Here is a 72,089-nt window from a genome sequence, read left to right on the forward strand (position 1 = left end):
CAGGCATGTTTACTGGGGTCAAAATTAGCTCGGTGTATAGCATGAATCCATTTAGCTCGCTTCTCCTTATCGTTAGGAAACGCAAATGTTGAGATAGCCACCTCCTTATTTGAATGTTAATTGGATGTACATCCAGATACAGTAAACGTTCGTCCCATTTTGAAAAATAGGAGCATACAGTACACTAACACATTATATTAATCATAATTATATAATAAACTTTACAGTACCTACATTAGACAATTCATAATGGCTCAGTGAGTTCACCTCACATATCACATAACCTAGCAATACTTCATAACACCAGACTGCCGAATATTGCTGAAAATATACCTTTTACTGATGTGTTTTCATACAGTTATCACTTGGAAACACAAAGGAACCCCTCTAATAATGTTGAAATAACAACAACGTGCTACCAAACCACCACGAAAACAAGGCTCGTACCTCCATACTAATGCACTAAACGGCTGACGTCATCACTATGGAACTGTCATGTGTAGCAGGCCGGAACTTCGAGTTGGCCGTGACAGAGGTAAACCGAGATAGCTGTTGCAGGCGACATGTAGACTTAAACAATGAACAGGACATTGCCACTTCTAAGTTTTTTTTTTTTTTTTTTTCTAGTTGCTTTACGTCGCACCGACACAGATAGGTCTTACGGCGACGATGGGACGGGAAAGGGCTAGGAGTGGGAAGGAAGCGGCCGTAGCCTTAATTAAGGTACAACCCCAGCATTTGCCTGGTGTGAAAATGGGAAACCACGGAAAACCATTTTCAGGGCTGCCGACAGTGGGGTTCGAACCTACTATCTCCCGAATACTGGATACTGGCCGCACTTAAGCGACTGCAGCTATCGAGCTCGGTGACAGGAAACGATTAGAACGTTGAGACATGTGAGTAGTCAAGGACAGTTGGCAATAGTTTGAGGTTGCCAGGATGTGGTGTTGGTGGTCATGGTATTAGTTTCTTTAAAAGGAAGATACCAGGAAGCTGTGAGTCTCGAACTCTGACACAAGATCGCGTTCTGAGAGGAGATGAAAGTTGACGGCCGCTCTATTCCATTCTGCGGTTGGGATTTTCCTTTGGGGCACGGGCGCAAGTTTTCACACAGAATATGTACCGTGTAATTTCTTAATTCTAAACATACACTGACTGACAGAGCAAATGCAACACCAAGAAGGAGTGGTTCGAAAGGGATGAAAGTTGGGGAAAAAACAGAGACGGCACGGACGAATAATTGATGTTTATTTCAAACCGATATGCAGGTTACACAATGTGCACGGCATCGACTCAGTAGGATGTAGGACGACCGCGAGCGGCGATGCACGCAGAAACACGTCGAGGTACAGAGTCAATAAGAGTGTGGATGGTGTCCTGAGGGATGGTTCTCCATTCTCTGTCAACCATTTGCCACAGTTGGTCGTCCGTACGAGGCTGGGGCAGAGTTTGCAAACGGCGTCCAATGAGATCCCACACGTGTTCGATTGGTGAGAGATCCGGAGAGTACGCTGGCCACGGAAGCATCTGTACACCTCGTAGAGCCTGTTGGGAGATGCGAGCAGTGTGTGGGCGGGCATTATCCTGCTGAAACAGAGCATTTGGCAGCCCCTGAATGTACGCGAGTGCCACCGGCCGCAGCACATGCTGCACGTAGCGGTGGGCATTTAACGTGCCTTGAATACGCACTAGAGGTGACGTGGAATCATACGCAATAGCGCCCCAAACCATGATGCCGCGTTGTCTAGCGGTAGGGCGCTCCACAGTTACTGCCGGATTTGACCTTTCTCCACGCCGACGCCACACTCGTCTGCGGTGACTATCACTGACAGAACAGAAGCGCGTGACTCATCGGAGAACACGACGTTCCGCCATTCCCTCATCCAAGTCGCTCTAGCCCGGCACAATGCCAGGCGTGCACGTCTATGCTGTGGAGTCAATGGTAGTCTTCTGAGCGGACGCCGGGAGTGCAGGCCTCCTTCAACCAATCGACGGGAAATTGTTCTGGTCGATATTGGAACAGCCAGGGTGTCTTGCACATGCTGAAGAATGGCGGTTGACGCGGCGTGCGGGGCAGCCAGCGCTTGGCGGCGGATGCGCCGATCCTCGCGTGCTGACGTCACTCGGGCTGCGCCTGGACCCCTCGCACGTGTCACATGTCCCTGCGCCAACCATCTTCGCCACAGGCGCTGCACCGTGGACACATCCCTATGGGTATCGGCTGCGATTTGCCGAAGCGACCAATCTGCCCTTCTCAGCCCGATCACCATACCCCTCGTAAAGTCGTCTGTCTGCTGGAAATGCCTCCGTTGACGGCGGCCTGGCATTCTTAGCTATACACGTGTCCTGTGGCACACGACAACACGTTCTACAATGACTGTCGGCTGAGAAATCACGGTACGAAGTGGGCCATTCGCCAACGCCGTGTCCCATTTATCGTTCGCTACGTGCGCAGCACAGCGGCGCATTTCACATCATGAGCATACCTCAGTGACGTCAGTCTCCCCTGCAATTGGCATAAAGTTCTGACCACTCCTTCTTGGTGTTGCATTTGCTCTGTCAGTCAGTGTATTTACATATCGTCAAGACTATCACCACTGGAGCGGTAGATGCGCTCGACTGGCGCTTCAGCAGGGCCAAAGTCGCCTCACAACGCTCGGTGCCGTAACTTAGAGATGCACCTGGTCATGAGTGATTTTAGACGTTTTGAAACTCTCTCTAGTCACTCTGCCCTCTCAAGTTCATTTTCGAACATTTTGAAGCCATTCATTGTTCATATGTTGCATCATTTTACGAAATAAAGAGATTGCACACGTCTTCGCAACACATTTGTCCACTATTTGAGTTTCTTTGCAGAATATTTGTAGAAGTCACGGAGACGAATCAAGCGACATCTCAATCAATCAATCAATCAATCAATCAATCAATCAATCAATCAATCAATCAATCAATCAATCAATCAATGATCTGCAGTGAAAGCTGTCGCCAAGGTGGCAGATTCCCTATCAATAGTTTACCTAGCATTTTCTTCATTTATTTCAACGCACTTGTAAGTTTATCGAACATTTCCAGTCCCTTATCCTCGTCCTATAAATGAATATTTGCGCCAATATGATCTCTTGAATTACAACTTTATCTTCATATCATGATCTTTCCTACTTTCAAAAGCTCCACTCAAGATTATACTTCTACTAATGTCATTCCACGCCAACTCTCCACTGACAACTCGAAACATACCACATAGTCTCCTTACTCCCAAGTATTCCCAGCCTAAACTTTGCAACATTTTTGTAACACTACTTCTTTGTCGGAAACAACCCAGAACAAATTGTCCTGCTTTCATTTGATTTTTTTCCAGTTCTCGCATCAAGTAGTCCTGGTGAGGGATTCATTCGATGTGCTACTACGCTGGAGTTCACAACTACGCTAATTAGGAAGTCTCCTACATGGGCGACAGCCCTAAATGCAGATCAATGGTTACTGATAATGATGATGATGATGATGATGATGATTACTCTAAGACAAGTGATAATTCTACCCTGAAGATATTGTTTCTTAAAGGAAAATCAGGTTGCTGCTATTGAGTACTATGATAAAATTTTAAAGCAATGTTTCTGTTTGCGAATTTGATAAGTTCTGCAAATATTGAAAAAACATAGTATCATGAAATATTTCAGTTAATCTCTAACCTGAGTTTCTCCAGTTTGTTGAAACTAATTCAGGATTAACAAAATTAGAAAATACAGTAAAAGTGACTTATTTTAAAACATCATTACGACCTCATTGGATCACGTTTATTTAGGTTTCCAACCTTGTTTACATATCCTGGTCCACACGTCTTTAATTCTCTTAATAGGAGCATTTCTTCTGTTCTCCAACCAGGGAAGTCGTTTCACTGGTTTTACTTCATCTTCAGGTACCCTCCAATCCTGGATTTAAAAAAATATATCTAAGACATTTTCTTCCACTATCCCGTTCAATCTCAAATTGCCAGCCACTTCTTGGTGCCATCGTAGGTTTGCCTTGGAAATTCCAAACTTGTGTTAGGATCTGTTTCGTGAGCCTGCTATTAGACATGTAGAACACGTGACCGGAGGAATTCAGCCTCATTGTCCTGATGACGTCTGCTGCTTTGCCCACTTTGTTATGCACTTCTTTTATTTCTGAGCTTCCATGTCCCTTCCTTTTTAAAGGACTCTAAGATCTTTCTCAATAATCATTCGTTCTAGTTTCTCCAGTTCTCGTTTTAAGGTTTTATTTCTCAAGCTCAGTGTTTCTGATGCGTATAAAACTTCCGGTTCTACAACAGTCTGGTAGTGTTGGATCTTAGCTCTCCATCATACTTTTCTCTTTATGTATATCTCGAGAGTCTTCATGAACATTTATTCACAGATTATACCTGATAAAGAAATCAATTTAATTAAGAACGGGCTGGCATCTTTCGTTCTTCAAAGAACATCAAGTTCTGTCAGTTATTATTCTCCTTTTTCTTCCACTTTGGAATTCTTTGGAGCACGTGAAATAATTGATTTGGTAGTTAGTCCTTTTATATTCTTCCGGAACTTCATCATTTCGCTTTGCTTGTTCTTCCTCTGACCAGATGGTCTTGGCCTTTTTATTTTCCTTTTCCTGGAACCCCTTGAATGTATCAATCATAGCTCGAAACTTATATCAATTCCAGACCATTTTACGATTGGCGCCAACTTCCTCCATCTACTGTTTCGTTTCTTCCATCCATTTTGTAGTTGGTTTTATCTTGGAGATGTAGTTAAAATTTCCTTCGATAGTCGACTCTCGTTCATCCTCCTTTTACGTATGGTATTTGTGATCCTCTCTGACTATCTGTTTAGATTTATATTTCTCCTCTTTCTCCATTTACCGTCATTTCTTCTTTTTATCGGGTCCTAAGATCTTTCTCAAGATTATTAATTTCTTCTTTTCTAGCTCCCCCATTCTCCACTTTCTTATTCAGTATCAAACATTTTGAAATGAGGAGTGTATGCTCAAAAGATGCTATCTCCAACTTAAGAAAGTTCTGGGAAAGGCGCAAGAAACGTACAATAAATGTGACATAGAAGGTGCCCATGATCGGGTTTGGCACAAATTTTTAGGAATTACATATTCCTATGTTAGCATTGAAGCTTTTGGGCTTATGCTGTGTCAAAAAAACAAGGTGAAACTCATTGCGTTTCGCAGAGAACATTGCTCCACATCTTCAGAAGAAAATCTCGACTGTTCACAAGGAAGACTTCTACAATAATGAGGGCTTGACTTTGAGAATGCTTTAACGTTGGAGTTGTAGTGGTACGCTCATTCGTCACCAGATGGCTCGCTGTATGCTGACACAGCGCTCCAAGCGGGAGCTGAAGACGACATTCAGCTCCAAAGATGTTTTAACACACAGTGTATCCGTGAAAAGGACATCAGATTAATCAAGGATGAATATGGTACAAGAAATTAATAGAAACTACACCTTCCTGGTCTGGATTGCTCATGGCAATGGAAAATATTCAACTAATGTAATGCACGTGGATGAAATATTAATTTATTTTTTGGAATTGGAAACAGCATTTTGAACAGACACTCCTCAACTGTAGATTCCCTCTGATTAGACAACCGTGGTTTAGTGCGCAATCTTTGCCATGGAAGATATCGTTCTCTTGTTGTATGTATTCTGCACTAATCCGTAGGTTAGCTCCGTCTTTCTGGTCCTTCCTTTGTTTCTTTATCAAGCCCATTCGGCTGGGTCCATTCACCAAGATATTCAAATATAGTGTGACCCAAAAGTCCGTTAACATTTGACGAGGCAGTACTTCACGGGAAAATATTGGAGGTAGAGTGATAATAATATTGACACATATGACTGGCGTGAAATGAGATTTTATTAACACCGAAATAAAGAACACAAAATGATCAACAGATGGCGCTGGACAGCAACACGTCAGGTACAAATGGCCACACATGCTTGACATGGCGTGGAGTTTTATTGACACCAACGAGTGCACAAACAGGCCAACAGTTGGCGCTGGACAGCAACACGTCGGTGATGCCGCGTGAGACCCGTGTACGGTATAAAAAGATCTGTCATGAGAGAGGAGTCGTAGGTAGATGCAGAGTGAGTTTCGGCATATAAGTGGCCACAGGTGGTCCATGGTCCAACACCTCAGCACTCTGACTGGCCAGCCGAGAAGAGCAGGGGTGGCCACGGCCATACCCTGACTCTACGCATCTGCATTCGGGAGACGGGACAAGGCTGGACCTCACGGCTGGCCCCAACCGTCGGCTGTCCTGAGAATGGTTATTCATGGTTTTCCATTCTGCTGCACTAAAGCGAATGCCGGGACAGTTCCTAGTATAGGCCACGGCTGTCAACACCCTCACCTTCTCCGAGCATCTCCTTCACCGTAACACATTTCCCGCCCTGAGAAACGGCGTTACCGTCTCAGGGGCCCGCCTCCCCCTTCAGGGGAGGAATGAAAACATTTTAGTAGTAGTAGTAAAGAGAGAGTCAGATGCGCCTGCAATCGCGGCATGTCATGTTTGGCCTTCTCTGTCCCCCGACGTCAATCCGTGTGATTATTGGTTGTGGGGTTACCTGAAGTCGCAAGTCTACCGCGATCGACCGACCGCATTAGGGATACCAAAAGACAACATCCGACTGCAATTTCTCACCATACCTAAGAATATGCTGTACAGTGCTGTTCACAACATTGTCCCTCGACGACAGGTATTGTTGATGAATGACGGCCGATAAGTGTTATAAAGAACATCGTCTTTGCTATACACCTATTGCTATACTAATTTTTGCTTGTGTATCGTACGAAGCGCCATCTGCTGGTCATTTTGTGAACTTTATTTTGGTGTCAATAAAACCCCATGTCATGTCAGTCATATGTGTCAATATTATTATTACTCTACCTCCAATATTTTTCGTGAAGTATTTGCCTGTACATCGGCATTTTGATTTTCCCATACTTTCTTTCAATACGCTTTTCTTTATCAGATGTGTATTCATTGTACTCTGCAAAAATGCGCACCTAATCCGTGGCCATTCCTCATTTTGCATCTGTCGCTGCCCCAAGTTCTGCTTCTCTTACTACCAGTGGGGCTGCAAGCTATAAAATACGTAAAAATGTTTGACTGCCCTCGTTATTGGCAGGTTTCCTTAACTCCAGCAATTAACGATAGTGGGAAGAATTCCGTGTGGAAAGAAGAAGAAAAAGAAGTAATGTTTTATTACTACGATCTTTATTTATAAAAGGATAAGGACTTTCTTTAGATAATATTTTCAGACATATTTAATAAAAGGAAGAAGAACGGAAAAGAAAAGAAAACATATAAAAAATAAGAAAAATCTCTGTAAAGAAGAAATTATCAACTGGATTGTTAATTTCCAATACTCTTGTACACAGCGTCCAGAAGAGGTGCTTTTCCCGTCTTGCATACAGCAGAATTGTCATCGGCCTCCAAAGGCCAAATCATCACTCCACCCAAATCGTTGTCCAGGATATATTTCACCTGAAAACAGGAGATAAAACTCATTTCAGAAAATAGATCTGCTTTCTGTTCTCATGTGTATCAAGTTAAGTTTGGAGAGATTTTCAGTGTGGCAGGCTACACAGTGAATCAATAAAATCAGTTACAAAGGGTACGTTTTACTGCTCAGCTACATAAAATCTGTACATTTAATGTTTGTTGTGGGTATCCACGGAAGTTTTGTCTGCAGGGGAGGGGAATAATATTTTGATAATATTTTTTTTTTTTTTTTTTTTGCTATTTGCTTTACGTCGCACCGACACAGATAGGTCTTATGGCGACGATGGAATAGGAAACGCCTAGGAGTTGGAAGGAAGCGGCCGTGGCCTTAATTAAGGTACAGCCCCAGCATTTGCTTGGTGTGAAAATGGGAAACCACGGAAAACCATCTTCAAGGCTGCCGACAGTGGGGCTCGAACCCACTATCTCCCGATTACTGGATACTGGCCGCACTTAAGCGACTGCAGCTATCGAGCTCGGTTTGATAATAATTAAACTTAACTCTGATATATTATTAAGTGCGAGGAACCCATTATGCCATGCGCTCATACAAGAGTGTAGTTATGAGTATTAAAACTCAACATGATTCCATTTTTTTTTTTTTTTTTTTTTGCTAGGGGCTTTACGTCGCACCGACACAGATACGCGCACGGCCAACTCGCCCGGTGATTCCATATGTTAAGGAGGGGACTCTACTGAATTTTCTATCCTTTACACCTTTCTGTCTTGTAAAATATTAGGCTTATTTCGACGACATTTTGCGAGATAGTTAATAAAGTCAAAGTTAAGAAAGGATCAAAATTTGGTTTGAATTGAGGTATTAGTTTCGTAATTACGTTTCAGAAGCACCTATTATTTTGTCTTGTTTTATTCTTGGTGTTTATGCTCTGGAAGATCAAATGAATGCCTTTTAATATTATGTTAGCTATTACTTTTTTGCTAGTGGCTTTACGTCGCTCCGACACAGATAGGTCTTATGGCGACGATGGGGCAGGATAGGCCTAGGAGTTGGAAGGAAGCGGCCGTGGCCTTAAGTAAGGTACAGCCCAGCATTTTCCTGGTGTGAAAATGGGAAACCACGGAAAACCATCTTCAGGGCTGCCGACAGTGGGATTCGAACCCACTATCTCCCGGATGCAAGCTCACAGCCGCGTGCCCCTGTCCGCACGGTCAACTCGCCCGGTACTTATACTTTTAAAATATTTATGTTTATAAGTAGGTTCGCATCTTAAAAATAGTTGATTCTTCCATGTATCGACTCAATGCATTTCTGAAAGTTTTCAACCATTTTACAAATTGATACTAAAAGCTATGAACAACATACAGAGGTATGGTTTTACAAAGTTTGAAGCAATCCAGGTTAATACCGGTTTGTCTTGAGCATTTGGAAATCTAGTGGTCAGTTTTGAGAAAAGCGAAGGTGGAGTGGATGTTGCCGTGGCCCTTTAAAGAGACGCGAGCGTGTGATTTAAATGTCTCCTCTATCAGCTCATTCAGTAGGTAGTGAGTTCAAACCCAGATGTTGGCAGGACTGAAAAATGGTTTTTCGTGGTTTCCCCATTTTCATACCAGGCAAATGCTGGGGCTGTACCTCAATTAAGGCCACGGCCGCTTCCTTACCACTCCTAGCCCATTCTTGTTCCGTCGTCACCTTAAGACCTATCCGTGTCCTTGCGACGTAAAGCCAATAGTATCCATCATTTATCCAGGAGTGGAAGTTAAATGGTCAAGGTACATGTTGTGGTGTGCACAAGCAAGAGTTCAACACCATGGAAGTAGCTAAAACAAGTGGAAGTAATCGAAAGGGAGTAATAGTAAAGAACCAATACTAAATTCGCAAAGGCCACGGCCGCTTCTTTACCCCTCTTAACCCTTTCCTCTTCCGTCGTCACCTTAAGACCTATCCGTGTCGTTTCGACATAAACCCAATTTTATCTATCATCGGTCCAGAAGTGGTCAAGGTATATGTTGTGGTGTGCACAAGCAAGAGTTCAACATCATGGAAGTAGCTAAAACAAGTGAAAGGAATCGAAAGGAAGCAGCAGTAAAGAGCCATTACCAAATTTGCAATCATGATGGTGATGATGACAATGATGATGCACATAAGAAATCAGAAGAACCTCTTACCTTCTTAGCGATAACGTCCACATCATCGTAGCTTGCCCATTGGTTTCCATTGTAAGAGTACACGTCTCCTGCCTCTGTCTTCACGATGGTCCAATTCTCGTCTTCCTGCTGCATACACAGCTGTAACAAATAACATTAGTTAATCATCGATCTGCAACTTTTCTTCACTAGCATTATCAATCCGGCAGGAATTCAGCAAAGTATCCACTGAGCTACAAAATTAGTTTTATAAAGATCTCTGATAAACAGTTATTGTATACCGAGAAGGAACTGTTGTGGTCTTATCAATGTGGTGATAGAGACAGAGGAAAGAAGTAATTGCGACAAAACTTCATCAAGACAATGTCCTTCACATCTTCGGTGCAGAATAAGGTCAGGCTTGGTGCGGTAGTTCGCGGCACCACCCCGTGACTGGATACCTCCGTTAATACAAACAGGCATGGTGTCGAACTGGCGCCATATGTTAAGATTTCCCAATGATTGTAGCCAGGGATAACATTTCTAAAGGTGTGAATAGAAAGGGGTAGGTGCCTCGATGAAGCAAGGGGCAACCCTCAGATAGGCGCATAAGCTTGCGTATTACGTGCGCAGAAGTTGTGCATTTAGACCCATGCGCCAAGCACCTAGTTGTCATGCTTCTTCCTGTGCCTCTACGCATGCAACACGCAATTAAACCCGTATCCCTTGCGCCTAGTTGTCATGCATATACCTATGCCTCTACGCATGCAACACGCAATTAAACCCGTATGCCTTGCGTCTAGTTGTCATGCGTATACCTGTGCCTCTATGTAGGCCCTATGTAACACACAATTTAACCGTATGCCTTGCGCCTAGTTGTCATGCATATACCTGTGCCTCTATGTATGTAACACACAATTTAACCGTATGCCTTGCGCCTAGTTGTCATGTATATACCTGTGCCTCTACGTGTGCAACACACAATTAAACCCGTATGTCTTGCGTCTAGTTGCTATGCATCTACCTGTGCCTCTACGTATGCAACACACAATTAAACCCGTATGTCTTGCGTTTAGCTTTTATTCGTCTAACTGTGTCTCTACGTATGTAACACACAAATAAAACTCATCTTTTGCGTCTAGTTGCTATGCATCTACCTGTGCCTCTACGTATGCAACACACAATTAAACCCGTATCCCTTGCGCCTAGTTGTCATGTATATACCTGTGCCTCTACGTATGCAACACACAATTAAACCCGTATGTCTTGCGTCTAGTTGCCATGCATCTACATGCGCCTCTACGTATGCAACACACAATTAAACCCGTATGTCTTGCGTTTAGCTTTTATTCGTCTAACTGTGTCTCTACGTATGTAACACACAAATAAAACTCATGTTTTGCGTCTAGTTGCTATGCATCTACCTGTGCCTCTACGTATGCAACACACAATTAAACCCGTATCCCTTGCGCCTAGTTGTCATGTATATACCTGTGTCTCTACGTATGCAACACACAATTAAACCCGTATGTATTGCGTCTTGTTGTCATGTATATACCTGTGCCTCTACGTGTGCAACACACAATTAAACCCGTACGTCTTGCGTCTATTTGTCTTACGTCTACCTGTGCCTCTACATATGCAACACGCAAGCTCACACGTGCATCTAGCAAAATGCCTCTTCTTATTCACACCTTGGTAGAAGCACGATATGTCTGATTTGATTTGAGTAGCAGCTGTTACTATATTTATTTGAGGCAAAGGCGGAATCGAAGAAGCACGAATGTTGCCTTAATGAATATCTGTCGTGTACAAGTTTAGTGCAAGAGGTAATGACAGTAAGTGATACATTCTTTAAGACCTCCACCCATATGACTCCGAGAGACTTTGAAATTCTTTTTCGACGCATAAGCTAGAATGGCAGGCGTATGGAAGAAACTCAACGGTCTTCTGATCAAATATGCCAGTAAATCTGAAGAAAATAGTTTATGATCAGTGCATTCTACCTGTGCTGACTTATGGCTGTGAGACCTGGACATTGAACGAATTTACGAAAGGGAAACGTAGGACAGCGCAGAGAGGCATGGAAAAGTCAATACTGGGTTTTACAAGGAAAGATAAGGAGAGAGCAGATGATATCAGATCAGTCACCAAAGTTAATGACATTCTTGAGAGAATAGGCACCTTAAAAAGGCAATGGGCTGAACATGTTTCTCTACGGTAAGATGACGGATGGACGAAGCTAGTGTTAGAATGGAGTCCAAGTGATCATCAGAGGCCTAGAAGAAGACCGCCAGACAGATGGGACAAAGACATCAAGAGAATAGCTTGTGCTACTTGGCAGAGAAATGCTCAAGACCGTTACACCTGGAGAGTTCTGCTAAAGACTTACATGAGTTCACGACTTAAAGAGGCCACAAGATGTAATGATAGAATTGGCTGATGATGATGATGATGATGATGTCGGACCGACGATTGCAAAGTAAAACACGTAATAGAGGGGAGCTATACCGGTGGCCATAAGATCACAAGATTGGCTCTGACATTGCGATTTCTGGCCGGAAATATTCTATGCCAGGGCTTGTTTCTTCCTCATCTAGAAAGAAGAGATGTGACCCGTCCAGAAAGCAGGACGACTTCGGAACATAATAACCGCAGGAGCCCCTCTTCCTCTTCCACTAGTAATAATTGTGTAGATGCCGGAGGTACGATTGAATGCTGTTTATTTTGTTCAAAGCTGCGTTCATTTTTCTGTTTTTATAGTTTTTTTCAGCTGGCCATCCATAAACAAGTAAATTAATAGCAATCTTCTGTAAAAACTACGAGGACTGGGGCATAAGTATTTTCCTCACAATTGAACGGCGCTACCATACAATGATCTGAAAAACATGACACTAATAGTTCATGGACACAGCACGAGATGGTGGTGCGTTAGACAGGTACCACGCAGAGGGCGATGGGACTGCAGTAGTGAGTCAGACTCCGTGCAGAATGGACGTGACATGGCAAGTATTGGAACACCCGCCATACTCACCGGACCTGTCTCCGTGAGATTTTTGACCTCATCTTCCAAGTGCAAGAACTGATGCTTGGGAGACGGTTTGGAACACGAGACAACTTTGCCAACGCTTTGAAACATTAGATTGACGGGCTGAGTGGCTCAGACGGTTGAGGCGCTTTCCTTCTGACCCCAACTTGGCAGCCTCGCGTCGGTAGATTTACTGGCACGTAAAACTCCTGCGGGCTAAATTCCGGCATCTCAGCGTCTCCAAAAACCGTCTAAAGTAGATAGTGGGTCGTAAGAAAACAATAACATTAATGAAATATTAGATTGCAAAATGCACGCATGGTGGTGGTATCCGATGTCTCCCGCATCGTTGGCAACATGGTGTGGACAATCTAGGGAACTACCTTGAGGGTTTACCGTAAAGGTTACTGTACTCTGTGAGTAAATATTATATAACACAAGGATTTCATGGCTGACAGATCCATCGCTTTATATCCTACGCCTTGTAAACCATAATTCACACATCTCACAACACCTTACGCTCCCTAGCTACGTCCTGGCCAACGAGCCTGACGAGTACCTTCAAATACCACCAGCCTGAGCCAGGATCGAACCTGCCATCTTGGGTTCGGAAAGCCAGCGCTCTAGCCTCAGCCTGGCCTGTTTTCATGGATATAACAGATTTTGCAAGTGGGTAACTCGTTTTTTCCTCTTTAATAATAGTATAGTTACCTCGTAGTAGGTGAGATAGCCCGCCTCCTGGCTGATTGGTCCCGCTCTGCCTGGTCCTTGAGCTGGAGCTCCCTCGCCATTGTTTTCCGTAGACAGGGTAAAGGTACGAGCGTAGAAAGGAATTCCTACTACCAGCTTCTCCTTAGGGGCTCCTCGCTCCAGATATTGCTTGATGGTATCGACCTGGAAACACATCATATATGGTGAGGGTGGTATTCAGAAATAACAAACTTAACATTACGATTTTGATATACAAAGTGCAGTAGTAGACTATTTAAGACTTTAAAAGTTAGTGTTTTGAAGGAAAAGATAGATTATAGGTTAACACAAAAAAATGAATTACTCATTTTATAAATTATTTATTATGTCCGCATGGTTAAGAAATCTATCAATATTGACATGAATATGTGCTATGGCTTGGGGCCATCCGAAAATTAGTGTAACGTAACGCTACAAAATGTGATGGAAGTAACGTGTCTTAGATGTTACCGCAGGCCTTGGTCGCCAAAGATGCTGCGGCTGTGGATTGTTATAAATAGAATGTGTTGGAATAGAAAGTGTACCGTCAGCGACGTCACATTAGTCGTTACCGTAGGCCTTGGGCGCCAAAGATGCTGCGGCTGTGGATTGTTATAAATAGAATGTGTTGGAATAGAAAGTGTACCGTCAGCGGCGTCACATTAGTCATTACCGTAGGCCTTGGCCACCAAAGATGCTGCGGCTATAAGTTAAGTTAGTTTGACACAGACCTGTAATTCTCCTTGATGCAATATTGAGTTTCATTCATTGAAAGTCATATTCATGATCATTAACTCTTCGCAAAGGGAAAAGTTTCTTTTTAGCCTTGTTTATTTCGTGCAATTGGTATTATATTCGTATATTGTTAAAAATATTAACATTTATTTTGTGTATTTGGTATTATATTCGTATTACTAAGAAATACATCAATACATATTTTAGAAGGTGGGTATTATGTTGGTTTTATTAAGAAATATATCAAAACGTATTTTGGAAACTTGGTATCATCCCTAGGAGGTTCAACAGAGAGGCTCCTCGAAACCATTGATCTGATATTTTACATTTATCAGGCCTGACTATGTAATGTTTGTCAGGCTGTTTCTAATAAGAAAACACTAGCATTATTTCAACAAATTTATAGAAATTTGGAGGAATGCGACAAAAATCTGTTGAATACTTCCGCTCCTTAGACATGCATGTGACAGATTTTCTGGGAGTATAACAGTAATGAACGTGTGTGATATGCACAGAACGATTCATTGAATAGTGGTCGGCATTCTTAGCTGCCACCCTCGAGGTCTCGTGGACCTCACCCTTGGCCTTGTTCCTTACGTTGCTAGATACAACAACTCATAGTGCATTCACCCGACGTAAAAGAAAACACTTTTCCCTTTGCGAAAATCAAATGTCTCCCGGTCATGGTCATCCACCAACGGCTGCTAATTTCAGGTGGCAACCAGCCATAAGACATAGCCTGCACCGTTGCTAGGTAACGCTGTCTGACCATCCAGCCATACCTTGCATCATTACCTGCACGGTTGCTAGGTAACGCTGTCTGACCATCCAGCCGTACCTTGTATCGTTACCTGCACGGTTGCTGGGTAACGCTGTCTGACCATCCAGCCATACCTTATATCACTGCCTGCACGGTTGCTAGGTAACGCTGTCTATCCAGCCATATCTTGTATCGTTACCTGCACGGTTGCTACGTGACGCTGTCTGACTACCCTGCCATACCTTGTATCGTTACCTGCACGGTTGCTAGGTAACGCTGTCTGACCATCCAGCCATACCTTGCATCATTACGTGCACGGTTGCTAGGTAACGCTGTCTGACCATCCAGCCGTACCTTGTATCGTTACCTGCACGGTTGCTGGGTAACGCTGTCTGACCATCCAGCCATACCTTATATCACTGCCTGCACGGTTGCTAGGTAACGCTGTCTATCCAGCCATACCTTGTATCGTTACCTGCACGGTTGCTAGGTAACGCTGTCTGACCATCCAGCCATACCTTGTATCGTTACCTGCACGGTTGCTAGGTAACACTGTCTGACCATCCAGCCATACCTTGTATCGTTACCTGTACGGTTGCTAGGTAACGCTGTCTGACCATCCAGCCATACCTTGTATCGTTACCTGCACGGTTGCTAGGTAACGCTGTCTGACTACCCAGCCATACCTTGTATCGTTACCTGCACGGTTGCTAGATAACGCTGTCTGACCATCCACCCATACATGCACGGTTGCTATGGTTACACCTCCGTCACACATTTTATCGCGTCATGTTACACAAATTTTCGGAAGACCACTAGCCATAAGATATTTATGCCAACATGTAGGATATTATCCTGGTCATCCTACTTATTTTCAGCATATGAGGAATAAAAGGACGCTGTTTTTTACTTTCTTTTTGGCGAGAGGCTTGTTAAGAATCAAGTAATTCAAAGATCAGGAAGACTGGTTGTTTTGAAAGAAAATCCCATACTTACAATGGAAACTGTGTTGTTGTGAAAACTAAAGTATGAAGTGCGTTAAAATCCAGATGCAGGAACCGTCCGCTGCGTGAATGTACGGGTGAAGTGAAATGCAAGAAATTCAAAAACACATCTCTTTCAAAGCCCAAACAAAATACGTGCTACTTGCTAAAAGCATGTTTGCACGAAGCATAGAGTGAAAAGGACTGTATACGCAAGTGTAGCAGCTCTAAACACTTCAACTAGTATACCAGCGCAGTTGATGTGAAAATGTATATTTTTTTCGGAGGAATGGGGTAAAATTCAGTTATTTTTTAAAACATCAATATGTAGGCCTAATTGCATTTCGCAGTTACCAATACATGAGTGATTTTTCAAGAGCAAAACATACATTTTATTTAGTGGGTTCGACGAGCAGTTTCTTGGACCTACCTGTGACAAAATGCATTAGACTTCCTAGGGCTATATTCGTATTTTTATGAAATATCAGATCATTCGAAGATACTAAAATTGTTACTGATCGCGAGCTATGTAAAGGGTTGGTACAGACCTTCATCCAGCAGTGGACTGATAAGTGGCTGATGATGACGGTGATGATGATCACAATACTTTTTTTGAAACTATAGTATTATAATCATGTCCTTACGAAATATCACAATAGATGTGGGAAATACAAAAGAAACATACTGAATAACAAAATTGCGTCTTGAGAAAATAGGTTGTTAATATTTGTTGTACTTTCAAACTCTGTGTTAGTGTGACGACTTCTCAGTCGTATTACTTAGGTCGCTTGTACTCACCACGTCAAGTCCAGGGGCGGATTCCAGAGGAGCTGCTTGTCCGGTAGTAACGCTGGAGGACGCAGTGAGGTAGTCAAAGGTCATCACATTCATGAAGTCCACGTTGCTGCAAGAATGACGAAGATGTTTATATAAAATCGGAGCTCTTTGAGAAGGATTCGTACAGCAAATTAAACGCATGTTATTGTTACAGAAATGTCATCAATCCTTAGCAGTAACTTATTTGTACCAGTAGCGTTTTCTCAGGGTGTGCAAGTTGTGTGTCAACGCCCAAATAAAATCGAAAGGTAAATAATAAATAATTTTATTTCATTTGTTTGAATGTAATGTTACGTACGTTATAGTGTGGTTTTCTTTCGTTATCATTCATTGTTCCGCACCGTATACTGCAGTTGCTCTCAGCACCGTCCAGAACCGCCTACCAGTCTGCAGACCGCCAAGGGGTTGGGTTCTGTTTTCAACGACTGGGCAGCTTCGCTATCTGGAATCGCGCATGCACGTATACGCTCTCATCCCCCTTGTCAAGTGCTTGCTAAACCTGACCAAGGCGTTGTTTAACTTTCCAACGCTTTGTGTTGATTGTTGTTTTCGAATTCCGCGCGAGTGTATTATTGCTTACGCAGTCAAGTCTGAGGTTTAATTGCTTTAATATGGGTAGTGAAAGCATAGTAGAACAATTATTAAACACTTAGTTTTTCATCACTTTCGTAGAGAGAAAAAAGGAAACAAGTGATTGATAGTGGCCGACCATGCCCTGCCATTTTCAGAGCTGCCGGCAGTGGTTTGTTAATTTTCTGTCCTTTAGTTTTGCAATATTATATTTTTACAGTTTAAATACTATTTTATAATTGTGAAGTGAAGTTGCTTAAGTACTTATTTCACCTTTGAAAGAGAACCGTCATTTTCCGTAGACTTCCTCTACATTAATTTATTTCGTGATCTGAATGATCTGGTAAAAGAGATAGGGTGGGGGTGGAATGTGCGGACTTATATTTAATCCATTAATTTCATCTATGTCCGCCTCTGTGGTGTAGTGGTTAGCATGATTAGCTACCACTCCCAGAGGCCCGAGTTCGATTCCCGGCACTGCCACGAAATTTGAAAAGTGGTACGAGGGCTGGAAGGGGGTCCACTCAGCCTCGGGAAGTCAACTGAGCAGAGAGGGGTTTGATTCCTCCACCCTCTCTGCCATCCTAGAAGTGTTTTTCCGTGGTTTCCCACTTCTCCTCCAGGCAAGTGCTGGGATGATACTTAAGGCCACGGCCCCTGCCTTCTCTCTTCCTTTTCTACTCCTTCCAATATTCCTATCCCCCACAGGGCCTCTGTTCAGCACAGCAGGTGAGGCAGCCTGGGCGAGGCACTGGTCCTCCTGCTCAGTTGTATCCCCGACCTAAAGTCTCGCGCTCCAGGACACTGCGGTAGAGGTCGGATCCCTCGCTGAGTCCGAGGTAAAAGTCAACCCTGGAGGGTAAACGGTTTAAGAAAGAAAGAAAGAATGTTATCTATCACAACGCCTGAAATTCTGGTCCAGGAAATGCGATGAATATGTACTGTTAATATCTTCCCTCTTGGGAGGTGTGATTCGTAAGTTGGCTTAACCGCTATCTTTGCACCCTGATGACCACGGTTCAACTACGAGGTGAGGTTTTCACTTGATAAATCTCATGTTGCCAGGAAGATCAGCCACAAGCCATAGGTTTTTTAGTAGTAGTGGTGGTGATGCTGGAGGTGGTAGACGTAATTTCTCAAAATCTCAACGCTAACTACCCCAAAATATGAAATCTGGACTAGCATTTGGCTTCTAACTAGATAATGAGTATCATTCCCACCAGGTTGAACAGGCTCGTCAGTAGAGTTAGGTCAATGGGAATGTAATACAAACAGAGAGTATGCCGTGCAGCGTACGTATCATACTTACCTTGCAATTTCTGAAACATTGTATGCGGCGTTGATGATGCTCTCAGAGCCGGCCAAAGCCACCGTCAGGAGCAAGTTGTTACTCTTCATTTGGGAGTACAGTTCCTTCAAGAGAAGCACGAAGTTGGCCTGAAAGGTGGAAACACTCGTTAACTCACGGTTCATTTAAAATACACCTTCAACTGCACTATTCTTGCCGAAGGATATTTTAATTACCGTATTAACCCTTATCTAACAGACATAATTATTGATAAGAAAATTTGATGAGCTTACTGTAGGTAAATTTATATGTATTACTAGTTTTTGTACGCGTCCTTGTCCTCTAGCGGATATGAGTGCGATACCGAGTGTTGATATCAGTGGAAACGTATTAGAGAGCATGCGTTGTATAAAACGTATGAATCTCATAACAGCATTCTCTAGAATTTACTGGAGACGCTGATCTCTAAGTGGAAAAATGGCAAGAAGGCGTTCTAAATTTTAACATGGCTATGTTTTTGGGCTGGACATCTATCTGGAATTGAAAACCTTCCCGGAATGAGGATGTAACCAACAAATCGAAAGACCTGCACCTGGCGAGCCAAACTTGTCCTCGGACACTCCCGGCACTAAAAGCCATACGCCATTTCATTTCATTCTATTTCAATTTTCGTAATCTCATTTTACCTTGTATAAAGTGCCAAATCAACTGGTATAAAGCCTTCTTATGTTGTGTTGTGTTTAAAATGTTTAAGTACTGCCTGCAGACTTAAGACAACAAAAAATGTGTTTTCAATTTTGTTTTCATTATTGCCCGCATTATGAACTAAATATTGAGGACTTCTCTTGGCGAAACTTTCAACCTGGCTTTTCACCCCGGTTACGATTATACCATTGCGTTATGTCCATTCCACAACAGGTTTGAGGCTTTTTTCTTTTTCTTCTTCTTCTTGTTCTTGGAGTCGTTCACAATTCTGTAACTTATTTATTACTCTGTTATTATTATTATTATTATTATTATTGTTATTATTATTATTATTATTATTATTATTATTACTATTATTATTATTATTATTATTATTATTATTATTACCGGTACTGTTATTATTATTATTCGAAGCCCTCAATTTCCTTCCATCTTCCCCTGGAGAATCAATTGTAGTAAACCATATATTTCTTATTTTTCATGATATGCCCTAAATACTCCAGTTTGTGAGATTTTACTGTTAATAAAATCTCTTTCTTCTTTCCAGAACGGTGTCATTGCTAATGTGGGGTCTGTCCAAGAAATCCTGAGTACCCGACGACGCAACCACATTTCAAAGGCTTCCAGTTTCTCACTCGATGCTAGCGTTAAGGTTCGGAACTCAACTCCATACTAGAGTATTGGGAAGACATAACTTTTCATAGTCTTATTTTACATTGGAGTATTAAATGGTGACACCTAAATAACTTCAATATCCTCAGAAACGCGTCCCTGAACTTTCCTATTCGGCACTAAATATCTGATGACTGATCCCAATCTCGTTAAATTATGTCCCCAAGTAAGCATATTTGGAATATGACGGCCTTCATTCTTGGAAACAATGATATTTATTTGGTCATTTTTATACTGAGCGGTTGTCCATAATTCTAACTTGCCTCAACATTTCTGTTCAGTTTCTGCGGGCCCTTCAGACTATCAGCAAAACTAGTTTATCATCCACATGTCGAATATTGCTAAGGCATTATTCATTAATAATAATGCCTGTATCAAGATCCTCCATAGCTTCCAGGAAAGTTATCTCTGAATAGACACTTAATAACAGGGGAGATAGGACACACACCCCTGCCGGACTCCTCGTTATGTTAAGGAAGTTTTAAGAAAGCCTAAACCAAATTTGACAAATATACCAGGTGGCCCTCCGGCCCCGTGCTTTCTACTTATAAGTGCCCTACATGCACTAGTGATGAATGGGTTGCCTGTTCACTGGTTTGCAAAGTCATCTCCGTACAGGCCATGAAGGCCCTTGGAGGGGTGGAAGGTAAAAGCTTCCACTATTCGTAACCTGGGCACGTGATGGGGTGGAGTGGTTAGCTCTATGCCCGGCCGTCTTTGCCCCCAGGAATTAACCTGGTACTCATTTTTGGTGTAGGCTAAGTGAATGCAGGTAGTAGTGCCCCTGTCAAAATGAGTTATTAGATATCTCATTCATCACTAGTGCATGCGGGACACTTATAAGTAGAATGTACGGCGCTGACGGGCCGATTTGTGCTTCAAAGATTCAGTATGATTCGCTCCGTAACGACATGGGTCTCTAAAAAATACTTACCCTATCTTCTGGTCTGCCTTCCCGTTGTGTTGGATACTCCCAATCGAAGTCTAGACCCTGGAAACCGTACTTCTGGAGAAAGGCGACTGCGCTCTGGGCGAATCTCTTGCGACCAGCAGAAGTGGCAGCCATCTGAAAGATAAAGATGCACTTTACTGCGATGTGCGGTCTCAAGAAATATACAAACACGATAATAGTTCAAGATTTTCAGTCTGTCGAGGACAAGATACACATTTATTTAAAACATTAAGTTAGTACATTTCTGAAAAGGAAACAGTTTATTAGTAACCAGTCATAAAAATTTTCGATCGACTGGAAAACTTAAAGGTTATCGACATTGAAAACTATGGTTTTCCTCTCAACAAAACAATTCTTATGCAAGCAAGAGGACTGCGAGGTCATTACCTGCAAAAACTAATGTATAATCCACGTATCGAATATCGTTAAGGTATTCTGCATTAATAATAATGCCTGTGTCAATATCCTCCATTGCCTCTCAGAAAACACACACCCTTGCTGAACTCCTTGTTATGGCTTTCCTTTTCATGCGTTTTTTGGCCTATTCCATTCTTTTGCTAATATGTTCAATCTTCGAATGGCCGTACGTCTTCTATAGAAAAATCGCTGCCATTTGGTAGTTCACTTTAGCATCGGACTATCACATTGAAGGTTTTCGGCGACGCAAGGCTGGAGAAGTGATAGGACTGGGATGATAGCATCCATGTCATTAATTAAGGTACAGCCCCGGTATTTATTTCGGGTGAAAATGGGAAATCACGGAAAACCATCTTCAGGACTGCCGACAGTATGATTCGAACCCATCGTCTCCCGAATGCAAGCTCACTGCTACGCGACCCAAACCACACGGCCAACTCGCTCGGTTTATCAGTACCTCCACCAGTCAGGGGATTCAAACCAAGGACACTCGAGCAGAAATTTTGTGAGTAGATTATATAAATTAGACAGTTTTTAAAATCATTTAAAAAAAGACTTTGTAGTTTAGGGTCCGTTAAAATGATTGCGTAATATTGCAATCAAAACTTTTAGGGCAATAAATGCAGTTCTTAGAACAAAACAATTGTCCAGGTGGAAGACCTTGCTGAACTTATTCTTCTTCTTCTTATGATGATGATGATGATGATGATTATTATTATTATTATTATTATTATTATTATTATTATTATTATTATTATTTTAATATTCAAATTCAGCCTCTATGGAGTGAGTGTTAACAACCAATCTCATGTCCAGTGTCTAGTAGATCTTGTTCGTTTGCCGACTTTGACGACCAGCCAATATCTCTGGAACCCACCAATCAGCACTTCCTTTCGCTCTTCTGGCAAAGGCCCTCTCCGTCGTCTAGGTTCAGCCCTGAAACTATCCCAGTCATTGATGTCATCCTCCGCAATGTCTATCTCTTGCAGATCTTTTTCACACTCTCGAAACCATCTTAACTTGAATGTCTTCGGAATCACAAAATTTCTGGTTTTCTCCTCCTCCTCCTCCTCCTCCTCCTCCTTCTCCTTCTTCTTATTATTATTTTGCGGGGTTCCAAGCACACAATCCGTAAATGAGCTCAAAGGATTGTTGTCTGAGAGGTGCGAGGGATTATGTGAACGTGGTTTGTGGACTGCAAAGGGTTGTGGAAGGGATTTTGGTCAGAGCCTGTGCACGTGAATACGTATTCCTGATAAACTGTTGAAAAGTAATAAGGTATATTGTAGAAGGCCAAATGTATATCCCTGCACAATATATATAGGCAACAATATATTAAATGGTAAAGAGTTTAATATTAAATGTATATATGCCGTAGGCTACGCTTGGTACGCTGTAGGACGAGTATGCATAGTAATTTTAGCAATGGCGAGAATTAAATTTTGAAAGTAAATTAGGACTGGAGAAGTTGCGACCTCCAAGAACTAATTTAAACATTACGTAAGAACAACAATGAGTAGGCTAAACAAAAAAAAAAATGTAGTGAATATTGAATTTTCACGACCGCATTGTAATCGAAACCGACTTTCAACCTATTAGTTCGTGTTACGTACATTTAGTACGTTTTGGAGAGATGTTAAGTACAGAACAAAAATGGCCAACCAGACACCAGTGGGACCCGAACCCACAACCTCCCGATTTCACCACCACAGCTCAATTGGTAGAGCAACCGACGCGAAATCGGGAGGTTGTGGGAAAGACATGACCAGCACGGTTGCTAGGTAACATTGTCTGACCATCCATCCATACCTTACATCACTACCTGCACGGTTGCTATGGTTACACTTCCGTCACACATACTGTCGCGTAACATTACACAATATTTCGGATGACCCCAAGCCATAAGGCATATTTCTGTCAAACGTGTAAGCGCAGAGAAATGTCTCTGGCGAAATTCTGTGAAAGTGCTTAGGATTTAAGATTATGTACCCTACTCTACTTATGCACATTGTGCGGAAGTAATTTTTTTTTCCTATTGGCTTTATGTCGCATCGTCACAGGTAAGTCTTATGGCGACGATGGGACAGGAAAGGGCTAGGAATTGGAAGGAAGCGGCGTGGCATACACACTCAAAACAAAACATTTGAATGAGGAGGAAGTGGCTAAAAATTGTTACGTTGTTAGTAAACCGATGGACGCGTTTAAGTTTTGCGGGAAATTTGAACTTGTGTTAGGTGGCAGGACTGGATGGTGGCATCGAAAAATCCAGGATTTGTTCATATTTCAATTAACTTAGTCACAGGTCCGGCCCCGCGGTGTAGGGGGCAACGCGTCAGCCTGTCACCCGGCGGCCCCGGGTTCGATTCCCGGCTTGGTCAGGGTATTTTAATTGTACATGATTAATATCCCCGGCCTGAGGACTGGGTGTTTGTGTCGTCCTTAACGTTCCCTTCCTCACATTCAACACTCTACGCTTCCTTCATACCAATTACACGCAGGTTGATATCACATGTGGCAAGTAGGGGCAAAAGAACTTTATAGGTCGACGCCCCGAACAAATAGCATTTAAAAAAACTTAGTCACAGTCTTTAGGAAAAGAAAGCACCCGGTCCAGATAACATTCCGGCAGAAATGTTTGAAATACTTCGGTGACGATATGAAACGTTGCCTTTTTCAGCTGGTGTCAGTTTGCTATGCGAATGGCATAGTCCCTCCTGACTTTAGTGAAACCAGAACTGTTGCAATACTAAACAAGAGGAATGCCATGGACTGTTTAGATTATCGAACTATCACTTTCCTGTCTCATACTTCAAAAATACTGCTCAATATCATCAAGAATAGAATTAAAGGGAAGTTAGAACACTATATCGATAATGACCAGCTTGGATTTAATCAGGGAGGGGTACTAGGGAAGCAATTCTGCATTACGTTTAATTCTGGAGAGAAGTCTTGAATAGAATAGAAAAGTATACGTCACCATCATCGACTTACTATTAGAGAAAGCTTTTGAGAGAGTCGACTGGGAACATGTTTTCGTTACCATGAAAAAAGCAGGAATTGACTGGAATGATTGACGCCTCGTACTAAATTAATACAGAATGCAGAACACTGATTTAGCAATCAATGGGGCAAAGAAAAATGCCAAAATAAGAAGAGGAGTTAGGCAAGCATGTCCACTCTCTCCTTATCTCTTCAATATTTTCATCGAAGAAGCCATCTCATTCATGAAGGAGAAAATAACTGGGATCAAAATCAATGGTGATGATGTTGCCATACTAGCAGAAACATCCAAAATATGCAGAGAATGTACAATATATTAGCAGGAACTTTAGGCAAATGGAACGTCAAAATTAATACAAGTAAAACAAAAATCAAGACAATATGTACATGCAAGAAAACAACTATAACACTCTTGAAAATTGGCCCTGATAAAATTGAACAAGTGAAACAGTTTTGCTACCTAGGAACCCAGATCACTAGTGATAATCGGAGTATGTCAGAAGTCACGACAAGGATAGCAGTGGCAAAGAGAGCCTTCCAAGATAAAAATCATCTGCTGGCCAACAAACATATAGGCTAGATATTCCAACTCGGAAGGCCTTTGCAAAAACCTTTTGTATGGAGCTTGGTTCTGAATGGTTGCGAAAGCTGGACATTAGGAATGCAAAAAAAAAATAGAGCTAATTGAAAAGTGGATATGGAGGAAAATGTAGAGGATAAGTTGGACTGAAATGAAGAGCAATACCGAAGTCCTTGGAGAGATAGGAGAAGAACGGAATCTGAACTGAAATTGAAAAACGGAAAATAAAATGCATTGGTCATATTCTGCTGCATGAGGAGTTCCATTGTAACATCAATGAAGGAAGAATTGCTGGAAAAAGAGGAAGAGGACGACCCAGAGTGTCTTACTTCAAGAACCTGCTTCTGAGGATGAAGTGCAAGACCTACGCTGAGTTGAAAAGCCTGGCTCAGGATGGCTGCGGCGACAAGGCTTAGCCTTTAGAATATGATGCTGATGAAGATAGTTGTGATTTTAAAAGGTTACTTTCATTTTTTGTGTTATTTTACTGTTAATTCTTCTTTGAGTTTGAAAATGAAAATCCACAGCCTGTTTCCAGGCATTCAACCGGGTCATGAATTGAATGAATGAAGCCCCATATTGTGGCGAGGATAGGATTTTTGCCGACTGACAAAGTATGTCAATGATTAATGACTGACAGGTGAAATGAAACGATATGGGAGATGACAGGAAAAACCATAGTACCCGGAGAAAAATCTGTCCTGCCTCCGTTTTGTCCAGCTTAAATCTCACATGGAGCTGCCGTTTGAGCCACGGGGGCTCTAGAAAGGCTAGAGATGAACAGTGAAGCGTCTCCAGTCAGAGAATTCACTGATCGCCATTGAGTTTGAAGACGGTACTATAGCGCCGCATGTGAGCCTATCTTATTTTAAATGTCCTTGATTCTAATGAATTTGCATAAATCAAAAATGCTCGTAGGTGAGATAAATTGATAGCACGAGAATGATAAAACTGAGGTGATAGGTAGCTGTGACTTGTTGACATTCTTGATATTCTTCGACCGGGTTGGTCATTGATTCATGAGCTGAATAATTTTGATAAACTCTCAGGATTTATCTACGTAACCCATTTCCATAAACGGACCACTATAATATATATGTATGTAAAAATAGCATACTGACGTGCGATGTACTGACAACATAAATTACATCATTTGATACATTATGTGTTGATTCCTGCTTCCTCATCTTGGTTTGTTGTAAATAAAAGGAAGTGCGTCGACACATTCTCTGAAACACATCTGTTATTATCTCCTTGACTCATTCATCTGTCCACATGTTTCTTATAAGTGAAGATACAATATGGTCATGAATGAGCACAGGCTTCAGATAAGTCGTCTTAAACGAAGTAAGTCTAGAGTCTTCCAGATGTTGTAATCAGTGATCAGCTTAAAGAAAACGAGAGGATGTCAGAAATTTATGAAGTTTGTAAGTGTTTCGTTTGATCAAACTCTCGGAATGCCCACGTCACATCATGAATGAAAATGAAATCCTACAACCTGTTTTCCAGTCTTTGACCGGGTCAGGGATGTAATGAATGAATCATATATAGGCTAGTAGCACGATGGGGTCGCCACTCCCAAAGTGATTAATGAATGACTGATATATGCTATGAAGTGAGAATGCAGAGTGTTGCTGGAATGAAAGATGACAGGGAAAACCGGAGTACCCGGAGAAAAACCTGTCCCGCCTCCGCTTTGTTCAGCACAAACCTCACATGGAGGGACCGGGATTTGAACCACGGTATCCAGCGGTGAGAGGCCGACGCGCTGCCGTCTGAGCCATGGAGGCTCTCACATGAAATCGGTCAAATATTACTAAAATGATCTGATGAAAATACTACACACACACGCAGTTAGCAGCTATTGTAAATAATAATAATAATAATAATAATAATAATAATAATAATAATAATAATAATAATAATAATAATAATAATAATAATCAATTGAAGGTTATGCGATATTAACAGGCTCAAAAAGAAAATGTTAAACTTAGCATTCTCAATGAAAAATCACAATAATTAATTAAACGAAATCAGTGAAGACCTAAATGAAATTGGCATTCATGAAGAAACCATTCAAGATAGAATAAAATTCAGAACCTTAATTCACAAACACTAAATTTCTGTAAAGCCCACCCGACTAAGTACAGGATGGACTGAACAATGTAAAAGGGAACACAGGGAGAGGATGAAGAGATACTGGGAAGAGAAGAAGAAAAGCCAAAAAAGTGCTGATAAGTTCAAATGCGCTCTTTAGTTGGGCATAACGAATCAAGAGTAATAATAATAATAATAATAATAATAATAATAATAATAATAATAATAATAATAATAATAATAATGGTTTTACGTCCTACTAACTATTTTTACGGTTTTCGAGGAGACCGAGGTGCCAGAATTTTGTCACACAGGAGTTCTTTTACGTGCCGGTGGATGTATCGACACTAGGTTGGCGTATTTGAGCGCTTTTAAATGCCACCGGACTGAGCCAGGATCGAACCTGCCAACTTGGAATCAAAAGTCCAGCACTCGGCCCGGCACTAAACTACTCTGCTAGGAAGATCCTCGCTATAATATTACCGTCTTTCTGTGTCACCATCATGCATCAACACTGTTGAAGGATGCAATAGGTGGAAAAAGATACAAGCTGTGAAGTTGTAAGACTGCATGCAGGAGATGGTGGGTTCGAATCCCATCATCGGCATACCTGAAGGTGTTTTCCACGAATTCGTGTATATTTTCGTACCAATCAAATCCTCGAGTTGTATTTTGATTGAGGCTACTGTCAGGTCCTTCCCAGCCCTAGCCATTTCCTGCCTTATCGTTGACGAAAACGTTAAACTAAAGGAAAAAAGTAATTCAATAGATACGAATGAAGGAATAGAATACACTTCTCTCTTAATCACGGTCACCACTAACTGAGAAGAGAGTATTCATTTACTGTAATCATAACACATAGAATTATGCACTTAGTTTTTAATACATACCCCAATATCGGCAGCGCTATATATAATTTCGTATGGCTATTCCTAGCCGAGTGCAGCCCTTGTAAGACAGACCCTCCGATGAGGGTGGGCGGCATCTGCCATTTGTAGGTAACTGCGTGTTATTGTGGTAGAGGATAGTGTTATGTGTGGTGTGTGAGTTGCAGGGATGATGGGGACAGCACAAACACCCAGCCCCCGGGCCACTGGAATTAACCAATGAAGGTTAAAATCCCCGACCCGGGCGGGAATCGAACCCGGAACCCTCTGAACCGAAGGCCAGTACGCTGACCATTCAGCCAACGAGTCGGACATCGGCAGCGCTGAAGATGGTTTTCCGTGGTTTTCCTATTTTCACTCCAGGCAAAACGCTGGGGCTGTACCCTAAGGCCACGCCCACTTCATTCCCACTTCTAGCCACTTCCTATTCCATCGTCGCCATAAGACCTGTCTGTGATCGTGTGACGTACAGCATATTATTAAAAAATACTTTAACGATATTTGAGCAAAAATACATTTATTTATTTATTTATTTATTTATTTATTTATTTATTTATTTATTTATTTATTTATTTATTTATTTATTTATTTATTTATTTAAAACCTCCTTACACGTACCTTTAATAATTAGTCAAACTTAGGATTTTGACTTAGTTCCTAAAACTTGAACCGGTCTCTACTTACAAGTGGCCACGGCTGGTCCGTGGTCCGACAGCTCTGCACTCTGACTGGCCAACCGAGCAGAGGAGGGGTGGCAACGGTTCTACCGTGGCTCTAGGCCTCTGTATTCGGGAGACGGTAAAAGGCTAGACCTCAGGTATGGTCTTCACAGTCGGTTGTCCTGAGAATGGTTTTCCGTAGTTTTCCATTCTCCTGCACTAAGGCGAGTGCCGGGACAGTTCCTAGTATAGGCTATGGCCGCCAACCCCGTCACCTTCTCCGAGCATCTCCTTCACGGACACAATTCTCCCGGCCTGACAGACGGCGGTACCGTCTAAGAGGCCCGCCTTCCCCTTCATGGGAGACACGAAAACATTTTAGCAGTAGTAGTAGTTAAACCAAGTAAAAGAGTTCTAATATTTCTGTTCTCTCATCATTCTCTATATAACTTCACACGATTGTAAAGACGAGGTTTATTTTTCAATTTAACACATTTATTTCCCACCTACTGTATATATTTTTCTCTGGTTTTCCTTGTTTCTTTAGACTTTTGACACCGAGCTCGATAGCTGCAGTCGCTTAATTGCGGCCAGTATCCAGTATTCGGGAGATCGTGGGTTCGAACCCCACTGTCGGCAGCCTTGAAGATGATTTTCCGTGGTTTCCCATTTTCACACCAGGCAAATGCTGGGGCTGTACCTCAATTAAGGCCACGGTCGCTTCCTTCCCACTCCTAGCCCTTCCCTGTCCCATCGTCGCCATAAGACCTATCTGTGTCGGTGCGACGTAAAGCAAATAACAAAAAAAAATAGACTTTTGATAGGTGTGTAACTTGCATATCTTTATTACATAAAATGCATTATAGTCTTAAAGCTTTATTGTTTTAAAGTCCATCTACCACCATATTGTCCCCTCATTTTCCTTTAAATTAATATCTTGATCACCGGGCCGAGTGGCTCAGACTCTGGCCTTTTGACCCCCAACTTGGCAGGTTCGATCCTGGCTCAGTCCGGTGGTATTTGAAGGTGCTCCAATACATAAGCCTCATGACGGTAGATTTATTGGCACGTAAAAGAACTCCTGCGGGACACAATTTCGGTACCTCGGCGTATTCTTATTATCATATTTGTTCATTCTTTACAGAATTCTGCTACTACTACTACTACTACTACTACTACTACTACTACTACTACTACTAATAATAATAATAATAATAATAATAATAATAATAATAATAATAACTATAATAAAAAATAATAATCGTATGGCCTCAGCTACCGTGTGCAGACATTTTCTTTTGATGCCATCTGGCTGTTTGCTCGTCAATATCGACGCTCTGTTTTACTCTACGCCTACTAGAGGCCACTGTAAACCGAATCTCTCTTCGACATCTATGGCTGAGTTTTTAATTAATTTTGTCGGGTGAACACCAAGTGTGTCACCAGAGATCTCTTACATGCAGACATCGTACGACATGGAGTGTCAAATGGACTTTTTTTCCGCCCTTCAAAAATCCGAAAAAGAATTCTCTTATTGTTAAATTCTGCCTTTATTGTTTGCTTTCATGCATGTTTTTCCCAGTAGCGCCCCAGATTGCTCACCCCCATCCACAGAGTAGCCCTCATTTTGATGTAGCGGGGCTGAGTGGCTCAGACGTATGAGGCGCTGGACTTCTGACTCCAACTTGGCAGGTACGATCGTGGCTCAGTCCAGTGGTATTTGAAGGTGATCAAATTTGCCAGCTTGTGTCGGTCGATGCACTGCCACGTGAGAGAACTCCTGTGGGGCTAAATCCGGCACTTCAGCGTCTCCGAAACCGTAAAAGTAGTTAGAGGGACGTGTAAAGCTAATAACATTATCAATCATCATTTTGATGTTTCCATTCAATAGATAAATTGAACTTGAGGTCTTTCACTTGATTAGAATGTGATGTGTGAGTAAAGATTCAAGGTTGTTTTCACCTTGAGTTATTGTATCATTTAATTAGATAGCGACTTTTATGTAAAGATCCCAAATCCTTGATGTCTGGCGGTGAATCTCCAACATGTTTTAATAATGACATATCTCAATTTTATCAGGTATGAACGTCGTCAAGTGCGCACTTCAATTAAAATCAAGTGTCATTGGGAAATGATGATTGATCGATTATGATTGAATATGAATGTTCGTCTGATATATTCTCTCCGAAGGTCAAATACTGAGTTGATTCACATAACGATATCAATCAATTATTATGCAGCGACTATGCAAGTCACGTAGTAAAGAGAATGATAGCGGGCTAATGACTCCAGAACAGATATGTGAATGTTCATGAACTTCAAATCATTTGCAAACTAAGGCGAATTTTGGTGTACTGTAATTATGAAAGAAGCGCACTCTGAAACAGCGAATTATTATAGCGACAGTCTCACGCGGAAGGCTAGATGTTATGAGAACCAGCTTTGCCTGTTTTGTGATTTTCTCACCAAATTTGTTGGTTTACAATGGCTTGTGGATATCTATACACATTACAAATAAGTGCGGCCAGTATCCAGTATTCAGGAGATAGTGGGTTCGAACCCCACTGTCGGCAGCCCTGAATATGGTTTTCCGTGGTTTCCCATTTTCACGCCAGGCTGTACCTTAATTAAGGCCACGGCCGCTTCCTTCCACTCCCAGCCCTTCCCTGTCCCACCGTCGCCATAAGACCTATCTGTGTCAGTGCGACGTAAAGCAACTAGCAAGAAAAAAAAATATACACATTACAAAATAAATTCCTCGACAGGTTTCTGTTTGTTTTGTGGGTTGATGTCAAGAATCACCGAATAGATTCTGACGTGATTTTCACCGTTGAGTAGAGAAATTATCTAGGATACTTCAGGTATTTAAAACACTTATCTATAACAGAAAGGAGATGAGCAATGTCAATTTTAGTGAAGCAATTCAAAGAAAACCCGCCATTCGACTGCTTTTTTTTTTTTGCTCTCTAAACCGTTATTGATTGGTCCCAAGTACGCGTGGCAGAAATGTTGAGCTTAAAACGCTTTATAAAATAAGTCCGGGATAGTTAACACTATCAGTAAAGTCCTTATTAATTGTGTTAGTGCCGAGGTTTGCAGAAAATAAAACCCCTCAAAATTCTAAACCGTATTTTGAGATTAATCACATAAATTTTATCAAATGATATGTCGTGTGACCTCCGTAGAGGCTTAGTCTAGTTGACATCCGTGGGCGACCTGAGCGTCCGCATGTGTATCTAGGTGTGGTGGTGATGATTATGATGATTATGATGATGATGATGATGATGATGAAGTAGAAGAAGAAGAAAATCTGAAAGCGGTTGCAACAGTGCTGTACAAGGAAAATAAGAAAAAAGAAACAAATTTCAATTGAAATTTGGGAGATAGTGGGTTCGAACCCCACTGTCGGCAGCCCTGAAGACGGTTTCCCACTTTCACACCAGGCAAATGCTGGGTCTGTACTTTAATTAAGGCCACGGCCCCTTCCTTCCCATTCCATCGTCGGCGTAAGAATCATCTGTGTCGGTGCGACGTAAAACCAATTTTGTAAAATAAACTTTGCCCTTTGCAAAAAAAGAAGAAACTAATGATCAAGAGTATGTTTTTCAATAAATATCAAGGAGAATTGCAACTCTACGTCAACTAAAGGAACTTATCTTGTAGCCGCAGCATCTTTGGCGACCAAAATATACGGTAACGACTAATGTGACGTCACTTCCGTCACATATTCTGTCGCGTTACACACATTTTCTGATTGCCCCCAGCAACAATACATATTCATTTCAAAATTGACTTCAATTAGACAGGCCTCTTTACAGTGTGACAAGAGGTTCCTCTGACGGTAAACATACCACTTCCTGAAAAATCTACCTTATCTCCGAGTTTATTGGGTTGAAATCTTCGGTTAAATTAAAGAGATGACTTCGGCGTATTAGTCATCTGAAGTGACCTTGTCGCCTACAAAGATATTATCATGTCTACGGTTACCATGACAGGAACGAGGAAACTTAGTCAAATTGGTGGCATAGTCCGCTATGAAATTAGGCCTAAATGGGTGTACATTAAGATAGAATATTAAGCATGCTCACATCCAATTACAAAACGGGTACATCTTGCACTACAGGAGAAACAAACTTACTGCAGAAAGCAAGTTGTGGAAGTGTGATTGCGACCATTCGTATTCATTAGTATCGTGAACCTTGTTGTCAGCCAAGTTCAATGTTTAACCTAAAGATCATTTGACCTTATACTGCGGATTCCGAACCTCTGTTCTTCAAACCGTATGTACATTGTTCACAATTTAAAATACCCTTTCAACGGGATCAGAAGTGCCATGAAAATGAAAAAAAAAACTCAACAACTCACAGAAATATTTCGATTCTTGAAATGACTGAACAGTTCAACCAGTTTTTCCTCCACAATTTAATGTATTGGTTTTCCAGTTACTCATATTTACCTTGACAATACAACAGTTTCATTCACTCTCCGGTGCCATCATATTTGATTTATTTTACGTCTAATCAGTTTTAAACCGGTAGGACACCAGGTGTAGATCGACAAACCGGAACGTTCGGTAAGTCTAGGTATCTTATTTCCTGTTTGAAACGTTGTGTATTCCTTTGTAAAAAAAAAAAAAAAAAATTGTCGCCACTATTTGTTTTAAACGTTATACGTTTAATGGTTTAATGTACGGTACATTCCTTTCGGGCTATAATCACACGATTTTCTACTCGTGTCTCCCTCTGCTTATTCCTATCTTATTTGGATAGAATTCACTACGCAAGTCCTTCACGTCCTACAGTTAAGTTCCGTACGGATCAGGTGTACAAGCAAGACTCGCTTACTTCGGGACTAGCGGTACAAGTACACTATGTTATAAACATCAATACCACTCCAATTTCCGAAGTTTGAGAAATAGAGAACATCTAGTTTCTCTTTTTTACCTTGTCGACATATGTTGTCATATTGTGTACTTACGGACGAATATTTGGCGGATCCTTCATTCCATCCTCCAACGGCCAGCAGGGTCTTCACGTTGGGATGAGACTGAGCTAGAGCGGTGAATTTCTTGTACGATCCTGCAACAGTGCGTTAAAAATAGAAATACTGTTTTTAAACATTAGCAACGACATATAAAGACTTCGATGGTATATACTGTACATAGTTCTTGCAATTTCCTCGTTAACGACCGGCACGCTTTTGAAGCCTAGCTAGTCGGCTGTGTTTACATTCCTTGTCACCAAAGTGCTAGGATTTCCCACACTCGAGACACAGAGTTGTCAGCTCTCGATTTTAACTATTTAGCCCCTGAGAGCGAGAGCGAGACTGGAGAGAACTGCGTGCAGCTGTGCAACACTGGTGACCTGACAAGCCAGCCGGCTTCAGGACCGGCATGCTGTTGTAGTACTCCAAATAGACTGTCATTGACAAAGCAAGCATGCCATTGGTCAAGAGCCATCTGCTATTGGTCACAACAGAGGCGACTGTGAACAGTCTTAAATCTGGCAACTGTCAGGGGATGGTACAGCTTAACGCTTGGGTCGCCGGCCATTAACGGGGAAATTGAGAAAAGTATAACATCACTCGTTATATCGTAACTCGGCCGCAGATTTGACGGTAAACTATTCAAGTCAGGTTCTTACATAAAGCGACAGGTGGCGTTGGATATGGAAACCTTCGTGAAAGAACCAGGTAGTTCCATTCTAGTTCATTTTGAGATAATAAACGGAAACTAAACCGAAAATCCAGTTTTGTTTCCAATAAGCTTAAATTTTCTATTTAGACAGAACAGGAGTGAATATCATATTCGAGTTACATGTAGGCCTACCTGTATTTTAGTCTTCCATCAAAAGAAAAACAAAAAATGTACTGAATTCATCGTCACAGTCTTTGCAGTTTGACTAGAGAATGATATTAGGCCTGCATACCAAAATACCTCCGAACTTAATAAAAATAGGAATATTTAAAAATAATTAACCAATAAAAACATATCACAAAATTCCACACTCGCACATCTACGTATATAAAGTAACTTGTCCTGACTGACTGACTGACTGACTGACTGACTGACTGACTGACTGACTGACTGACTGACTGACTGACTGACTGACTGACTGACTGACTGACTGACTGATTCGTCATCGCCGAGCCAAAACTACTGGACATAAAGAAATGAAGTTTTGAGGATACATTTATATTATAATATAGGTGCTCGCTAAGGGAGGATTTTCGGGTATTCCGTGGCTAAGGGGGTGAAAAGGGGGGTGAATTTTTTAAATGAGTATATCTATATCTCAAAACTTTAAAAATTTACAGATGTAAAAATTGGTATTTGGAATCTCCTTTAAACTAAAAAGAAACAAGTATTATTTGTTTTCGGAAAATCCCAATAGAAGGGGTGAAAAAGGGTGAAGAAGCGGTTAAATGCCTTTAATGAAGATATTTATATCTCAGAAACTGAAGATATTACAAACCTGAAAATTGGTATTTGGGATCTCACTTAAAAACAAAGAAACACGTACTTTTTGTTTTCGGAAAATCCAATTAATGGGGGTTAAACGGGAACGACAAATTGGGGTGAATTTTTAGAAAGATTATAACTGCAGTGTATCTCAGACACGTAAAATGTTACAGACGTAAAAATTGCTATTTGAAATCTTCTGTAAAGGTAAAGAAACATAGGTGATTTGTTTTTGGAAACTCCACTTAGGTGAAATAAAAAGGGGGTGAAATTTTAAAATGAGCATTTCTACAGTATATCTCAAAAACGTAATATGTTACAGAAGTGAAAAATGGTATTTTTATCTCTACTAAAAATAAAGAAACATGTATTTTTGTTTTCGGAAAAGCCGCTTAGGGGGGGGGGTGTTGTTAGAGTGAATGAAAAAGGGGTTGAATGCTTTTAAATGGGATACTGATATCTCAAAAACTGAAGATTTTACAGACGTGAAATTTGGTATTTGAAATCTCCTTTAAAATAAAGAAATACTTAGTTTTTTGGAAATCCACTTAAGGGGGGGTAGGGTAATTGAAAAAATATTTGAAATATTTGTATGAAGATACTATTATCTCAAAAACGAAAGATTTTGCAGACGTGAACATTGGTATTTGGAATCTCCTTTAAAAGTAAAGAAACACGTATTCTCGGAAAATCCAATGAAAAGAGGGGGGGGGGGGGCGGAGGTGAAAGAATTGAAAAATTAATTGAATTAATTGTATGTGGATACAATAATTATCATAATTATGTAGATACGTACATCTAATAAAAACTAAAGATCTTACAGGCGTGAAAATTGGTATTTGTATCTCCTTTAAAAACAAAGAAAAACGCATTTTGTGGGGAAATAGTCTTGGGAGGCGGGGGTGAAAAGGAGTTGGATTCCTTTTATGAGGACACATATCTGAAAAACTGAAGATGGTAGAGTCGTGATAATTGGTATTTAGAAGATCCTTCACTATTAAAGAAACAATTAGTTTTTGTCGGAAAATTCACTTCAGGGTGGGGGGAGGGGAGTGTGAAAGGAAGTGAAAAAAGTGAATTACTTTTATGAGGATGCTCATATCTCAAAACTGAAGGTAACAGGCGTGGAATCTCCTTTAAACATAAAGAGAAACACGCCTCTTTATTCTTGGGGGAGGGGGGGGTAGGGGGGTAAATCAAATTAACGTCGGTGGGGTGAAAAAGTAGTTGAGACCAATTGATTTTACTGTTCATAATGTATTATTATGATCATAAACCGATCATTTTTAATCTTTCCTGGGTTCGTTTCCACGAGCCATCTTTTCCTTCGGAAAACTTAAAGTTGGATTACAGTAGATTCTCCTAGCATATAAATGAAAATTAAACACATTTGAAATAAACGATAGGAATGATATTGACCGTGTAATTGTCCACATCTATAATAAGGTAAATAATGCACGGAAGTATATCATTCGTATCGCCAGAAATCACGCGCACTTACCTACGCGCGGCAATGGTGCTGGTCAATTGTAAGTAATGACAATGCAAGCAGATGTAATTTACGGCCAAGTAGCGGTCTTGCATCTTGCTGTGGGGTCCAGAACATCAATAATAATAATAATAATAATAATAATAATAATAATAATAATAATAATAATAATAATAATAATAATGTTCTGGACCGTCGTCAAAATGTGCGAACCGCGCTGGAAACGGGCCCTGGCCGGGTAATGAATACGAATGCAGTCCGGCCGCGGGTTCAGTACCGCCAATGCACCCAAGACGACACCACGCCGGATCTCCTCAAGGATTTGATCCATATTAAAAATTCTTAGAGGAATATATGGCAACGCTTTAGGGACCCAACTGAATGGGTGGAATACCTGGACCTAGCCCGGGAAGTACGAAATCGATTGCTGGAAAGAAAGATTGAAAATGGGAGGAAATTTGCCGTAATCTCTCAGAAAAGGAGTCAGATCGCGAATTTCGGCGGATTATATAAAAAACGTTAAGCATTTAATTATAAATTTCAGTATAATACCGTAGCGAAGCACGGGTATCTTGCTAGTCCTTATATATAACATTTGTTGTCAATTGACTGCTTTAAGAACAAGGTATTCATCTCTTGCGTCGACTCTCCAACAACCTCTCCCCTTGTCCGAGTCGGACAAATTCCCACCCTGCGGCAAGTTGGCGGATATTAAAGTACTGTAAAACTATATTGTGTTGTTAACTTTATCACGTCGTGAAATGTGGCTGCTTTGATTGAAAGGCGAAAATTATGAAGATGTTTAGAAGGGAATAAAATGGGATGTGTGCGAACAATTTGGTGAAAAAGAAAAAGGTAACGCCAAGATCTGCCTCCTTGCTCTACTAAACACATGGCAAAGGCAGCTAGCTCCTTTTAGTCTACAATTATGCAGTTGTTCTGCAGTAGACTCCATACATCTAGACGTGAACACTGTAGCTCGTAGGTCTGCTGAAGACTATTTCAGTGTACACCATATATTCAAGGCGATAGTATTAACTCAATATACAGTAAGTACCTTAAAAAATCAGGATGGAGTTCGAGATAGTTGAGAAATAACTAAGAAGACAAATTATTATACGACTTAGGGATATTCAAAGACAATGGTTGGTGCCCGAAGGAGCAGAGCGACATTCTCCGAATTCAATAGGGTAAGTCAGAGTATGAACATAACAAGTGTAAATGTAAATAGAAGAAAAACACGAGATCTCATTTGGTGGAAGAAGGGAATTCATAAAATTAAGGGGTGAATCAGGGAAAGGATTCGATACGATGTCTTCTATGTGGAAAAAATAGAAACATTTTTACTTGCTGAGATCTTGTAAAGAAACCCTAGCAGTTAGAAGGAAATTTAACAATATTAGTGCAAGTCATGTGTTACGTCAGGAAGTGAATGGTTATAGGATCATCAACATTATAAACAAAGAATGGACTAAGCTTAGTAATCTCAGTAAGTTATAATAAAAATTGAAAAAATATTGCGCAACATCTCCGAAGGGCCTTGGCTTACAAAGCGACCGCTGCTCAACCCGAAGACCTGCATATTACGGTGTCGTGTGGTCAGCACTACGAATCGTCTCGGCCGTTATTCTTGGCTTTCTAGATGGCCGAATGGACCTCGTACCAGCCCTCAGATCTAGATAAAAATCCATGACCTGGTCGGGAATTGAACAGGCAGGCCCGCTACCGATACATTAGAAATATGTACTCAAGGAAACTGCAAGATCATCAAATAGATGCAGGGCAGATTAAGACCAGATGGGCGACAAATCTGCCTGCTATAAATAATACAAAAAAGAACAGGATAACTGTGGTAATTAGAAGATTCATTACCGAGCGAGTTGGCCGTGCGCTTGCATTCGGGAGATAGTGGGTTCGTACCACACTGTCGGTAGCCCAGAAGATGGTTTTTCCGTAGTTTCCCATTTTCACATAAAGCAAATGCTGGGGCTGTACCTTAATTAAGGCCACAGCCGCTTCCAACCCACTGCTAGCCCTTTCTTATCCAATAGTCACTATAAGACATAACTGTGTCGGTGTGATGTAAAGAAGATAGAGTATATTATTACTCAATGTAATTAATTGTTAAATTGCATGTTGATATTTTAAGGTTCCAATAAATGAAATGTTCTCTCCTCAGCTGTCGGAGTTTCAAAGCTGTAGGCTGAAAGCATTCATTCACTTATTCATCGATTCATTCAAAGCAGGCTAGTGTTTGGTGGTTATTATTATTATTATTATTATTATTATTATTATTATTATTATTATTATTATTATTATTATTATTATTATTATTATTATTATTATTATTTGCTATTTTGTTTTACGTCGAATCAACACAGATAGGTCTTATGGCGACGATGGGATAGGAAAGGCCTAGGAATGGGAAGGAAGATAAGATTAGGATACAGCCCCAGCATTTGTCTGGTGTGAAAATGGGAAACCACGGAAAACCACCTTCAGGGCTGCCGACAGTGGGATTCGAAACCACTATCTCCCGGGTGCAACCGCACAGCTGCGCGCTCCTAACCGCACGGCCAACTCGCCCGGTGGTTATTGTTTTAAAAGGAAATGCAATTGTGTAACCTTCCCCTCTTTACACCAACCAGAAGAGAAAAAAGGAAGACGCCCGATCCTTCGAAAGATGGCGGTATGAGTAAAGAAAAGTGAATGGCTACGGCAGTCGGGGTCGGTAAAGAACGAGAGTTGACCGAGAGAGATCGGACTGAGAAGTCAGGGACAAGTAAATTGGAGCTATGTCAGGACTCAGCTAAGGGCCCCGTGCCTGCCAAATCACGCTCAGAAGTTGAGAGCCCCTGAGATCATCATTCAATCGTCTCTTACGACAGGCAGGGGACACTCACGCAGGGAGGGAGGGGAGGGGTTCTACGGTAGCTCAGAGGATTGTACGATTCCTATTCAATGGAACAGAAAGGCGTTCTGGCCGGCCACTCAACGTGTACGTCACCTTTTGAAGAATCTAGGAAATACTTGTTCTCTGAGGCATGTGAATAGACTGATTACCTTTTCCATAGTTTTCATCCAGATCGTTATAGCTGTCCAGGGACGTCACAGACAAGGAGGCTGCGTCCAGACCGGCAAAGGCGTACACTAGATGAGTGCACTTGGAGGCGTCGATGTCGCTGGGGTCGAACTTGCCGGGCCATGCTCGATATGTAGCCCAGCTGCCATAGTAGCAGACGATGTGCTCTGGAACAGAAACGTTAGGCTCTAAGTTCACACAAACAAGGGGAGGATTTTCCAGAGATTTTAGACCTCCAATCCCCGCAATTTCTCTGCCTTTTTGAAAATTTAATTGAAGTATTTAGCGTATGGCTAATGCGCATTGCGTGTGTCAATCAGTCAATCACCACTGATCTGCATTTAGGGCAGTCGCCCAGGTGGCAAACTCCCTATCTGTTTTTACCTAGTTTTTTCTTAAATAATTGCAAAGAATTTGGAAATTTATTGAACATCTCCCTTGGTAAATTATTCCAATGCCTAACTCCTCTTCCTACAAACGAATATTTGCCCCGATGTGTCCTCTTGAATTGCAACGATGACAGATTGATTGATTGATTGATTGATTGATTGATTGATTGATTGATTGATTGATTGATTGATTGATTGATTGATTGATTGATTGATTGATTGATTGATTGATTGATTGATTGATTGATTGATTGATTGATTGATTGATTGATTGATTGATTGATTGATCCATGTGGAGTGCCGACTGCAAGAAATTAGGGAAGACCAGAAAGAAGAGTCATTTGTGACACAAAAAACATTCCTATAAATATAATTCATTTCTGAAAATAACCTTCTGCTGCCACTTGTCTCCACTAGATGCACAACTCCAGCACGCTAACGGCGGGTACTGAAGCGAGTTAATTATTATAAGTGCTAAAGATCTTAAAAAATCCATGGAATACTTACTGGCAGGGGCTCCGAGGTGGGCGACGGCTAAGATTACCAAGAGAGTAGACAGCATTGTGATAAGTCTATAGATTGTATTGGACACGCATCTACTTATATAGCGTCCCGAATCCAGATAACGATGTACTCTCGAGTGTTTTCCAAGAACCGATGTACTCTCGTAATTATGACGTGGTTTAGATACTGGATAATTAGGTAATGCAGGTCATTTCAAGTGGGCAGCTCCGGTCTCTTGGTGTTGAGAGAGAGCCCGGAAAGAGACAGATAGCAAGTGAGTGGGAAAGACACGCCGTAGTTCATGAGACATAGAAAAAATTCAAGAAGTACGAAAAAGCAGCCTTTAAGAACATAATACAACATAACAAAACTGCCCATTTTGATATACATAAATACTATGTCTTATGTCTGGATGTCATCTGAAACTTGCGTCTTGAAATTAGCGATACAAAATGAGTGACGCAACGTTACCTAGCAACCGTGCAGGCTGTGATGTGAAGTACTGATGGATGGCCATGACTGGGAGACATATAGAAGACTCTTTTATCGAAGAGGCCTCACCACATCACACTCTAGAGAACTGATCATTTCATTCGTGGTTGTTTCGAACGCCCCGAGTCAGTTCCCCGCTTTAGATGCACATAATCCTACACTTGTCCTCTCCCAGTTCCATATTCATGTCTCTCGAAAACGATTCGTTAGATGCAAATAAATTAATCGCTAGCAATTTGAGTTTCCTTTATTGAAAGACGAATTCATGATCATTTGATTTTTCCAAATGGAAATTTGACACATTTTTTCTGCTTTTAAGCCAACGCTTGACATTTCTCTTATTTCACCAAATCAAAATACTTTATTTGCACCTCGGTGGCAAATGATACACAAAATACATTATTATCAACAACAACATTTTAAGTGTTATACAATTCACAATAACCTTTTTTTCTATTAAACACAGTTCATTCTTAATAAATTTATATTATTTACAAAATTCTACTCATAATATCTTTTGTACTTACACACATAATCAACTCATAGTCATGTTGCCTGTTATTGGTCCTTTCGTAAGTGCAATATCTATTGTGCTCTTTCCATTATGTGAAATGTATGTAGGGATAGTGGGGTTGTTTAGCAGGATGAAGCCCTCTGCTTCCAGTTTCTCGAGGACTAACTTTGCCAATCTACAGTTAAGGTCACCTCCTATAATTATTGGTTTATCTTGCTTGCTTTGAGTGATCATTTGGCCTAGCTCGTCCATTATGTCGATTACTGTTATGTTCGGTTGGAAGTAAGCGGCTATAATTACGAGGTCGCCTATTTCCAATATTAGGGTATGGTTCTGTTGCCTTGTTGATAATATTGGGGTTAGGTGTGGTTTTAGGAGGATAGTTATCCCCCAGAAGGTCTACCTTTCTCTCCCTATCTAGCTGTAAGATGAAAACCACAGAAGTCTGGGTGTTGCCAATCGTCAGTGACGAATGTTTCCAATAGAATTGCTACATCGTACCCTAATAGAAAGTTTTCCGGGCTCATATTCATTGCACTTTTTAGCCCTTCTATAATCCACATCATGATTCTTAGTCTTCTTGAAGCGTCTTTTAAGTTTTGGTTCCTTCTTTCAACTATTTTCTTTTCCGAATTTTTCGAAGGAGCGTCCATTGTCTCGTAAGGGGCAAAAGAACCGAAATCAAAAACGTCTGATAGTAATCTCTTTCGGCCAGAATTCCTCTTCATATACCCTGTCCATTAGATCAAATGGAATCCCCACTTTGAAAGCTTTCGTGTCGTAACTGGTTACTATTTCTTCACACGTAACGTTGTCTTTGATTCCTCCGTTTTCTAGGTATTTCTCTATGACTACAATATGGACAGCAAACCAAGCCGTGATTAGGAAACACTTACCAATTGAAATACGTAACCAAGGGGGGTGGAAAAAACCACAGGAACAGATAATTCACCCCCTTTCAATGAAAATACATGTTGAGAAAGTTAAAGCTATGCTAGATTCAACAACACATCCAGACACATTAATAGATAATTCAAGACTGGATGATGCAACAGGATTAATAGAAGAAATCCTACAAAAGGCCGCCATTCTGCGGGCCACAAGAAGAACAAAGATATGGTTTGATAGTGAGTGCTATAGGCTGAGGAGGGAGACCCTAGATAAATTGCAACAGTTAAGGCAGAACTTGAATAATCAAAGTCTAATATACACATACAATGAAAAGAGGAGAGACTACAAAAGAACACTGAAAGAAAAGAAACGCGCCTACTTAGAATCGGAGGGTAAGAAGCTAGCAGAGGAAGTCAACAAAAATCCGTTCATAGCCCCACATCCAAAGAAACAACTACAGACGCACTAGACATGGAAACCTGGGAATCACACTTTAGTAAGATTCTCCAGCGCACCCCAGGAAAAATCTACATATCATCACTCCACATATATAAATAGACTGGGTACCCCTGACCATAGAGGAAACTAGAATCGATATAGACAGCACCAAAAACAAGAAAGCTGCAGGTCCGGACGGGATCTATAATGAATATGTAATAGACATTGCACACCTGCTACCCCCTATATGGACAAAATTATATAACAATGTATAGAAACTGCTTCCATTCCCGACCACTGGAGAAAGTCAATTGTAAAAGTTCTATATAAAGGCAAAGGAGACCCAAGATATCCCAATAAGTACAGAGGCATAGCACTGGAAAACTGCCCCTTCAAAATATTCACCAAAATTATAACAGGAAAAATAAACGAGCATCTTCCAGAGAACCAATTTGAGTTTAGAAAGGGACGATCTACCCTAAACGCTATTGAACTCCTGTTAAACCAAATCTGGGATTCCTTAGAAGACAACGGAAAATATTACACCATCTTAACAGATTTTACTAAGCCTTTCGACCTGATAAACAGGAAGCTAGTGATAGACAATCTTAAGGAGATGCTAGGCACGAACAACATATGGACCTATCTCATCACATCAATACTGCAATGGAACGAAGTACGAGTTTCGGATAACCTCACTCTATCAGATCCAATAGCTCAATCATACGGGGTCCTACAGGGTGACTCACTGAGTCCTTTGCTGTTTATAGTTTCAACCGCAGATATCCTAAGAATTACCCAAAAATAGGGAGTATTTTCTTGCGCGTATGCCGACGACATTGTAATTGGCTCAAGAGACATAACAAAACTACAGGAAACTGTAAATATCGTGCAAAATTGGTGCTCCGAAAACAAGCTGTTCATAAACATCTCAAAAACAGACACCATGATCTTCAGGAAAGGAGGGAGAGTACCCGCCTCAGCAGAGATCTTCATTCGGGATTTTAAAAAATTAAAGATAGTACCAGACTTCAAATATTTAGGCATCACCCTGCAATCGAACGCATATTGTTTCACAAAATATGTCACAGAAAAGGCAATTCAAGCGATGATGACAATGCATGAAATAAAATACATTAGATCACTCAGTCTGGAGACAGCAATGTTGCTTTTTAGAGTAAAAATTCTTCCAATAATTACTCATGGCACTGAAATTATCTGGTCACATTTAACAATGAGGAACCTATCAACCTTGGAAAGGGTGAAAGCGAACTATATAAAGAAGGTGATAGGTGTATCAAAAACGAGACGATCTAGACTTGTATATCTCCTAGTAAGGGAATCATTTCCGGTAGAAGATCTCAGGACAAGTATACCCCTACCGAACACCGGTGCATCAGAGAAACTGCTGGCAAAACTGACGGAGAAGAGAGAAGAGGTCCAACCAGATTTCTATGGCACAGGGGCAATGATAGATCGCTCATGGACAGAAGCTAATTTTGAATTAAGACATGTCATTACAAGATTAGCAGGTCACGGTTTTCATCACCTACTCTGCAAATCAAAACACTTCCACGACCCAAGTATAGACTGTGAGTGCACACTATGTGGAAAAACGTGTGAACAGTACTACTTTGAATTATGTACAAGAAGAACAATGTATATAAGTGATTATGCAAATATGTAACCCATCAATGTAACCTATATTATCAGTTATGGCTATTTAGCTGCATTAAATATATTATTATTATAATCAACTCATATACAGTATGTGGAATCCCATCAAAAAATACTATACAATATTACTATAAGATTTTAATTTACATTTCTTTTTTTAAAAAAAACCCATTTTGGTACCTAATGTGCATAACAATCTGCTGGATCTTAACCAGAGCCCCTTTTGCCACTGCTTTTCAGAGTTCCTGAAGGACCTTCACAGCTACCGTAGCGGTCCCAGGCCCTCGAAGTTCCCACTGTACTTCACCCCTACAGGCAGTTTCCTACTTCAGCTGTCCAGTCTCCATACACAAGGGAATGGAATTAATTTATTCACAAAAATTCTTTATTACAATAACCTGCACAGGTAGAATACCCTCTAATATTTCTTTTCTCTGTTGCCATCGTTTATTCTTTTCTTGAATATCTGTACAGATTTTGGAAAAGGATCAAACACTTCCCCAGGTAAACTGTTCCGCTCCTTCACGCCCTTCCCATTGAATGAAAATTTACCCCAATGATTTCTGTTAAAATCCCGTCTAATTTTATACTTGTGATCAGCCCTGCCGATATAATTATTTTCCAACTGAAGCTATTGGGCAGAAATTATCTAATGCACTTTCAGTGCTGTCTGCAAGGAGAATCATCTGAGACCGAACCCCAGTAAAACTCAGACTTGTGCCTTCCACCTCAAAAATAAAATGGCAAACAGAACTCTCAAAATCACTTGGGAAGGAACCACATTAGAACATTGCATCACACCAAAATATCTTGGAGTTACCCTTGATCGCGCTCTCACTTACCAGAAACACTGCTCGAACACCAAGCAAAAAGTGGCAGCCAGAAATAATATTATAAGGAAGATAACGGGTACTACCTGGGGGGGGAGGCACATCCCAATACTGTGAGAACCTCTTCCATTGCTCTATGTTACTCTGCAGCGGAATATCCATCCCCAGTATGGTACAAGTCAAGTCATGCCAGGAAGGTAGATGTTGCTCTAAACGATACCTGTCGCATCATTACCGGCCGTCTAAAACCTACTCCGTTGAACAAATTGTATAGTCTTACTGGTATTGCCCCTCCTGATATCCGTCGAGAGGTTGCAGCAAAAAACGAGAGTAAGAAGGTGGAAATATCTGAAGCTCGCCCTCTGTATGGATACAGGCCAGTTACTCCAAGACTCAAATCAAGGAAAACTTTCCTTAGAACAACGGAGGCTCTTAATGGGACACCTCAGCAATCCCGAATTGATATGTGGCACGCAAGCTGCACTCACTCCGAAGAATGGCTGACACCAAGTGAAGAATTACCACCTGGTCACATGGAGAAATGGAGTACTTGGAGATCACTGAACAGATTACGGGCAGGTGTGACAAGATGTAAAAGCAACCTGCAGATGTGGGGTTTTAACATCGAGTCCTCATTGTGTGAGTGTGGTGCAATCCAGACGACGTCTCATTGTTGCAGTGTAGTAAGTGCCCTAAAACATGCACAGTACAAGATCTACTTCAGGCAACTGAAAATGCACTAATGCACTGGATGTCGCCAATTTCTGGGCAAAAGTAGTATAGACTTTTTCTTATAAGTGTGACTTTGTGTATAATGTATATAATTCAGTAAGAGTATATCTGTATTTATAGTATTAATGCTTCTGATACGAATAAATAAATAAATACTGAAGCCTCTCACGGATTGCTCTCCATGCTCTCTCTCCTGTATAGACTCTATATAATCCTATAAATCTAGTTTCCTCCCTTCTCTTACTTAAAGCTTCCCACCCAAGTTTCTGTAACATTTCTGACACACTTCTTCTTCTCCTGAAATCTCCCGTTACAAATCTTGCTGCTTTCCTCTGCACACCATCTATTTCTTTTATTAGGTATTCCTGGTGAGGATCCCAAACACTGTTTGCATATTCCAATAATGGACGAACCATACTTAAGTAACTTTTTTCTTTTAGTTCTTTGTTGCATCCTTTAACTAATCTCGTTATGACATGTAACGATCTGTATGCTTTCCCAAAAGTGTCATCAACATCACCCTTCCAGTGCAAATATTGCCTTCAAATCTCACACCTAAGTATTTGCACTTGCCGTCTTTTGGGACAATTACCTCACCCAAAGTATGTTTAAAATCGGTTTTTAAGCTCCTGTTTGTAAATGTTGTGACAATAGATTTGCCTCCATTAATCTTCATATTATTTTCTTCAACCCATTGTTGGATACTGTCAAGGTCCCTTTTTAATTCTGTACAATCATGTATGTTATTTATTTCCCTATAAACAATGATATCATCTGCATGCAATCTTATTTTTGATGTTATATTGTTCCCTAAAACATTTGCATATATTAAGAATAGTAATTAGTGTTGTCAGGGAACATTGTTTTGAACAGGATGAATGCATAACCCTACTTCAAATGCAACATGGAACAAAAAGGGCCTACTTTCACTCTTATTCAAGTTCATGAGTGAGAATATGTGTTTGAAGAGTTATGTTGAGTCAAACATAGTAATTAATTTAATTTGCATGGCAATGCGTGGCTACTCAGGATATCTTTTTTTTTTAATTTCTAATAAAATTCAAGGAAGCCGCCTGGAATATTGTAATACCTGTCTTTCAAAATTTTCATACTAGGAAAATGCTGGGGCTGTACCTTAATTAAGGCCACGGTCGCTTCCTTCTCGTTCCTAGCCCTTTCTTGTATTATCGTCGCCGTAAGACCTATCTGTGTTTGTGCGACATATAGCAAATTCTTTCCCATTCAAAACTGTGTTAAACCGAAGCCTTATCAGTTCTTTTTTGAAGACTGGAGTCTGCTGAAAATTTAGAAGAAAAGTCGTCATGAAAATGTTTAAGTCAGGCGATATTTCTTGTATATTTCTAAACCATTGGTGAGTTGTTTAAGGGCTTCGCTGTTTATTTATTTATTTATTTATTTATTTATTTATTTATTTATTTATTTATTTATTTATTTATTTATTTATTTATTTATTTATTTATTTATTTATTTATTTATTTATTTATTTATTTTGCTTCAGACAGGTACAAACCTAATGATGTGAAACACATAAATGCATATACTATTACTTTAGATAAAAACAAATATTAAATTAATATTGTAAAATTATAATTATACTATCAGTATTACAATCGGAGAAGTCACATGGTTTTAAAGATGCAAATTGTTCAAAAAAAATTCTCCTGAGATTGTTTTAGTCCGCCTCTGTGGTGTAGTGGTTAGTATGATTAGCTGCCACCCCTGGAGGCCCGGGTTCGATTTCGGCTCTTCCACTAAATTTGAGGAATGGCACGAAGACTGGAACTGGGTCCACTCAACCTCGGGAAGTCAAATGAGTAGAAGGGGTCAGATTTCCACTTCAGCCGTTCTCAAACTGGATTCCGCCTTCTTCTCCAGACAAATGGCATAATGGTACCTAAGTTAAGGCTACGGCCGCTTCCTTCTCTCTTCTTTGGCTATCCTTTCCAATCTTCCCATCCCCCACAAGGCCCCCGCTGAGCATAGCAGGTGAAGCCGCCTGGGCAAGATACTGGTCATCCACCCCAAATGTATCACGCGCCAGGATACTGCCTCGAGATGGAAGAGGTGAGATCCCTCGCTGAGTCCGGGTGAAAACTAACCCTGGAGGGTAAACGGATTACATCTTTTTAAATGTTTCCCGAACAGTTAAATTTCCATCTTCAAAGCACGAATTCTGTCCTCCCAGCACCAATCAACACATTTTCATCTCGACGTCAATATGTAATCAAATATGAAATATATTTTATGTAGCATTCGGTGTTTACCCGACAAAATTAAAAATTCAGCCACCTGGTAGAGTAAAATGCAAAATCTAAATTTACACGTAGACAACTGAAATGGCGTCAAATTGAAATGCCTGCACTCTCTTGCTGACGCTATACGATTATTATTATTATTATTATTATTATTATTATTATTATTATTATTATTATTATTATTATTATTATTATTATTATTTGAAACTTTTTGTGTTCTTTGGACCCATATGTCCTGTACAACGTGTAGAAATTTGATTAAGGGAAGGTGGTACCCCCCCTCCAATAATTAAAAAAATCAGCGTTTTGTTTTTCTCACGAATGTTGTAACTTAAATGTATTTTATTATTTATGGGTAATTGGACTGTCCCGAATAATTCCTAACGCCCTCAGAAACAATTTAAATGCCGATTTGACATCTGAGATTAATCCCCCGTTTCCATAACGAGTTCAAATACATTCCTATTGTAGTTCCTCTGGAGAAAGTAAAGTTTTTGAACATCTAAGGGAATGTTTTTGGTGTGTCTGCTGTGGCTTCTTCCGCTGTAGGAGACTTGCTGATCCAGAACTACTCCGTTAGTGATTGCATGGTCGAATTCAGAACCCTAATGATTCTTTAGTGTCGTATGGAGTAAAGTTCCAAAAATAGTGTAGGATATCAGTGATTTTGTATTGGTGTTTATGATACTATAATTACTTTCAATGAGGGGTGTCCTGGTAGGATGAAAGTAATGCAGCAACTGGGGATCAAGCCAGGGGTGAACATTCTCCGTATGTTTCAAGAAACTGATGATATGAGAAAGAAAATCCTGAGCTGGATGCTTCAATTACCTCCAAAGCATTAATAACGGCGCAGGGAAACCAGCAAAGGTCTAAGGAAGATGCTGATGACTCTGATGACCTAGAATATGGTGCTGGTATGCATTAAGGAAATCTGGATTTGAAATCGACTTTCAACCTATTGGGTCGTGTTACGTACATTTAGTATGTGTTGAAGAGATGTTAGTACAGAACAAAAATGGCCAACTGGACACCGGTGGATCCCACTATATGTACGTAACATGATTTCGATTAACAATGCGGTCATGCAAATTCACCATTCATTAATCTTGATTTGGTTCTTTCTCCATTTACTGTTTTTTAAAGGGGGAGGGGAGAAGTACCAATATTTCAGAAACTATTAGGTGTATTGGCATGAAATTTCAATCACTTATACCATTGGTTGTTTTACACATTTTGTAGTTTTGAACGTCATTAAATAAAAACTGTTGAAATGATTTGGCTAGAAAGTCTTAAAATATCAATAAAAATGGGTGTCCAATAAGGTAGGTAAGGTAAGGATTATACTGCCCGAAGGCAGGTCCGAACCTCCGCAGAGGTGTTCCTGAGCCGGAGTTTCCGCTCCTCCATACCCTTACCCCCACCAACAGCGCGTGGCAACCCATCCAACTCCTGACCACGCCCAATGTTGCTTAACTTCGGAGATCTCACGGGATCCGGTGTTTCAACACGGCTACGGCCGTTGGCGGTGTTCAATAAAAATTGTATAAATTCAGCCTGTTTATTATTCAAAGACTAAAAACTACCGTTGACACAAAAACCCTCAAGCCGTATAGGCCTACGTAACAACATTTCATAGTGATATTTTGATAGTCTTCTCAAAATGTTTATACTTAGGCTACAGTATCATTGCAAAAATAGGAGATACCAACTCTCGTCCGGCGAATGAAAAGGACAAGACAATGCCTGCACTACAATATAATATTGGTGAAACCTGTGAAATGTTTATGAACAGATTAAAGCGACTCATACGGTTTATGTGTTCCACAAAATATGGCCTATAGAACAATACAATAATGATAAGGATCTCTGTTTCTAATCTGGCAGGAACACCTCATCACATATATCTACTCACAGAATTGTTTTCGGCCGGGCAGCCTTCACCTTTAATCGCAGCTCAGCTGACCGCAACAAAGCATAAACAGGCAGACGCCTCGTTGGCTGTCGCCTCGCCCATCCACCATGCCCTACGTATTCATCCCAGGAATAGACCTTACAATCTCAGAAAGTGACATTTACCAAGAGCTCAATGCAGCAGACCCTCAGGTGGTTAATGTATTCAGACCAGACGATTACCGCACCAGGAAGCCTACAGCGCACATCATAATACAAACCAGCGGAGAAGAAGCAGAGCGCCGCCTGTTCACCTCCGGAGCAACATTCCGAGGCAAGAACTATTCTGTGATACCACCTCCCCAGTCAATACTGAACCAGCTACAGAAAGATCCGGGTCTCATACCCCTCTTCCATGAGCGCCCACCCCTGACAATAACAACCACCACCACCACCACCACCACCACCACCACCACCACCACCACCACCACCATCACTACAATTACTACCTCTCCATGCAATCCGGCATCAACCCTAATCACTACCAGCGTAACCTGCTACCCCTCCCCAGTCATGTCATCATCTCTCCCGAACCCCACGTCACGCTCACACCAGCAACCCCCCATCACTCCGCAAGAACTAGCTCCGCCATCGCCGTCAGTCAACACTTCGAACCTTCCAACATTGCCCCAGCAGTCACCATCGCCCCAGGCCAGGCCCAGCTGTGTGCTACGTGGAATCTCTCCGAATATCGCCGAGCCGGAAATACTCCACGAACTCCGAACTGCAGGCATCCCAGCACAACGGGCCATAAGGATACGCAACAACCACGGACCGACTTACATGGTCCGACTACAGCTGCCATCCGAACCACACGTCCAGCAACTCATCAGCTCAGGAGCTCAAGTATTTGGCCAACATCATAGAGTGGGACCTTCCTATTCCCCGCCCAACCACCGTACCCCTGACCACGCACACCCCCGTACCCGACCACCCCCCAACCCAATCCCAGCATATCCACCAGTCTACCTCACCCCTCCCAACATAGCATACATCACCCCGCGACCTCCCACACCTGACCTTCTTCGCATCCTCATCACCTCTCTCCAACCATGCACAACTACTCTCCACCTCCTAACCTCGTACCTAATTCCAGGCATATCAACCCACCTATGCTAGAGTAACTGCACCTACCCATCCCCGCTCCATTTAAGCAACATATAACCCCCCTAATCTCTATGAATGTAAAATAGCTTTAAGATAACATCAATGTAAACACTAAAACTATGATATAATAAAGCACCTCGCCATCTCCTACACATTCACATCCTTTACCCACCTCCTTCTTCTTCCGTCACATCTCCCCAACCTGCCCGCATCTCTTGACCAGAGAGAGGGCGACACCCTCTAGGTGGCCCGCCCCACCCCTTCAGGATGGGGAATGAAAGCATTTGATGATGATGATGATGATGATGATGAATAATGATAATATCGAATGCAGTAGGACTGAATAAGTTTTTGTACAATATCGTCTGTGTCCGCCTCTGTGGTGTAGTGCTTAGCATGATTAGCTGCCACCCCCGGAGGCCCGGGTTCGATTCCCGGCTCTGCCACGATATTTGAAAAGTGGTACGAGGGCTGAAACGGGGTCCACTCAGCCTCGGGAGCTCAACTGAGTAGAGGTGGGTTCGATTCCCACCTCAGCCATCCTCGAAGTGGTTTTCCGTGGTTTCCCACTTCTCCTCCAGGCGAATGCCGGGATGGTACCTAACTTAAGGCCACGGCCGCTTCCTTCCCTCTCCCTTGCCTATCCCTTCCAATCTTCCCATCCCTCCACAAGGCCCCTGTTCAGCATAGCAGGTGAGGCCGCCTGGGCGAGGTACTGGTCATACTCCCCAGCTGTATCCCCCGACCAAGAGTCTGAAGCTCCAGGACACTGCCCTTGAGGCGGTAGAGGTGGGATCCCTCGCTAAGTCCGAGGGAAAAACCGAACCTGGAGGGTAAACAGATGATGATGATGATGATGATGACAATATCGTCTGTGTTTTATGACATGTAACATTTTCATAGTATGAACTAACATATAAGAGGAGTCACCCATCCGAGGTGATAAATGCATGCTCGATAAACCCGGAAGGACGTCGGTTCGATTTCCCATCCGTAAATGAGAAATGAGATATCACGTCTGGAGAGGCACTTGGCTCTGACGTTCAATAAGCATCCTCTACTAATGGGTGCCAGGTTAACTCCCGGGGACGAAGGTGACCGGCCATTGGCTAACCACTATTTTCTACTGAATGCCAAGGTTACAGATAACCGGAAGACTTTATCTCCCACTCCCCAAAGGGCCTTCACGACCGCCTGTATAGAGATTTTTTGATAGCGTATAATGCATGAATATCCAACCATCCATATATTAAATCTCTACTCTGCCTGTCATTCACAGCGATATGAAGAAAAGTAGAATACTTCAACACCTGAAATTAGTACCGGTACTAGTTATAGATTATCTCTTTTTTACAATAATACAGTGAACCTCTCACGACCACGACTTCTGTACTTTAAAAAAAAAGAAAAACACGTTCCGTTAAGGGAAATGATTGTCTCATTTTTGCCATGATGACGTACACTACTATGTCTATCGGCACGAGTTAGAACTACATACATCCTGATTTCCATTGCCTTCCACAGATATAGGGAGAAAATAGGAACGTTTGACAGACTGAAACTGGTACTAGACAGTAGCGGCGACTGGGGATTAGAAATGGGGGGGGGGGGGGGGGTGGAGGGCAAAAAAAAAAAAAAAAAATATATATATATATAGAACAGAAAGTAGCCGGGTTGAGGGATATAGAGGGTGGGGAGATTATACACACCAAAAGTGAACAAAAGGCTACAAAATCGTAAGTTTTTGATGCTCTTTTAGCGAATTTCGACAGAGAGGTAATGGTTGACAGTTTACTAACTAAAGTACGGCAATAATAGTTTTCTTTTGTGATTTTGATTCAATACTATACAATGAAACTTTCACCAAAGAAACAATATTACACACGTATTACAATTAAATACAAGTACGGCGTGATTATAAAATTTAAAAAATCATTAAGTATTGGACTACACTCTCAGAAACTAACAGACAATATTAAAGAGACTGCCAGACTGACGAATGCACGCAGCAAGCAGGCGAATAATATCTCAGTGTCCACGACCTTGGCAAAAATTATACTCCTTTTACCCTTCTTCATAGCATTTGCGAAGTCTCCACTACTTTCTGTGGCGCTATACAAATTGGTTAGCCGCGACGAACGACATTGTGTGCGTATTTTCGATAATAATTTTGTTAATAATTAAAAGTTTGCACAAATTGCTTTTTAATAAATTCCTATAATTCCTAGTTTCAGCCGGCTAAAATGGAATAAAAATTTAATGTCTTCTCTACAAAGTGAGTGGGGGGGGACGATTGCCGCCCCTCGCCCCCCCCGCCCCCCCCCCCCCCCCTTAGTCGCCGCTACTGGTACTAGATATAGGTTTTACAGGAATGATGAAATGATGTTCATCACACTTCAACTCTTTAGTGAAAAATACTATCTTTTAATGAAGTGAATGAAACATTTTCTTCCTTTCTGGCGTATGAAAACACATTTTATCTTCATCGATAAGCTCGAGATAGAACGACTTCCGCTCATTTTGAGGAATGACGTCTTTAATCGTTGATGCTTCATTGTAGGTGTTTCGATGGTAGAGATAAGATCCGGGTGAGATGACATTTCGTAAGCTTGGTTCTTTCTCGATGAAATGCCTCTCATTCAGCGAGGTGACGTAGTAATTTTGTTGCACGTAATAGCTTTAGCTCATCAATTGGCTTAAGATTGAAACAAGTCCTATACTGTCTGTTTTGAAGATTTTGGGCATTGAAAGCTATATATGACAAAAGATCATCGTTATGCTTCTCATTCAGCGCAGCGACGTTGTTTTTTGGAGGAAGTAGCAACATTAACATCTACTGGCTTCAGCTTAAACCACGTCCTGCTGCCTGCTTTGATGAGTTCGCATTACAGAGAGCGATATTAACAAATTACTATAATTCAATTTTCAATATGCATTTAAGTATCTGAGTAGTAGAGATCGTCTCCATTTGCTCGCACTGTGTATGTATGTTTAGTCCTCAGCCCGAAGGCTGGCTGGATCCTCAACAGCTCCGCCATCAGCTGTCATAGATGGCCTAGGCATCACTGAAGAGGCGTACTAGGGAAATGAGGAGTGAGGTAGTTTCCCGTTGCTTTCCTCACCAAGCCAGACGCTGCTATTACATATCAGTCTGCCAAGCCCACTGAAATGTATGCACCAACTGACCCTATGAGGAATATCTTCACACCATTCATAGCAGGGACTGGCTGCAGAAGGAATGGCATTACTAGCATCACTCATACCTCAGTCACCTTCATTTTGTCAAAGCCAAGGATAAAGCTGAGACAGATCAATGAAAGTAACAAAATTGCTCTAGCCCATACCAGAAGACATAGCGTACTGTAAACACTAGGTCCTGCCAGCAAAGGCATTTGCTCGCACTATAATGACAAATTTAATGAGTGAATTAGAATCTACTGATTATTTATCGGGAGATTATGTTAATTATTTATTTCACGATATTGTCTCCAGAGAAACAAATTTTAGGACACAAAATGCTTCCTCTTTTCATTGGAGCTTGGAGCTCTGGACTTAGTTTAACCAGCTATGTATCCTGACATAGGTTCTACACATACCGGGTTGTTGTTTGTTGTTTGTCCAACCCTTGTCCCGTTTCCCTACGGGGTCGGGTATGAGGTGAGATGAATTTGTCGTGGCGGTTTTTTATGACCGGATGCCCTTCCTGACGTCAACCTCATCAGAGGAGTTAATGAGAGATGAAATGAATGACGTGATATATGATAGTAGGGAGAGGGTGAAACCCGGTGCCGGCACATAGCCTACTCCTGTCGAATAGCACCAAGGGGTCTGCTCAAGGCTTAACGTCCCCATCCGACGGACGAATCACCATCAACAGCGTCATATGCCCTCACTCCATATGAGCACTGCGGAGAGGTTTGGAATTTAATCCAGGCTTTTGGCACGCAATCTAGTGATTAGAAATTGTATACCACCACCTCCCCTACCCTGCCGGCCAACATTCTGATGGTGAAAATTTTTTCGACCAACGGGACTCGAACCGGCTAACCTCGGTGTTAGACCGTTTTTAGACTTCAGCGCCTTAACGATCATGGCCACCAGGCGGGCTGTTCTACACATACCGGGTAATTAGAGGAAATGTCAAAACATTGATTATGTCACGCACTGTATGTGTTTATCATGATGGTTTCAACATTAATATTTACATTAATATAAATACTAATGTCCGCCTCTGTGGTGTAGTGGTTAGCGTGATTAGCTGCCACCCCCGGAGGCCCGGGTTCGATTCCCGGCTCTGCCACAAAATTTGAAAAGTGGTACGAGGGCTGGAACGGGGTCCACTCAGCCTCGGGAGGTCAACTGAGTAGAGGTGGGTTCGATTCCCACCTCAGCCATCCTCGAAGTGGTTTTCCGTGGTTTCCCACTTCTCCTCCAGGCGAATGCCGGGATGGTACCTAACTCAAGGCCACGGCCGCTTCCTTCCCTCTTCCTTGCCTATCCCTTCCAATCTTCCCATCCCTCCACAAGGCCCCTGTTCAGCATAGCAGGTGAGGCCGCCTGGGCGAGGTACTGGTCATACTCCCCAGTTGTATCCCCCGACCAAGAGTCTGAAGCTCCAGGACACTGCCCTTGCGGCGGTAGAGGTGGGATCCCTCGCTAAGTCCGAGGGAAAAACCGAACCTGGAGGGTAAACAGATGATGATGATGATGATGATGATAAATACTAATACTTTCTTTCCAGGACAGAAGAATTTTATATTTAAGTGTACGACCCCTGTCTCAACATAATCGATTATGGAGTTTACGCCACATCTGTCGTCTTCAGCATAAATCCGTCGGGAGAATATTACGTCCATGAAGGCATGAGGTCTCACCTGAAAACAATCCTCGATCGTCATAGGTTGTATGAATTTCCCGCGTTAAATCAACAAACCTCCCCTGAGAACCATGTGACCTTGCCGCAGTGGGGAGGCTTGCGTGTCCCAATGAAGCAGGTAGCCGAGCCGCAGGTGCAACCATATCGGATGGGTATCTGTTGAGAGACCAGACTAAGGAATGGTTCATCGAAAGGGGGGTAGCAGCCTTTCGGAAGTTCCAAGGGCGGCAGTCTAGATGATTGACTGACATGGCCTTGTAATAATACTGAACATGGCTTAGCTGTGTTCATACTGCTACACGGCTGAAAGCAACGGGAAACTACAGCCGTAACTAACTCCCGAGGACATGCAGCTCTCTCTGTATGAATGATGTACTGATGACGGCTTCCTCCCAGGTAAAATATTCCGGAGGTAAACTAGTCCCCCATTCGGATCTCCGGGTAAGATTTAGTGTGTAAGATGTATGAGACAGGAGATGTCCCATCCGATTTTCGGCAGAATGTTGTTATACCTTTTCCCAAGAGATCCGGGATGGAGTGCAGTGGAACGAAGGCAGGTGATGCAGGAAATATTAGATTAGGAAATGAAGTCTTAAAGGAAGTAGATGAATATTGTTACTTGGGTAGTAAAATAACTAACGATGGCAGAAGTAAGGCGGACATAAAATGCAGACTAGCACAAGCAAGGAAGAGCTTTCTTAAGAAAAGAAATTTGCTCACTTCAAATATTGATATAGGAATTAGAAAGATGTTTTTGAAGACTTTCGTGTGGAGCGTGGCATTGTATGGAAGTGAAACATGGACGATAACTAGCTCAGAAAGAAAGAGAATAGAAGCTTTTGGACTGTGGTGTTGCTGAAGGTGAGATGGATAGATCGAATCACAAATGAAGAGATACTGAATCGAATTGGTGAGAGGAGATCGATTTGGCTGAATTTGACGAGAAGAAGAGATAGAATGATAGGACACATCTTAAGACACCCAGGACTTGTTCAGTTGGTTTTTGAAGGAAGTGTAGGTGGTAAGAACGGTAGGGGTAGACCAAGGTATGAATATGACAAGCAGATTAGAGCAGATGTAGGATGCAGTAGTTACATAGAAATGAAAAGGTTAGCACAATATAGGGTGGCATGGATAGCTGCATCAAACCAGTTTGTGGTCTGATGACTCAAACACACAACTCAACAAATTGTAAATGAGCCGATCGTCTAACGTACTAAAACTCCACGAGGAAGACAGAAAGATTAAACACAGGAAAAAGTGGCAAATATAAGATAAGCAGTAACAGAGACAAACAAGTGAAGCTAAAACAATTGGTCTGGAGAAACATGAATTTAGTAAAGTTATGCCACAGGAAAGACAGAGACCTCTACGTCTAACAAAAGAATTATATAAGAAGATTCATAGGACATGAGACGGGCTAAATTACCAGGTGTATGCATACGTTTTTTCCGGTTTTTGTGGTACCCAAATAAGACATTGGGCATCTACACACACTATACTTCGCGCATATTTCAGGTAAGTTATGAACACCACGCCAGAAAAACTGCTTATCTTTTGCGGCAAACCATTCGTTGAGCCATTTTCCAACTTCCTCTAAATTGCTGAAGTGCTGCTCTGCGAGTGCGTGCCCCATTAATGCGAAGAGGTGATAGTCAGATGGCGCCAGGTCGGGGCAGTATGGCGGGTGCGGAAGGATGTCCCATCCAAGCGATTTCAATGCGTCTTTCACTGGTTTTGCTGTGTGAGACGGCACATTGTCGTGTAACAAAATCACTTTGCCATGTCTTCTGGTCCATTCCGGTTGTCTTTCGATCAATGCGTGATTAAAATTAATAATTTGTTGACGATAGCGTTGTGCATTAACAGTTTCGCCGGACTTGCTCGTCTTCGCCCTTTTGTGGTCTACCAGAGCGCGCACTCTCTTTCACAGTGAAATCACCACGTTTAAATCGTCAAAACCATGTTTCAGATGTTCTAATCGATTCAGCGTGTTCACCATATGTTTCTACCAGCAAACGATGACTTTCCACGGCCTTTTTCTTTTGATTAAATAAAAAAAAGTAATGCATGCCGCAAATGAATCTTTTTCAGGCACAAACGTCGACTTGATCACTGAACGATACAACACAGACGCTAGTGTTTGCCGGACTCAACTTGTGTGTGTTGGTAGCTTAATGTCAGACGAACAAACTGACGTATGTGCCAAATTCATACGCTGCGTACTGTTCATTGGCGCCATCTCTTAGCGAAACCGAAAAAGACTTATGCATACACCTGGTAGGCCCCTGATCATAAGGGACGAGACAAACATGGCTCCCCACTACGCTCTTTCAGCAGTAGATCAGCTATTTACGATGAACAACAAATTACATTCACTAGAAAAGTCATCTTACTTGGTGCAGACCTATGACAGTGCCTGACAATAATAACACCAACGCTATTACCTGCCTGTCGTAAGAGGCGACTAAAAGGGGCCCAGGGGCTCTTAACTTTGGAGCGTGGGTTTGCAACCACGGGACCTTTATTTGAGTTCTGGCATTACTTCCACTTATTTGTGCCAGGCTCCTCACTTTCATCTATCCTATCCGACCTTGGCCAACTCTTGTTCTTTTCCTATCCCGACGCTATTAGTACATTCGAGGGAGTCCTTCATTTTCACACCCTTCATGACCCTTGTCCTTATTTGGCCGATATCTTAATTTTTCGAAGTGTCGGATCCTTTTCCATTTTTCTCTCTGATTAGTGTTTTGAGGATGGTTGCCTTAGTTGTACTTCTGTTAAAACAACAATCACCACCACCTCCTGTCACAGAACCGCTTTTGACCAGTCGTTTAATATAATATTCTGGTCTGTAGACCAAAATTAATATTTAACTTCAGTGAATGGATTTTAAAACTCGGAAATGGAGAACTAGGCCAAAGGGCATTATTGAAAGTCAACAAAACAAGACTTCAAAAAATATTGTAAGACTGTACGAGGTTCACTTGGTTTACAATTTGATTTACGTTGAACTGACACAGATATGTCTTATGGCGACGATGGTGTAGGAAAGAGCTAAGAGTGGGAAGGAAGTGACCATGATATTACTTAAAGTACCGGTACAGCCCCGGCATTTGCCTGGTGTAAAAATGGTAAAACACAGAAAAACATCTTCAGGGCTGCTGACATTGGAGTTCGAACCCACTATCTACCGAATGCAAACAGACAGTTACGTGTCCGAAGTACAATTTTGTACCTAGGAAACGAACATGTTAACGTTATCAACCAATAGATTCTGAATAGTTTGATAAGTGCCCAAATAACGTATATTAGCATTGACTCCGTAGAGAGTGATGATGTTAATGAAGTTGGTTTGTGCAACGAAACGAGTTTGACTGTACTGAAGCTAGACATAAATATTGTTCATGCAGAAATTCTAACGGGCTCAGCTTCACGAAGAAAGTGTAGTATTCCAAGAATATATTTAGCTCCTGTTAAACCCGATATATCATTCGTTCTTAAATAGACGCAACTGGCTCGAAATGTAGCTTTCTCTATCATAATTAATAATTCACCACAACAAACTTTAAAGTTAAGATAATTTCTCCACTCCAGTGGTTTGGACAGCTGTATGTAGCTTTCTCAAGAGTACGCAGATCCATTGGCATCAAAGTTCAATTCCAGTCTACAACTACACTCAATATGGTTTGTAAAGAAATACTGTCCCTGTTCTGATTCCATATGATGTGGAAACTGTAACTTTTATTCGTATAATAATAATAATAATAATAATAATAATAATAATAATAATAATAATAATAATAATAATAATAATAATAATAATAATGGCATATGGCCTCCTGAGTAGCCTGGTTCAGGTCTGTTTCTAGAAGACGGCCTATAGGCGATCTACATGTCTGTGAGGATGAGGCCCTATCTAAGATGATTTCTAATGTTGAAGACATCACAAACACCCTTCCCGCAAGCCAGAATAATTAACCAATTAAGGTTAAAATTCCCAACCCGGCCGGCAATCGAACCCGTGACCCTTGGACCAAAGGCCAGCAGCAAGCTAACCATTTAACCATGGAGCTGGATGTAAGATGCACTAAAAGTCCATTTAAAATTTCCCATTACTTCGTAGATAGTAATTTCGTTTGTTGAAGACAGGCTTATGCACTAGTAACAAAATAACTGTGTTACTATTTCTTGTGGAATAACGTATTGCCATAGTTGTACCGCTTAGTCGAGTAGCTCGTCTCCTTACTCCCAAGTGTTCCTAGCCCAAATTTTTCAACATTTTCATAACAGTACTCTTTTGTTAGAAAACACCCAGAATAAATCGTGCTGTTTTCTTTTGGATCTTTTCCAATTCTTGTATCAAGTAATTCTAGTGAGTGCCCCACACATTGGAATGACACTCTAATTGGGGTCTTACCATAGACTAATACGCCCTCTCCTTTACATCCATACCACAACTCTTAAATATCTTCACAACCATATGAAGAGATCTGTATCCTTTCTTTACAACGTTGTTTATGTGATTACATCAATTACGATATTTCCTATATTAACACCTAGATACCAGTGGTGTATGCTGAGTCCAAGACGTGGGCTACCACTAGACTTAGGTTACCCCTTTGCAATGATTGGTTTAGTGAATGTCAAGCCTTTTTAAGAGTTTTGAGCTGCAGCCAATATTCAACAGAGTAGCTTACTGTGTTGTCTAGGCTGCTTCACAAGCTACTGCCCTGGTCTCTGCTACTGTCAATATTCAACATCTGATCAGCAGAGATGGCAGCCTAAGGTTTAGCAAATTAAAGTCCGGCTTTATGGCTAAATGGATAGAATGCTTGCCTTTGGTCCAACTGCCCCGGTTCAGTTCTCAGAATCAAACCCCTCGTACTGTTAATTTCCCTGGCTTGGAATTATTATTATTATTATTATTAAATATAAATGTTGAATTTTTCAGCATTACCAGACGTCGTACGCATCGTTCACTGGTTTATTACCTTCCTCAGGAGATCAGTTGTGGTATCCGACCCACGATCATGGGTTTGATTCCAACCATCAAAAGAGAATACTAAACCTGAAAGATTCTATTTCATTTTAGTAGATCTAACTATAAAATGAAAACTATATTACTCCTATAACAGCAGCCCTGCAGTGTCTTCCTACAAAGATGTAGAAGTAATGGGAGTGAAATGTCAGCACTCTGTTATCTATGAGGTGAGGAAGAATATATGATGAGGAATGCATGGCTGTTATTAAGCAGTAGCGATCTGATGGATTGAAGCCTACAAGCTCATTCCACGTTAAGAAAACTGTATTGCTCTTATGGACCTACAAGGAGTGAACACACTCCTCTGAGACACCCATAATTCCTTGTGATTAAGGGATTATATACTATACTTTGTAATGCATTATGAAAGATGGATAAAAGCGATGAGGTATTTATACCTGTGAGTTATTAAAATAACTACATAACATTTTCTTTTTCATAAATACATTTGTAGGGAGGAAGCGCAATGACAGGAACAGCCATCACTTCGTTGTTTTCCTTCATTTTCCTTCTATGTTGCTCTGGTACAAGCCTGGTGTAGTCCCTCACTCTGTGAACCGCTGGCAGCTCACTTCTGTAGTGAAGTCATCTGCAGTATTTATTTGTTGTGCGTTTTTAGGCTTTAAATCAGTGCGTAATTGTCTTGTGTTGAGTGAGAGTTATGCAATAAGCCTACGTGTGTGATTTATTTCTTTAACATTAATAATGTGATCCTTTGTAGAGTCATCTACAGTATTTATTTGTTGTGTCTGTTTTCTAGCCATTAATGCGTGGAGAAATGTATTAAATTCAGTTAAGTGTATCCCTCACTCCTCAAGCCCATAAAAAATATTTGTCTATTTTTTCCCCAATTTGCTTTACACTTCAGTGCTGTGATCTCTTATGCACCGTAGTTTACCTCTGATTCTGTACAAACCAAAAATAGCCGCTGTAAATTCCCCATCCCCTTCAGTTCATAAAAATAATTTGTAGCTCAGTTTCTTCCGCTTTTTGTCTTGAACTTAAATACTGAAATTTAACACATTTATTTGCCGCCGTTTTCCCGTGATGGTGTTGAGCAGAGCCGTTTGATATGGCAACCTTGTTATCATAAGAGCAACACTGTTTTCCTAACATGGAATAAGCTATAGCACACCTATCCCCCAGGTCCCTGCACTTATCGGGCATACATCAGCAAGTCACGCGAGAAGGATGGGAAACCATCCCTATGATGCACTGTCACCCCATCAACACAGTAATGAAAAATGGGAAGACACTTCATTTTGGTGGAACTTACCCCCTAACTTTTCATCCCATTTAACATCATACCATTTTGTCTGCTGTCCATCTCACAACATTGTCTAGGACCCCCTGCAGTCGCTTACAGTCCTGTGACTCATTTACTACTCTATACATTATATAATCCACAAATAGCCTTATCTGTGACCCCAGTTCTTTACCCATGTTATTTATATCGGTATACAACAAAATATAAAAGTCCAATAATACTGCCCTGTGGAGCCCCCTCGTAATCGTTACAGGATCAGATAATGCTTCATCTACTGTAATTTTCCGAGTTCTATTTTCTAGAAATTTACAGGGTGGCGCACGAAATGTCATACATCGGAAATGTTTTATAAAATGTGTAAACCTGGACTCACAACCATGTCCTTTCATGAACAGAAACCTTATTTCATGCATGATCTGACAGGCAGCACCACATTTCGTGCATGCGTACCAGTTGCCAGTTATACAGCATGGCGGACAAAGAGAGATTGATGCATGAACATAAGGTGAAGATAGTGTTGTTTTATGTGGAAACAAAGAGCATAGCTCGGACCCAGGAAAGGTTTCGTGTTCATTTCCATACTCAGTGGGCTCCTTGCCAGCAGACGGTATACAGACTGGCTAGGGGCTTTACGTCGCACCGACACAGATAGGTCTTATGGCGACGATGGGATAGGAAAGGCCTAGGAGTTGGAAGGAAGCGGCCGTGGCCTTAATTAAGGTACAGCCCCAGCATTTGCCTGGTGTGAAAATGGGAAACCACGGAAAACCATTTTCAGGGCTGCCGATAGTGGGATTCGAACCTACTATCTCCCGGATGCAAGCTCACAGCCGCGCGCCTCTACGCGCACGGCCAACTCGCCCGGTGGTATACAGACTGGCCAGGCAATTTGAAACAGAAGGCAACATACTGGAGAGAAAACGGCCCCACCTCAAGCCGGTCCGCTCACCGGAGAATGTTGCTGCTCCTCCAAATCCACCAGAACTGCATGTGTTCAGCTGGGCATCTCTTGTCGGTCAATTCAGAGAATACTGCAGTCTGACCTTGATGCGTTTCCATACAAAATGACAACAGGTCATAAACTAACGGCCCTTGACAAGCAACGGCGAATACAGTTTCCTGCGTGGGCTATTGCAGAAGGTGATCCCCTATTGAACAACACATGGTTCAGTGATGAAGCACATATCTACCTCAATGGTGCAGTGAAAAAACAGAATGTCCAATTTTGGGCGAAAGAATGGCCTGCTATTGTGCACGAGGTTGAAAGTCATGGTGTGAAAGTGTGTGTGAGCTGCAATTTCCAGTCATGGAATTATTGGGCCAATCTTTTTCAATGACACAGTCAATAGTGCACGTTACCCGGACATGTTGACAAACAGTTTCCTTCCAGAACTCTTTGCATCACGACTACCATTAGAGACACAATAGTTCATGCAAGATGGAGCTCGTCCGCACACAGTAAATGTTGCTCTGGACCTCCTGAATAAACATTTCGGGCCCCGTGTGATGTCCCATCGATATCCTGAGTGTTTTCAGAGCGGCTCAATCTGGCCACTGCATAGCCCCGATCTCAATCCCTGTGACTTCTTCCTGTGAGGATATTTGAAGGAGCCAATCTACCGCCATAAACCAGAAAATGTACAGCAATTGCAAGCGGCCATTGTGACTTTCTTCCAAGGGTTGAGTGAGGACTTGTGTCGTAGAGTGATCACAAACAAGGTTCGTCTCCAAGCCGTTGTACACCAAGAAGGTGGACATATTGAACATGTCCTGCACACGGACTAACCATGCACATGTCAGTGAATGTTGTAATGCCATTTTGTATTCAATACGTTGTATATTACATTTCCTATACAATTTCCAGTGTATGACATTTCGTGCGCCACCCTGCCACCCATTCAACCACTGTTTTGTCTAGTTCAAGAACCCTCATTTTTGTCACTAATTTCCCATGATCTACCCTATCAACAGAGCCTTGGACAGCCTCACATCTTCGGGTGATGCAATACTTCTGCCATCTTGTGGTACTAAGATCACTGTGCTGCACGGTGATTTGTAGTTGAGTGTTTTTAATAAATATCCATTATAATGAAGGTATTTATTTATTTATTTATTTATTTATTTATTTATTTATTTATTTATTTATTTATTTATTTATTTATTTATTTATTTATTTATTTATTTATTTATTTATTTTTCTGAAAATTATTAAATAAAAGCATGTAATCATTTTTGTCATTAGCTAGGCTATAATTAAGTTTCTTTCAATTTTATTTTAGTTTTTTGTTTAGATTATTATGAGTATTAGTGAAGTACCGGTAGTTTTAATTATATCTAAATTTCCATTGTACCGTACTGATTTCTCTCACATCTTTAAGTTTATTACATGCATGTTATGCATATGTCCATATGTGTATAGCCCCTTAAAGTGAGCTTTGATTGTTGTGGGCTTTCATTATTAAATAAATAAATAAATAGATAATTAAATGAGACTCTCTTGTAAGACAGCTGGTGATTCTTGAGTGTAAGTTCTATAATTCTGTGATTCATTGCTGAATTCATTACTTTACTTTTATTGCTTGAGAACAAACAATATAATTTCCACATTTAGGGATTACCATAAGACAAAGCCTACTGAACACTATGATTTTATAATTTTAAACAAGAGAGTTTGGTAAATCATTGAAAAAAAAAAAAAAAAAAAAATAAAAAACTTTGTAGTTTAGGGTCCATTGAAATGATAGCATAATATTGCAATTGAGTCCTTGAGAACAGTAATTGCAATTCTTAGAACAAAGGCATTGTCCAGATGGAAGTTCTTTCAGAATTTTGTGAAGAAGCCTGGGATCGTACCTCTCGCAGCAGCCATTAAATTGATGACCTTAATGTTGTCAATTTGATTCTTTGACTTGTAGTAAGGGATGGTGGATTATAGACAGAGCATTTGTCGGCGTGCACAGCAGAAAAATTTAATTGAATAATTCTCTATCAGTGTTTAGTTTATGATAGACCCAGTTTTGTTGCTATTTTGAGTGGTCTGCAATAATTCTGGGAGATATTTTGGTTACGTACCGTTGACCTATTATTATAAACTGTGGGCAAATTTAAATAAGTCTTGAGCAACAGGTGAATGACTTTTGTAATATTTCAGTTATATCTGAATCATTGTGATTTTGAGAGTTTTAGTTGTTTGTTTTCCTGCCATTATTTGAAGTATGATATATGTAATTATGGTGTCATTTTGAAAATTTCAAAATTTTTATGAAATTTTGTTTACTTTTAACCTGTTACTATAAATTGTTCTGTTGTAAGTAAACTCAAATAGCTCATGAGAAGCAGGAGAATAGTTTTCAGGTAAGATTTCATTTACCTACATTTGATTCATTATTGAAAAAAATATAACTGAAGATTTCTGTTAGATGATTCTCTTTCAGTATTTGATTAATGGTATTGGAGCCATTTTGAACAGTGTCTGCAATAATTTTAGATGATATTTTGTTTACTTTTGACCTTTTACAATAATTTTTGTGCTGTTGAGAGTAAACGTAAATAGCTCATGAATAGTATATGAATGATTTTCAGTTAACATTTCATTTATATCTGATTCATTATAAAAAATATTGTAATTGAGTGTTTATTTATTTATTTATTATTTATTTATTTATTTTTCTGCAGCTTGTCCCAGTTATTTTTGGGATCACTGGAGTTATCGTTTTAGTTTTGGCGGGATGCCCTTCCTGATGCCACGTGATTCTTGAGCTGAACATCTCAACCCATAATCGACCGGGATTCAAACCTCAGCCTTCTGGGTGAGCAGCCAGCAGGTAAGCCACTGAGCTAATCACACTAGATGGGGGCTGCATTCATTCCATTCCTGACCCGCTCGAAAGACTGGAAACAGGCTGTGGATTCTTTTTTTGTCATTCAAGTCCTCTACAAGTCAAGGCTCATGCAAAGAAAGCAGTACAGCTTATGTAAGAGCAAAGACAACACATAAAATTTACAAATATAAAGAAAAAATTAAATACTTATTGTACTGATCATACACAAATCAAATAACAAAATCAGTCTTTACAAGTACCACACTAGCAAATTATATTATTTATAATATTATGATTGCAAAGAACATAAAATAAATTAACTTAATCTTAAATACTAATACATGCTGTAGGCGTGTTTGGGAATTAGAAGTTGGGGGAGGGGATGTACAGATAACAAAAAGTACGCAGATTTGTGGGGATATAGCAGTGGAGGCAGGATGATATACATCAAATCTGAAGGGGGGAAAAAAAAAATTATGCTTTTTTGATGCTCTCACGGCGAATTTCTACAGAGAGGTAAAGATTGACAGTTTACCATCTTACGTGGTAATGATATTTATTTTGAGATTTTGATTCAATACTATACAATAAAACTTTCACCAAAGGAAGATGTATTACAATTAAATAGACATAGGGCATGGTTTATACAATTAAAAATCATTCAGTAGTTGATTACAAACAAAGAAATTAACAGACACTAAAGATACAGCCAGACTGGTGAATCATACTTCAATGTCCATAACTTTGGCCACAGCAAATGCAAAGTCTCCACTACTTGCTGTGGCACTATATAAATCCATTAGCCACGACGAACAACATTTTGTGCATATTTCTGTTAATAATTTTTTTATTAAAGAAAACAAAGGAAATAATTAGCATATAAGGCAACAGGGTTTGTACATATTTTTTCTTTTAATAACTCCTAAAAATTCCTAGTTTCAGCCAGCTAAAATGGAATAAATATACTGTATAACGTTTTCTCCATAAAGTGCCCCACTAATCGCCGCTACTGAAAACATGTGCTGTAAGTAAAACTATACAACTTATATAAGAGCACATGCAATATGTAAAATTTATGAAGTAAATATAACAAAATTAAAGTGTTATTGCACTAATGACAAGTAATAGCTGCCCTAGAACAAGGAGTACCCACATTGTAAGAGCATCAGAGTGACAGTAATGTACTGTAATGCCATTCAAATTCATGATATGGTAAAAAGATCTTATATATTTTTAATTCTGAAATTTCCTTGTTGTACAGCTATCCACAATGAAGAATACTTTATTTTTATTTGCATATACCATATAAATGATGATTCAGTCTTTACAAGCACTACCTACAAAATTGTACTATTATTAGACTATTTGCATTGCAAAATAACATTAAAAGACTTAATATTTAGTGCTCACATACGTACATTTAAATGACACATCAAAGATCCAGAGATTCTATAAAATACAATGATTTACGGTACCCTTTTAGTGAATAATTCTTAGATATTTCTTTAAGACTAGAGGGTAATGAATTGTATATGGTTGTGTAAATATTTGGTGACTTAAACCTTTTATACTGTACTATGAAGAATTATTTTTCAAAATATGAAGATAATGATTTAGTCTGGTGTTGTAACTGTGGATGGAAATGTTTAAGTTGAACTGAATGTTGTAGTGGGACAATGCGCTTTAATACATTTGAATGTATTAATAAAGATTAAGGCCTCAATCAAAGCTTCAAGAGGTAGAATGTTTGAAACCTGAAATAGAAAAGCTGGTGGAGTGTCAATCGGTAGGACAAACAATGAGTGGTAACCCTCTTTTGAGGAATATTTAAAGGATGAATTATACTTTCAGAACAGTTTCCCCCCAATAGGTAACACGAATGTTACATATGAATGCATAGTCAATTCTTTAACAATAGATTATTTAATATAATTATATAAAACACATGTTATTGGGGATTTTTTAAAAATGTCAACATGGTCTTGCCATTTTAAATGTTCATTCAGCATTAGCCCAACATGTTTCGTAGATTTAAATTCTTCTAATTAGTTGATTATTCATGTATACATCTGGAATGTTAAATAGCATAATTAATTACCATTGAAAGACAACATAGATTACTTTAGCTTTTGATGGCATAACCATGATTGAATAGCAGTAATATCTTATTTTCTTCATCTGTGGTATTAAATCTAACATATTATCTCCTTTATAGAAAGTGTGTGTTTCATCAGCAAAGAATATAACAGATCCACATAAAGGGAAATTTGCTAATATCATTTACATATAAATTAAAAACTGCAGAGGGCCATGTACTGACCACTGAGGAATCCCATACTAGGTAGTAGCAATGGTCCCATTTTTGCCATTAATTCCCAAAGTACCGATATTCAGTTTATGTAACAATAAATTGTGGTCAACAGAGTCAAAGGCTTTTTTGAGGTCTAGAAATAATCCATTGATAAATTTGTTTTTATCTAGTGTACTCTCTGTGACGACATCAATAGCCAAGTTTAAAGTACTGGTTTACAGTATTGGATTTTATGATTCTTGATCTGTATTTGATTTATGACAGATCCAATATTGGTGTCATTTTGAACATTGTCTTCTACAATGTTGCAAGATACTTTATTTACTGTAGACATGCTTTTATAAAGTGTATTGTTCTGCTCAAAGCAGTGCATGAATGATTGTTCAGAAAATGTTTTGTTTACATCTGGTTTGCAATCAATGCATGGTAACGTTTTGTGAGATAGCTAGAAATTCTTGAGCCAGAACTCCATTTATTTGTGACCCATTATTAAAAATTATGACAGTTTAAATGTTCACTGAATGATTCCCTAAATTTGTGGAATCTTAAGCATTAACTGAAAAATTTTTGCTAATGTTTGATCTGATTTCATAAGTGTTAGTATTTAGATCATAAGTTGGTAACTCTTGATTGAATGTTTCATTTGACTTTGTCTTGCTATCACAAATTATGCCATTTTGTGTAGAAGATGACAGGTTTGAATACATATTTTGCTTGTATTTGATCTGTTATTATATGTTGTGTCATTTTGAGCATAACTGGCTTGTCCCTGAATTCACTTGTTGTTATTTTTGATCTGTTGTTACTGTTATTATAGATAATGTGATGTGAGCTGGTAGGATATTCTTGGCCCTGTGTATTGTTTATCTGTAATCTGTTATTATCAGTAGTGGCAGTTGGGTATTAGAAGTGGGGGAAGCACAACATTTTATTGACAACAAAAAGTAACCAGGATAGATGGATATAGAGGCTGGCAGGGGAGATACATCAAAATTAAGACTTTAGCTACAAAATGGTGAGTTCTTTGAAGATCTCTGAGTGAATTTTGCCAGAGAGGTAAAGGTTGACAGTCTGCCAACTTAAGTGCATTAATAAATTTTTTTTTAATATTTTGATTCAATGCTATAAATAAAACTTGCTCCAAAGGAGCAATAAATACACATGTGTTACAGTTAAACAGAAGCATATGAATAGAATTACAACGTGATTATACAATTAATAATCGTTTAGTATTTGACTACACACTAACAAACTAACAGACACTGAAGAGACTGCCAGACTGACGAACGTGAATGGCAAGCGGATGAATTTCAGTGTCCATGGCCTCGGTAAAAATATACCCCTGCTACCCTTCCTTGCAACATATGCTATGTACTGCTGCGCGAATCTCAACTACTTTCTGTGGCGCTGTACAAATCGGTTAGTCATAAAGTACGACATTTTGTGCATATTTCCGCTAAGAATTTTGTTAATAATTAAATAAATTAAATGAAAGAATTAGTTGCTAAGACAACAGGGCTTGTACAAATTCTTTTTTAATAATTCCTAGTCTCAAGTGACTAAAATGGAATAAAAATGTAGAATTCTTCCCCCCCCTCCCTAATCGCCACCACTGACTATTATAAACTGGGTTATTTTTATTATAATTTGTTGTTTTGTGAGTGAACATATTTTTTATCTCCTTTGATGATCTGGGTGGTGTTTTTTAAGTCTTGCTTTTGTATTTTGTTTATTCTTGATCTGTTACTATAGATTTAGTTGTGTGAAGTATGAATTGTTGGTTCTTCAGTAGTCATTTTGTTTATGACAGATTTCTTAATGAAAGTGCATTATATTAAGCATAAGTTGGTTGTTCTTCAGTTGATATATAATTTACCTTTGAAGTTTCATTAACACAATTCGTTAATTTTTTAGCTAGACGTTTTGGTAAATAATGGCAGATTTTTGAATGCTAAATAACAGTTTTCAAACTAATGTTTTGTGCATATTAAATTTATTATTAACCCTCCAACTAGCGTGCATAAAATGTATAAATGACCAGGCACGTGGTATACTTTATAACCCACATCCTAACATCACATAATAATGGGAAAAAACTCATTTTTGCCACATTTTATTTATCCACATCACCAATAATTGCAAATTTTACCTCACCATATCCTGTAAAACGTGAAAATGCAGCAACAATAAATATTTGCACCCTTGAAAAATTTTGTGTAAATGATCTGTTTCAAATGAGCAATGTTCTCTGCTCCATCTGTCAAATCCATAACCTAACTTTAGGGTGAGTACTTCTTCGCTGTTGCAAGAATCACACGTGTACACAAGGCTGTACCCAGGGGGGAGATTAGGAGGGTTTAAAACCCCTTTGTAAACTAAAAGTGAACTTGACAAATGTAAACAGCATATACAGATTTTGAAATATCCCTCAATAAATTAGAAATATTATAAAAACAAGCATATGAAAAAACAATTGAATTTAAACTATAAAATCTGTGACATCTTTAAATGTTTCTCTATGAATATAGTTAACAAATTTACTGAAAACATAAATGGAAATTTAAATTTTGGTGAGATACAGATTGTTTGTTTTTTATATTTTTAGTACATTTTGCACCATAATAATCAATTTCAATAAACGTATACAAATATTGTTCATATTATCGAGCCACTACAAGATTTAAAAAAAAAAATAGTTAAACCTCTAAATATTTTTAATACCGTACTTACAGAGAAACATATTATTACCTCCAATGACAGAAATCTTTGTGTCGCACTGCACGCATGTGCTAAAGCGTGATTTGCCCGCCAGACCGCTATGAATTTACCTTTCTATTTTACCCGTTGGGTAGAGTTGCAAAAGGTACTGCTCTAAAACTATTTCAAACTAATAATAATAATGTTATTTGCTTTACATTCCACTAACTACTTTCTTACGATTTTCGGAGACACTAAGGTGCCGGAATGTAGTCCCACATGAGTTATTTTATGTGCCAGTAAACCTACTGACATGAGACTGATGTATTTGAGCATCTTCAAATACCACTTGACTGAGCCAAGATCAAACCTGCCAAGTTGGGGTCAGAAGGCCTCAACCGTCTGAGCCACTCAGCACGGCTTATTTCAAACTTTTCTTTCTGTAAAACCTATTTGAAAGTAAAAAACATTGTTACTATAGTTTTTGTTTTCGGAAGCTTCCCACCCCACTCCCCGCCTTAACCCCCTCCGAAAAAATTGCTGGGTACGGCCTTGCGTGTATGCAACTTTGACATGTTTCTTGCAAGCAAACTGTTCATAGGAAGAGCACTGAATGGAAGTACAAATGTCCTTTGCTCGACCACATAAGCAACATCCTCCACTTTTCTTCTTCACTGGTCCATCAGGATTTAATTCATCTACTGCAGGTCTATGAT

At 40.5% G+C, this 72,089-nt stretch overlaps 1 protein-coding gene across 1 annotated transcript; it reads right to left on the reverse strand.

Moving 5' to 3' along the window:
• Nucleotides 1-7,226: 7,226 nt before the first annotated feature.
• Nucleotides 7,227-40,516, reverse strand: LOC136881124 (probable chitinase 2). Its single transcript, XM_067153772.2, has 9 exons — nucleotides 40,451-40,516; nucleotides 39,536-39,721; nucleotides 33,501-33,601; nucleotides 20,863-20,994; nucleotides 18,573-18,700; nucleotides 16,655-16,760; nucleotides 13,361-13,543; nucleotides 9,664-9,783; nucleotides 7,227-7,518 (listed from the first exon to the last, which is right to left on the reverse strand). The coding sequence occupies exons 1-9, from the start codon at nucleotides 40,503-40,505 to the stop codon at nucleotides 7,387-7,389; spliced, it is 1,143 nt and encodes a 380-aa protein (XP_067009873.2). The 5' UTR covers nucleotides 40,506-40,516; the 3' UTR covers nucleotides 7,227-7,386.
• Nucleotides 40,517-72,089: the final 31,573 nt, after the last annotated feature.

The sequence above is a fragment of the Anabrus simplex genome, chromosome 9, assembly GCF_040414725.1.
Source record: "Anabrus simplex isolate iqAnaSimp1 chromosome 9, ASM4041472v1, whole genome shotgun sequence".
In the NCBI taxonomy this organism is placed as follows: domain Eukaryota; kingdom Metazoa; phylum Arthropoda; class Insecta; order Orthoptera; family Tettigoniidae; genus Anabrus; species Anabrus simplex.

Coding starts and splice junctions, on each gene's coding strand:
- LOC136881124 (XM_067153772.2), bottom strand. CDS start 40,505: ATGCTGTCTACTCTCTTGGTAATCTTAGCCGTCGCCCACCTCGGAGCC. Junction 9,784..13,360: donor GCTATCTCACCTACTACGAG/GTAACTATACTA, acceptor TATTTGTTACAG/CTGTGTATGCAGCAGGAAGA. Junction 7,519..9,663: donor TGGACGTTATCGCTAAGAAG/GTAAGAGGTTCT, acceptor TCCTGTTTTCAG/GTGAAATATATCCTGGACAA.